Source organism: Erigeron canadensis, chromosome 7 (genome assembly GCF_010389155.1).
Source record: "Erigeron canadensis isolate Cc75 chromosome 7, C_canadensis_v1, whole genome shotgun sequence".
NCBI classification, from domain to species: Eukaryota; Viridiplantae; Streptophyta; class Magnoliopsida; order Asterales; family Asteraceae; genus Erigeron; species Erigeron canadensis.
This window is the reverse complement of record NC_057767.1, coordinates 25,929,615-25,994,462: the sequence shown is the minus strand read 5'-3', so window position 1 is coordinate 25,994,462 and position 64,848 is coordinate 25,929,615. Positions and strand designations below refer to the sequence as shown.

Genomic DNA, 64,848 nt, shown 5'->3' with positions numbered 1-64,848 from the left:
AACACAGAAGAAGAGATGGGGTTACATTTTCAAGATTTTAAAAGCAATTAATATTATACATATTTGGTCCTTCAGCTAAATGGTTCACAAAAATTACACAACTAACAAAAGTCATGAATTACAACTAGCACGGTACTCGCGTAATACGTCGGTGATCATGGCGGTGACTGTTGGTGGTAGAAGCGGAGTGGAGTGTGGTAGGGAATTGATGTAAAAGTAATTGACGTAAAGATTTAATGAAGATATTTTAAAAGATAAAAAACTCATAATGTAATTTGATCATTACGGACATTTTAAACAATTCTTAATGTAACTTTCAACTAGGAGGACTTTTTTTTATAATATATATTGTATAATTATATATATTACATATAAACAGAATCCGGTCTGACCACGGTCTGTCTGAACGGTTAGACCGTAAAATTATATGAGGCCGGTTCAATGTCCAGTCCGATTTTCAAAAACATTGCTCATTCTCCTAATCATGCTGAGGTAATTCAACATATGGCCCAAGATCTAACATGTATGGGTTTAACTCTATCATTTAAGTTTAATATATTAAGAAACATGATACACCTATCAATATCTCATTATCGTTACTTTTGATAAATAAGGATCTAATTTTCAAATATTTATCACTATGGGTTAAAACCTAGCTAATTTAACATTATATTAAAAATAAAAAATTGTATTATAAGCTATATGCATCGATATGTGCGTACAGCTTACGCTCTTAAAAAAAATATATCGGATATCAAAAAGTTCGAATACCATAATTCCAATATTGTTTTGTTATGGATCTCTTGTTTAGTCGAATTATAGTGTTGGTAACCCAAATTCTTGTATTTTAGATTGCTAGATAAGTCGTTATCATATCCAAAGAATGTAGTTTCTTCGGCATACAGTGGGTTGGCTCTAACGGTGTTACGGAGCAAAGCGTTCGGTACCCAGCTTCTATATATTATGATCATCAATTTCGAGGTTAATTCAATTAATTGTTCGATTTGTCTTCTCATATCTTCAAATTAGGTTTTAACTCATCTAACTCCTTAAAAATAATTATCTCATCTCTCATTTTTAGAAAGTATTATACAATTATTACATGCGAAAATACAAAATTACTCTTAATAAAGAACCTTTATAGAAAAAGTTGTTAAATATTACCACATTTGCCCTTAATGAATTTATTTACATTTGAAACCCTTATCTTACTAACTTACACTCTAAGTCCTTGTCTTTTAAATTATCTTCACGATACCTTTACTTTTACTTACACCACTCGACACCAATGATCACTACCATCACCACCAGTCACCGACACCACTAGATTGTCATCATCGCTACCAGCGTGGGTACCAAGCTGGTAATAGTAAATAATTTTTAAACTATACTGATTTGGTAATTAAATATACCCACTATACTAGTTTGGGAAAAGAATCTTTATACTAGTTTGTCTCGTAAATCGTAAAACTTATACATTATTAGTGAATCAAAAATAATAAAGTAAATTACACGGATGTTGCTTGAACTATACCTCAGATTACCCCTTTGGTACAATCTTTTGAATCTCTACTATGACCATATCTAAAGTTTTTAAATTATCCTCGGACGGTACCCAAAACTGACGATCGTCTATGTAATTGTTAAGTTCATCAACCTCAGGACTAATTTTGTAATTTTTTACCAAAAGGACCAAAGTGTAATTATTTATAATAATAAACTTTATTAGTAACAAGATATACATATACACATCTTATATTTATTTATTTTTATTTAATTTTTATTTTTTAATAAAAATCCTTTCTCAATATAATAATAGTAAATCAAAAAACAAATCAAAAGTTTTTCTAATTATTTTTAAAAAATTTTACAACCCATCACTACGACTAGCTACCCCATATTAATACTAAGGCAGCATTCTTGTGTTTTTTTTCCAAAGAAAAAGAAAGGGAAAGATAAGAAAAATCACCTTTTTGCATTCTTGAGTTTTTTTTCCAAAAGAAAAGAAAGTGAAGGGAAGGAAAAATCAAGGTTTTTTCCCCCAAAAGTTTTTGGCCATTTTGGCCTGATTTGGAAGGAAACTCGTGGAAGTGGTGGTTGCAGGTTTCCAGTGGTGGTTGCGTTGCAGGGGTGGTTGCAGGCGGTGGTTGCAGGTTTCCGGTGGTTGCAGGTTTCCGGTGGTTGTTGCAGGTTTCCGGTGGTGGTTGCGTGGAAGGGGTGGTTGCAGGTGGAAAGGGTGGTTTCCGGCGATGGTTGCAAGTTTCCGGGGTGGTTGCAGGTTTCCGGCGATTGTTCCGATTATTTTTCTTTCACTTTTCTTTCAAACTCAAGAATGGCTTTTATAAATCTAATCTTTTATCCTTTCTTCCCCTATCCAATCTTCCCCTTTATTTTCTTTTAAAAAAAACTCAAGAATACACTCTAATGGACAAAATTTCTAATAAATAAACTAAATTCATTTTGATCATGATCCAATGCACAAAATATTATTATTCAATTTGTTTTATAATAACTATATTGAAAAAAAAAATTGCAAAGAACCATGAGAATGTTTATGGACCATTAGATAACTTGGATCAAGGGCTTAGATTAAGTAGTTGCATATTTGTAATAATTGGATTGATCTTAAATAATAGAAAACGTATAAAAGGGCAAAATGGACAATCAAATATGGTGCTAAAATTGTGATGAACCGATCCAATGAATATCTCTTGGAAGTTACAACTTACAAACTACCAAAATCCAATTTAATGACACTCAGAGCATTCACATTATTCACATTGTTCATGACTCATTTTTGAAGTACTGCTCCATGTTATCGTCACAATAACTTTATATCAACCTAAGGTTTAATCAATGAGTAATCTCTTGAAACACCCACAATACTAAAAATAGTATAGAATCCACAATTTATTTAGTTTTACACTTCTATCTAACCAAAGAAAAAAAAACAAAAAGAAAAATCAAGGACGAGTTCCGTCTATGGGACGGACGAGTCAGGAACAAGTCAAGGACGAGTCACACCTAGTGGTGTGCACTAGTCCCTCAAAGAATGACGGGTCAAGAACGAGTGAAGGATGGACAAAGTGTGAGTGCTTTGAGAAGCTACCCAACATAGCTCGTCCCTCGTTCGTCTCCATTCTTCCGCCATTCATGGACGGGCAAATACCAATGGGTTTGACTCATCTCTGGATTCGTCCTTCATGCGTTCGTTCCTCCATGGACGAGATATTTGATGTGTTTATTTTAATAGTGTGTGTATATATATATATTATATGTGTGTGTATATATAGGTTTTAGATTAAAAAAAAAGTATTAAAGTAAAACAAATAAACAATAAGGCTTTTTTCACATAAAAATCATTATGCATCATTAAAATCATCGTAAATCAATATATATATATATATATACTTGTGATTAGTGAATTTTTGTGCATCAATTTTACCATTATTTAAGGGTCAAGATCTCTGCTTTATTTGTTTTAATTTAATACTTGTTTTACAATAACTAACTCATAATATGTATATATATATATATACATATGTGTGTGTGTGTGTGTGGTGGGCTAGCGGCATCAACAAGAAGAAAGTTACAGTTGGCGAGAAGAAAGATGATTGATGAAGAGGGTTAGTTATTGTAAAACAAGTATTAAAATAAATTAAAAAACAAGATCTTAACCCTTAAATCATGATTAAATTGATATACGAAGATTAACAAAGCATAAATATATATATTGATGCACGATGATTATCATAATGCACAATTATTTTTAATGAAAGGAAACCCATTTATTTATTTATTTTACTTTAATACTTATTTTATTTTATCTATAACCTTCGTGAAGAAGATAAAATGACAATGTCTAATCTTTACTTTAATATTATTTGTTATTATCTATTTTCATTTTACATACTTCATGTTTATTTAAAACCACCTTAAGTCTATATTATTATTATTATTATTATTATTATTTTAATGAAATATTTTCAATTTGGAAGGTGGGTCCAAAACTAATTTTTAAAGGGTGTTTGGGAGTACGCTTTGAAACGAATATTTGATTATTACATTTATAAAACGCAAATAATCTAAAAAATTGTTTGTATCAAATAGTGATTACTAGCTATGAAAACGTAGTTTTGGTTTTTTAAAAATGCAGTTTTAAAAACATATACTTTATTTTGAAAACGTAATTTTTGTTTTCTAAACGCAATACCAAACACCTCTTTAGCATTGGGTTGATTTAGGAAAATTAGTCTTTGTATAGTATTTTGCTAATGTAACACTAATTACATATAATCTTTGTGCGGATGTATTGGGCTGCCCCTCAGAAAACAAAAGCCTTTCGGGTGGAAAAAATGACTCTTTTCTAGAAACTATCGTTTTTATGGGAAGGTTTGTATTATTCGTGAATAACGAAATATGTAGATACGTTATCGGATCGTGTGAAATAAATTTATTTACTTAAAAATAAAAAAGAAAAGAAGCCGACAACTCAACATCCATCGTGTGGCAGATTAATGACCCCATACGCCCAACGGGTCCAAAAGAACGAAACATCCTGGAAAACCAAACGTAAAACAAAAGAAACGTAAGCAAAATTGCTTCACAATGATTATCTAGAAGCCCATAGGCACAACAACTATATTAACATAACATAAAGCCAGCAAACCCTTCTAGATACTCATCATTTCTATAACATTTAAATCCATTTCCCTTATATTATTTTATCGTTTTCTCTATGAAAAAGTCGACTTCTTGTAGGTCAGCCGACTGACAAACATACTTTTCAATCATCAGTTTTTGGTGTTTATATATACAATCCTAAAAAACCAATCATAAACACCAACATAAAACTAGTTCACGTATTTTTTATTTATTTTTGTTCTTTCAAGAGAGAACATGAGTTTGTTCATTAAGCCTGTTTCAATCTTCTTGATGTTTATTTTGATGATAAGTTGTGGGTTCGAGTCTCATCATCAGTCGATTATATTTGCACAAGCAAGACCACTTTCGCTCGACCCTCAACAAAGTAAGTATCAACTACTAACTTCTATTTTTGCGTTTGTGCTTTGTGACATGTATGATCTATTGACTTGATTAAAAATGAGGTAGTGGAAAAAAACATTAAATTATATGTGACATGTGTAATGCTAATTGAGTCATTTCTATATTTGATTTGTAGGATATGCAAGGATTTTCAATACACTTGGATTGACATGTAATTGTTGTGATAGTCTTGGTGAAAATTGCACAAGTAGTTGGAATGGAACATGCCCTAATCTCCAATGCAATCCTTGGAGATTAAATTAAAGGAAAATGATGGGTGTTGGTGAATAACCTATCATAGGTGCTGCTAAAGAGCTAATATAAGCATTTCTTGGTTGCTCTCTTCACAAAGTTTTCAAATTAAAGATTAACGTATACATTTGATAAACTTCAGGATAGTACTCTAGCAGCATATACGTTATCCCATGTCCAATTTTGTCATATTTGTAATACTTAGCCCTCATTTGGCTGTAAATAAAAGCATGTACAGTGACAATTAATCCGATTCTTTTTGTAGATTTTAGACATATCTACTTGATTTATTATACTTACCTGGAGGGGGTGCTACCTTAAGGTCGGCCCAAGTGGCCGAGCCTACATCATAATTTGTACTCTTGATTTATTATGATTGTTGATGTTGAAGTAAGGAGTGGCAAAATAAGCACTTAGAATAAGATTTTAAGTGATGTAGTCACTTTTTAAAAAACTAAATTTTCGATTTCTTTTGAGTGTTTAGTGTTTACAAACCATTTATATAATTATAAGTGTTCAAAATATTAAAAACTATAAATAACTTCTTAAATTTGAAATTAGATATTTTAAGTTTTTGATATATATACTCTTGGTCTTATTTTTTGGTTGGTGATGTACTATTTGACTTTCTTCATAAACTACTCATCTAACATGTATTTCCTAACACATCTTTCCCAAATGTCAAATATATGCAACATACCATGCATTTAAGCTAAGCAACAGTATATGTCTCTAACAGACATGCCAAAATTTATACCAAATAAACGAATATTTAACAATAGAATCGAAAAGCAAAACGTTTCACTATGCTTCTTTAAGGAGAAAACTTCATCGTTTCGAAATCTCCGGATAACCCCTCAAACACAAGATAGGATACCCTTGATAGCGAGCTTCTTCGCACAAAGCCGCAAATCGTACATCTTGCAAGCCAAGTCATGTGGTGGAAGAAAACTAAACGTACGAGCCTACATCTACCCGCTTCAACAACCTAAGACCAAACCTTAGGGGCAAGGATGCAGTGTCACAAATCGACACTTTGGCAAGAAATTAGGCCAATAAAATCATACCACCTAGCATTGAAAAAATTTGCAATTTTTTGCCAAAAGAAAGCCAAATTTAAGGGTGTAGTTGCCAAATGGTGCCCAAAAAAAGAGAGAAAACAATAAAAAAATAAAAAATAAAAAAAAAAAAAGGAAATTTTATGTGCTAACTTATGGTGTCAATTCTTGTCACAATCGGCCAAATATATGATAGACGAAGCCAAAAGAATGTGCCAATGTTTGCCAATTAATAGGGTATAGGTTGTCAAAGGCCAATATTTGCCAATGTCAGTTGTCGATCTATTTTGCTGACTGCATCATTGACCCTTATACACTATCAAGCAATAGGCAAACACATGAGACCAAGCCTCTACCGCCTATATCATACAATAGAATACAGACACAATCATTCATGAATTAGTGGACATAGGGTGGTATTGCTGTCCACAGAACCTGGTTGACTAAATAAGTCAATAACAAGCAGCCTGTTATACTCTTTTATATCTTTAGAATTTGTTTTTGCCTAACTTTGTATTTTTGTTATTCTTTTATCCTTTACATTTAACCCTATCTAACTTTTATATCCAACTACTACATTTTATTTATTGACACACTTCTATTTTATATCATTCCCACGTTTAAAGCTAATTTGTTATAACCAAGTATCCGACTTAAATAATGCAACCACAAAATTAATAAAAATATTTACCAGGGGATACCCATACCCTCACACAATGCAACGACTGCAATGTTGAGTGGTGTTGATAATCGATGAAAAGCAATTGATCTAAAAATAATGGTTTTTATTTTAAAAGATAAAAGACTGAGGTTTTAAATCAATTTATTAATGATACAATGGCTATTTCACCTAGATTGGTTTGATGTATGCATTGGTGGCTCACATTAGCCTTTTGTGCATCCTAGTAGCACCATTCAATCAAAAGACTAACAACTGCCTACTAGAAATTTACTAACAAACACATTTGACCAGAATTCCAGAACGAATGAGATATATACCAGAATAAAATCATTTCCATGTACAAAATTACGCTCCTGTGAACAAATGGCCTACAAGTAGATCCACAAGTGTGTTTACTATTTTGGAGCGCATGTCCATTTATGTTTTAACAAGATCAGATGGCACACATAGTTAAGATACACAATATGAGGCCATCTGAAAGAATCCGTAATTTCCAATTCCATCGCTTTTCAGTTAACCTTTTTCTCCTTCTCTTGTTTTGATGGGCGTACAAGATACCTAAACGTCCATGCTGCCAATAGAGTTGCCTCCATAGGTGCAAGCCAATAAACAAGTAGATGCTCCTTGGTTACGTGATCACCACGAGCATAAGCCCACCCCATTACCTGAACCATGTTTTCACTACTAGTCAATATATATAAAATATTCTTCTATCAAAGAAAAATAGTGAAAATTTTCAGGTTTAACATTCAGTTTCAGATTAAATGTTTGATTTAGGGTGCCTACATAATTAATTTAGATAAAAATGTTTGATTCATGAAGAAACATCCAAAATTTATAACAAATGCATAAAACAATCTAAATCATGTTATTTTTGTATTAATATTGTTGATGTACTTTGGAAAAGTATCATGTTGATGTACATCAAATTTGGCACATTATTTATCTACAAACTTCAAAAATTGGAATGAAAATGTGCTTGTAAGTCAAGTTAATGTGACCCAACCCATTTTGACCTGTTGCCCAACCCACCCAACATATCTGTTCTGAAACATACTCTATATATGTGTTTTTACGAAAAATCGAAGTCAACTCGAGTATCAATGATGGAAATACTTACAGAAGCAGGGTTCATACATCCACCAGTAAGATCTGATCCGAGGATATGAAGAGCAAGTTTTGAGACACTACTAATCCAAGTTTTCCTGAAAAAACTTCCAGGTATTTTTGTAGAAAGTCCATGTGAAATCAGGACAATTGTGAAGGTCAATAACCCTTCAGTCAATGCACCTTGATAGAGACTAACGGTCAGCTTTGGCCCACGTCCTATTTCCGGAAAGGTATGAAGGATAAGCCTGACCCCCATAATTGCTCCAAATACCTAAAATTAATAATAAAATTAGGACAAACTTGTGCTAAAAATGACTAGCCGATACATCCCTAGCGAAACAAAAAAAATTCATAATGCACTTGAATAGAATTAAAAGCATATATGTATAGTTGAACAAAAAGTTAAAGCCCATTGCCAAACACCTAATCTTAAAATCAAAAGTCAAAACATAAACGCATCCTAATTCCCGAATATCCACTTTTTGAATCCCATTTGCATGTACACACAAGGTTAATGCAGTTCCTAGAATTGACAATTTCATCTCCTTCAAGTAAAAATGGGAGAATTTTGGGTTGAATTTTCTCTTCAACGGGTCAAACAGGTAAAAATGGCTTTTGGATGGTAAGAACTGGTTTTGATGACCCAATTCTAATATTATATCCTATATTTTCTATTCTGTTCAATTAACTCCTATATCCAAACCTCATGCCTTAGCCACACTCTCCAGTCTCCCCACCACACCCGTGATACGAATCAAATCAGATTCGTATCGATAAAAGGGGTTCTTGCAATTCGAGAAGCAAGGATCTCCTAAAGTCTTAAGACCTTAATTTAATTCATCCATAATAATACTACAGCCCTAATGATCTATATAAATACTAATCCTATAGCTTGATTAGCAAGCTAACTAAATAATATTAAAGATAGGATATCTATAGCAATAATAATACTTTCCTAATAATAAATAATAATAATATAACTGATATTATCTATTAATAAGTTATTAATAATCCAGATCGTATCAACCCACTCAACTTCATCATCTCTCTCTACATTTCTATAATGGTTTTCCAAAATGTGAACATCTTTTATCAAGCTAATACATTTAGAAACTTGACCATATATTCATGTAAAGAAAAACTTTATAAAACATACACATATGAAAACGAAAAACTATTATAAAGTCAAAGTTTGTAAACGGTGATTACACCTATAATATCATTGTCAAAACACAGCTCAGACTGAATGGGAGTCGTGTGACAACGAGAGTAAGGCTGCACCAAAAAGAGAAGAAAACAATTCAAGAAATCAACTAATTTAAACGGAAATTCATCTCAATTCTTCAGCTCTATTAATTTCATGTCAATAGTTGAGTACATTTTGAACAATAACTCTTGCTTTTGAGTTATATTTAGACATGTTAAGAAGAAAAAAAATGTGGTTTCATCCTTCATTCAAAGGTTCAACATTTTCAATAATAAACTTACCTCAAAAAATTTCTATAACAAATAGGTAAAAGTATAAAATTGCAAGGAGAAGAAGATCTGGTGATTTCTCATTCTCGATATGAAAGAATTACAAAGACTAAATAGAGGGATCACACCAATACATCCCATACATAGCTCCTATTAATAAGGAGAAGATAACCACTAATTAAATAGAATATTGATCCAAGATAATAACTAAAAATAGATATCCTATATTCCCCCTCAAGATGAAGCATGTAAATTTGCAATGCCAATCTTGCCAAGAAGAAATTGAAGTTGGTTTGCTGCAAGACCCTTTGTGAGTAAGTCGGCCAGTTGCAGTTTGCTAGCGACTGCCATTGGAATGACCTCCTTGGATTCAACTCTTTCACGTACAAAGTAACAATCCATCTCGACATGCTTAGTTCTTTCGTGGAATACCGGGTTATTTGCTATATGACGGGCTGCCTGATTATCACAGAAGAGAGGTGTAGGTGACGAGATGTGAAGTTGAAGTTCACTAAGCAACCAACGAACCCAGATGACTTCACTAACCGTGGAAGCCATAGCTCTGTATTCTGCTTCGGCTGATGAACGTGAGACCAGTGATTGCTTCTTTGTCTTCCAAGAAATGGGACTACCACCTAGTAGTAGAACATAGCCGGTACGTGAGCGTCGAGTATATGGGCAACCCAACCAATCCGAATCACAGTAAGCTGTTAAAGTGGTATCGCCTGCACGAGAGAGTAAAATACCTTGTCCTGGTGTAGCTTTCAAGTATCTAAGAACTCGATTTGCCGCCTCCAAATGACTACTTCTTGGATCAGCCACAAACTGGCTCAAGATGTTGACTGAGTACGCAATATCCGGTCGTGTGGCTTGAAGATATAATAGTCGACCCACTAAGCGTCGATATTGATTTGCATCAACACTTGGTTCTTTCTCTCCCTTGTCTAATTTCAGGCCTTGTTCAATGGGAAATGCACTCGGCTTGCAACCCAATTTCCCACTATCCTTTAGAATATCCAAGGTATACTTTCGTTGGCTTAGAACCAAACCATCATTTGTTCTGGTCACTTCGATCCCGAGGAAGTATTTAAGTGTCCCAAGGTCTTTAATACTAAATTCCTTGTCGAGCTTTTCTTTGACTTCTTGTATCTTGTCGAGGCAATTGCCTGTAATAACGACATCGTCCACATAAATTAGAACCACCAAAGTGATACTATTAATCTCATAAAGGAATAAAGAGTGATCTGCTTTGGATTGTCGGAAATTCAAACTCTGGAGAAAAGTAGTGAACTTGTGGTACCAATTTCGTGAAGCTTGCTTCAACCCGTATAAAGATTTTCTTAAACGACAAACTCGATTTTTGTTGGTGTTAGAGAAGCCCTGAGGAATTTTCATATAGACTTCCTCGTCGAGATCTCCATGCAAGAAGGCGTTATTAACATCGAGTTGGTGAATGATCCAGTCTCGTTTGACGGCAACTGCTAGTAGAGTTCGCACGGTTACTAGCTTGGCTACGGGTGCAAATGTATCATGATAATCAACGCCTTCCATTTGAGTGAACCCTTTTGCAACTAGACGCGCCTTGTACCTTTCAACTTCACCATTCGGTTTGAACTTGACCTTATAAATCCATTTGGAGTCTATTGCTCTCTTTCCTTCAGGTAGATTTTCCAAAGTCCAAGTTCCATTTTTCTCTAGGGCTTTAATCTCCTTTTGCATCGCCTCACGCCAATGAACATCCTGTGAGGCTTGTTTGAACGATTTTGGCTCATCATTATTAGTGATAGCAGTTAAGAAAGCCTTATGATTAGTTGAAAATTTTTCATAAGAAACAAAGCTAGAGATTGGATAGCAAACCGTGGAGGCAACTTGACTTGATGTTGGTGCGGGGTGGTTGACCGAAGGTGGGACTTGTACCACAAAATCCTTGAATCTCGATGGTTGAGTCTTATTTCGAGCTGGTCTTTCTTCTATCTGGGGTTCTGTAGCTTCATGGAACTCATTTGTTTCAGCCCCATCATCTTTGAACTGAGTTTCATAATTTATCAAATCCAACTCAATGCAATCTGGGCTTTCATGTCCGCCGATTGAGTCACTACTGGGCTCAGCATCATTATAATCCATTTGTGGATTTCGCGATTCAGTATGAGTCAAAAATGGTTCACAGTGACAGTCGTGACATATTCCTGGTTCTTCTGTTATACTTTCATTATTTCCTTGAAGATTCTTAAAAGGAAAATTATCTTCATGAAAGTTGACGTCTCTACTAACAATCAATTTCCTGGTTTGTAAGTCAAAAATTTTATAACCTTTGGTTCTAGGTGGATAACCAAGAAAAACCCCCGGTTTCCCCCTTTCTTCGAACTTGTCTCCTTTTGTGTCGGTATTTTTAAAATAAACAAGACAACCAAAGACTCTTAGAGAATCATATTCAGGTTTTTTATTCCAAATTAACTCAAAAGGAGTTTTGTTTTTAATGATCTTGGATGGAAGACGGTTAATAACATAAGCCGCGGTCAAAATACATTCCCCCCAAATTTTTTAGGAAGATTCGCTTCGAACCTTAATGCACGAGCCGTCTCAAGAAGGTGTCTGTGTTTTCTTTCTACGACACCATTTTGTTGAGGGGTATGAGGACACGAGGTTTCAAGTAAAATTCCCTTTCGATTATAAAAATCTAACATATCGTTGGAGGTAAACTCTCCACCATTGTCACTTCTAACCCTTTTTATTTGTTTCTCAAATTGCACCTCAATCATTTTATGAAAATCCTTAAGACATTGGCTAGCCTGGCTTTTATATTTGAGAAGAAATACCCATACCGCCCTACTAAAATCATCTACTATTGTAAGGAAATAATTGGCACCCGTATATGATGGGATTCGATAACCTCCCCAAATATCACAATGAATTAAATCGAAAGTAGCACTAGTTTTAATAAAACTGGAAGGAAAAGGTAATCTAGTATGTTTTGCTCTAGCACAAGAATCACAGGAATTACCCAAATCAACAATACTACTTTTGAGAAAATCCATCTTATTCAGCTTTCCTTTTGAAGCATGCCCAAGTCTTTTGTGCCACGTTTCAACTGTAGTAGTCATCGCCTTTCTTTCTTGAATCATCTTCATTCGGTACAGTCCCCTTCGGCATTTACCCGCACCAATCAAGTTCCTCCTTTGTAAGCCCTGCATGATACAAAATCAGGAAAGAATGATATGGAACATTGAAGATCGCGAGTGAGGCGACTGACAGAAAGAAGATTGAATTTGAAATCTGGAACATAAAGAACCCCATTGACTTTTGCTCCTCTTGGAAGAACATAGTCTCCTTTTCCTTTAACCGGAATGGAGGCTCCATTTGGAATGACAACAGGAGGCTCAAATGGAGTGTCCCTTTTGTTCAAAAGAATGTTAGATAAGTAAGTAATGTATTCGGTGCAACCCGAATCAACAATCCACTCACCATTTTCGTCTTCTTTATGAGCCATATTTGCAACGGGTTTTGTATCTCCACTTTTACCTGTTTCAACAAAATGTTTCAGTAGGAGTTGGTAGTCTTCACTTGTTAAGCCAGGAATAGGGCTCGATTCACTGTCCACAAACGCAGCTTTGGGCTTCACCTTGTCCTTTTTCCTCCCAGGCCACCATTCAGGATACCCGATTATCTCGAAGCAACCTTCACGTTTATGACCTTCCTTTTTACATTGAGTGCATCGCTCAATTCCATCCTTTGTAGTCCTCGAGCCTTCCTTTTCTTTGTTTCGTCCAGCTAAGAAATCTCGTTTCTGTCCAACTTTGAATGCAGCGGGCTCTGGTTGTATCCTTCCTTCACTCGAAATACTTCTCTGCCTCTCGTCTTCCGCCACTAAGTGATACGCAGTGCCTAGTGAGGGAACTGGTTTGGTTGCCAGAATTTGAGTCTTAATAACAGTGAATTCTGAATCTAACCCCATTAAAAATTCATAAAGACGTTCCTTCTCTTGATGTTCATTGATCTTCTTGCCCACATCACATTCACACTTGTCACAAGAACAACGTGGAAAAGGATGTATGGATTGAGCTTCATCCCATATGGACCGTAGTTGGGTGAAATATGTTGACACGGAAGCGCCGTTTTGTCGAGTAGAAGCAATTTTCTGTTTCAATTCATACGCCCGAGGAGCGCTCTCTTTACCGAAACGTTCATTCAGGTCTGCCCAAATCTCTGATGCTGTTCCTGCATACTTGACACTGTTGCGTATATTTTTCTCCATGGCTGTTGTCAACCATCCCTTTATCATAGCATCAACACGCATCCACAGCATGTAGTTTTTCTCAGTTTTCTCAGGTTTCTTGATCGTCCCATCGACAAATTCCATTTTGTTTTTTGCAAATAAGAAGTTTGTCATCTCTTGGTTCCAATCGGCAAAGTTGTTGTCTGTGAGGACTTCATTTACGTGAAGTTGTTTGGGGTAGTCGGAAGGATGAAGGTAGTAGGGTGACTCATATGTGATTCCACTGCTAGAACCACCGCTAGGACCTTCACCGTTTTTGTTTTTGGTTTGATCGTCGTCTCCTGCCATTGGTTTAAACTATGGTTGTTTTTGGCTCTGATGCCATATAAAATTGCAAGGAGAAGAAGATCTGGTGATTTCTCATTCTCGATATGAAAGAATTACAAAGACTAAATAGAGGGATCACACCAATACATCCCATACATAGCTCCTATTAATAAGGAGAAGATAACCACTAATTAAATAGAATATTGATCCAAGATAATAACTAAAAATAGATATCCTATAAAAAGCATGTTGAATCTAGGCTTATATCACTAGCATACCAGGAAACGTTTAGTAAACTTTGGTTATCCAAATGTTTATTTCCACGATTCACTTGAACCCGTTTTCCTTTTTACCAAACTCAGCCATATTTAGATTTCCAGAATGTAACCAAAAGCATGGAGCATATCAGTTATGTAAAGCTAGTATGAAGACATATACCATTAATAGGAGGCCTTAATAGGATTATACATTAACTTGGTATCTAGTAGTGATAGTACCCATGACATGGTAAAACTGAAGTTTCTGGTATGCAAAAAACCAAGTGAGTTCATCCACATTTTAGTACGTTTATAATTCATGTCCATTGACTTAATATCTATATATATTATATGCAAGCAGTGTTGTGAAATAAGAGGGAAAGGAAGGATTACCAGCAGGTATCAAGTATCAACTCCGAAGAGCTTATGCACTTGTTGGTATGTATATGTATATCTAATTTTGATAAATTCTATTTACGTTTGCTCCTGCAACACAATCTATCAATGTAATTACGCTCCCTAAACTAATTTTTACAAATATTCACGCGTAATGCACTGCCGGTAGTGAAAAAAGGAAAATTATATAGGGGTCTTAAGTTTGTGGGTTTGTTCAACAGCTCCAACTTTAGATGACTTTAAAGCTTTTAGAGGCTTGGAGTTCCATCTAAAAGCTAAATCTAAACAGAGTCCATTTTTTCAATATGAGTTATTGTTTACAATAAAAAGCATTTAGCTCAAAAAAGCCTCTCATCAAAACACACCAACAGTATAGAGAGAAGATGGGTGGGTGGGGGGTTTGGGATTGGTTATTGGGCTGACAATACAAGAACTAGGTTCATATCTTAATGATCCAAGGGCTCCCTTACCTTTAACTTTAAGTGGACTTAAAATTGAAGGTGTCTCAATATATATGTTTAAAAATATAATGCCTGACATACAATAGTTACAACCATAGAAATAATCAAACTTACATTTACTCAGCCTCTTCTAGTAAACAACAACGATACCAATCCCACATATAACCTTTACCCAAAGCTAGAGAGGCTGCCTCTAGAAAGAGCTATGGATTAGAATGTAAAAGGGTAAGGTTTTGCCTATTCAAATTTACACGTGAAAGGAGAGACTCTTTGACTCAGATGTAAGCGTACACAGTTTAACCACAGTTTCCGAAGGCCGTATCCGAACTTTTACCTAGCCATACAAGATTTTACCTAGTAGTATTGGAACCTAAGACCTCTTATAAAAATGTCAAGAGTTGATGTCAGGATGTTAACCATTGGGCCACTTTGGAGGTGGTTCTTTGGATTAAAAATTGTTTTAAAAAACTATCAAATCTAATTAAAAAATGCCAAGTAGAGGTAAGTAACCATGGTATTCTTGAACATGTGTACACTACTTTACAAGCAGAAACAAGAGTAAAATAAAAACAATGCAATGAACCCTAAAACCCAACTAATAATAAATTGGCCTATTTGATGCAAACCAAGTATGCATACAACTCAATTAGACAATAAAAGTCAAACTTTATATATATATATATATATATAAAAAAAAAAAAGGCCAACTGACCAAAAAGGCTTTCTTGAACCATATATCCCACCTAACCAATTAATATAATTGATATAACCATAGTCCATATCTAAACCAACTACACAATAAAAATCAAAACTTTACCTAGAAGAAGAGAAAATTAACACAATTAATTCATACCCACTTCATATCTAAACCAATTACACAATAAAAATAAAAACTTTACTAAAAAATTTTTTTTAGAAATTACTAACCTGAAGAGGGATTCTTGAGCCAACAGTAAACAAAAACTTAGTAAAATTTCCAGAAATAGCAGAAGTCAAAACAGTGAGTGGATTATAAGCCCCACCATTAGTAACTTTAGCAAGAAAAGCAAACAAAAACATGTTAATTATAGAAAGTGAAGACCTAATGATTTCACCAGCTGATTCATGATGGGTATAACCTAAGTATTTATGTACAAAAATCTTGATTAAAACACTTGACCATACCCACATGAATGACAAGATTGTATCACTTATTAACAATTTCATCATTCCCGCCATTTTTTATATTCTTTTTTCAATTTTTTAATGGGATTTTTGGGATTGTGTTTGATACAATTTTTTGGGCAATTCGGTTTTTATAAAGTGGAGTTTGTGAGATTAATGATGATGAAATTGTAGGGAAAAAGGAAGGAAATTGAGTTGACAATTGTTTGTTTTACAGATTGATTTTATAGAATCGAATCTTTTGTTTTGTAACTCTCTTTCCTTTGTCTTTCTGTTTCCTTTCTATGTTTTTTGTACTTTTTGAAAGGTGTGTGTGTGTGTGTGTGTCCGTGTCACCGTGTTTGTAAAGGCTTTTGGATCATTGGGTGTCATGGTTGGGTTAGTGAAGGCTAAAAATTTGTGTGGGCTGACTTTACAACCGGAAGAAAAGGTTGGGAACAGGGCTTGAGTCTCTTGGTTGGGCTAAGTGGTTGTGTCGGCTAGCTCTACAATCAAAAGATCAAATATGAAAAGATATGACCATTCTTTGTAACAAGAGAAAAGAGGAGACATAAAGAAATAAGGAGGTGTTTGATTCGTGAAATTCTTCGGAATTTATAGAAAATGAAATTTGATTTCTATAATTTACCATGTTTAGTTGGGAGAACAGATAGAACTGGAATTATAAACTTTTTCTCATATACTTGAAATCATGAAATTTAAGATTCTATCATAATCTTCTTAGGTTATGGTGACGAGAATATAAATAGTTAGAAAGTATAAGTAAAAAGGGATAAGTGAAAATATCACCTAAGGTGAGAAGGGAGGAGTGACGTCTATATCTTTTTTTAATATTATTTGTTTGGTATTGATTGGATATACTCTTAGGTAACATGAGGTATTATATTTAAAGATGAAGTGTTAAGAGAAAAAAAAAAGGTGAAAAGCGTGCAAAGGTGAAATCAACGTAACAGGAAAAAAATGTAGGTAAAAATAGTGAACGGTTATGGTCCAAAAATGTTCTTAGTGGGACCCAAACCAGATACATGATGCGATATTTTTTTCAAATTTTCTCCTAGTCGAAAAAAGTATCATTTCTTACATTCCCTATATACATCAACATATATAACAAACATCGACATATATAACATCGGGGTAAGTATTTTAGGAAGATTAAAACTTCAAAGATCAATGAATTAAAAAAAGATAATTGAACAAATTCACTATCATATATGATGATCTTAATTATAAAATGGTAATGGGGGAACGGAGAGTTGTGGCAGCACGTTTATACAACATGGAACAAACAATATTTTTATTTGTGGTGACTCTGAATCAATAACTATTACAACAATTTGGCTTTAAATATAATTACAAACACACGGGTGTGTTATGTGCTTATCTGTCATTTATAAGTATAATTCTGTATTTAATCTATAAATTTATGCATGTGTGTGAATGCATTCACAATTTAAATGTAAATGTATAAATGAAGTAATACATTGATTCTTACGAGTCGTATCGACACAGTTATAAAAATACCAAAGTGTGATACCAATTCCAGTTTTTATGAACCGGCACTGATAGATGACTTTCCGGTACATTTTAATATCGAGGCGGGATTGGAATCTTAGAAAAATTGCCCGTCCCTAAATATGTTAGCCTCATACGACCACAAAAAGGCTACTCGTAGGTTACAATTATCTCAACACCCATTAAAATACGATATTCACCTTTTTGCCTTTTTCAACAATTATCTACCAATAGTCAGGTTACATACATTGAAACCAAATAAGATACACATAAATATATTGTCTAAAAAGCAGCATGGTTGGATCAGTGGTAAACATCCTTGCCTATGGAGACAGAGGTTATAGTAGGTAGAGGTAAGGTCTGCCTACATCTTAACCTCCCTCATACACCGTCGAGGTATTGGGCCTCAAACCTGCGGAAGGCGGCACTGGGCAGTTACTTACTTACTTTTATAAATATATTGTCTAAATTTCTTGTTAAATCACTTATCTATACTATATTATAAACCAAATAGGTCTGTTTAAAATTTTAAGTTTTAAATTTTATTTCCCCAAAATACTCTATCTATCTATTCCATATTTACTTAAAATGACTATAATACCATTTCTCCTTGCTCAAAATTCAATCACTCATTTTTTTTCTCTCTTCTTCATAAACCATTTTATTCCTTTAATTCATTCAAAAATCTTTTATCTCAAAAATCGTACATTGATAAATTATATGGGTGCTCTTAAAATTTCATGTCCTTTCATTATTAAGGTCATTCGATATCCCGTTAGGTAGATCACCCCATCACCGCCACCGCCGCCACCCCTATTACATCACCACCCCGCCATCACCTCAGTAGCGAAACTTGAAATTTTTTTTTTTGGAGGGGTCAAAATAAACTTTGATGTTAGTGGATAATTAATTTTTGAATGGGAGAAGATAATGTGTTATCCATAACATATATTTAGTTCTACATTTATAATTAAACATATAGTTAAGTATATGAGGAAAGGGAATATGTGGCTATCTTGTATCTAAGCTTGGGTATAGAACCCCTCACATGTCAATTTTTTAAACCATAAAAATCATGGGAGCCATGTGATTTATTTATTTTGCAACAAATATTAAAAAATTAATATGTGAGGAGATCTATACCCAAACTTAAATACATGATAGCCATATATTCACTTTTCCCTAAGTATATATACTTTTACATAGTTATAAGTGATGTTAAGTATGATCTATTATCATGTACGTATTTGGTGGTTTAACTATTAATGAAATATATAAAAGGGATAATAAAAAAAAGGCTGGAAGTTTCAAACCTTGGTCAAACAAACATAGTGCACCTTATGTAAGGCTATTTCCAATGTTAAGGATGTTTTTAGGCGTCTTTGAGCTGCCACATTATATCCTTATAAATCCATATACATCCTTACAAATCCTTCAAATCTTATAATTTTATCTCCAACCATACAAACATTCTTACATATCATTTTATCTCCACTAAAAACAAAAATATATTATGTAAGGACAAGTAAGGGCATGCCCTTAGGTAAGGGCATGCCCTTAGGTAAGGGCATCCTTCAAAAAATCATTAGTTTTGGACAAACTTCAACGACAAAGGATATCCAAGGGCACCCTATTGGAGATAGCCTAACTAAGGTTTACCACTTGGACTATCCGTACTTCTGTTTTATGTTTCGCGAAGTATTTATATATATATATATATATATATATATATATATATATTAAAATAATAAGAATCCTAGCTTTCTAAAGTCTTCTTTCAATCTAAAGCTAATTTTAAATATTGCCACATAGGATTTTATCCTACGTGGCATCTCCATACATTTTTTACAATATATTTATTTTATAACCTTTATTTATTCTCAAAATAATCTATTTTATTTTATTAAATATAATATAATATATTAATCATAATTATATACACAAGATAAAAAATAATATCAAAACTCATATTAAAAAATAAAATAACGTCCATGCATCTACTAAATTGGCACACATATTTGACAAAAATAATATTATTTATTAAAATATATACAACTTTAAAGACTATATCAAATTTTAGAAATTATTTGAATATATTATTAGATTATATATAACCAATCAATTTTTTTGTTTCTCTTTTTTTTTTCTTTTTGCCGAAACTTTAACTAAAGTTGGTTGTTATTCTAATCATAAAACAAAGTCTATTATATAATAAAAAGCAAAAACTATAATGATTTTCTCTTATTTATCTATTGGTTTTTTTTACTTATTCGTATTGTATTTATGTGTATTTCATATGACTAAATTTATGTGTATTTTATATGACTAAATTTTTGTTATGTTTGGTTTTTTACTTTGTACATATTATTACGTTTGATGAATATATAACATGCTACATTATTACGCGATTTACGTTTGATTTGTTGTAGTGTTAATCTATAAGGTGAATACATTTTTACGCGATTTATGGCTACACAAATGGTGTTGTTGATGATATCAAAATATCTTAGGTTAAATGTTCTTAGAAGGGATGTGTAATCACTATAGTAGGTTAAGTGACTGTGCTATCGACATGTCCGAAAAAACAAAGGGTGACCAGAGTGATACATGTATTAACCATGAACTATAACATAATCAATTTTTACATAATAAACCTATAGAATAGTTATTTACTAATGTATAAAATAATCTTTTTAGCTAGCCGTGCATCGCGCAGGGTAAAATACCTAGTATTATATATATCGTTATTAACTCGACATTTTGGGAGGGCCACGACCCCTCCCTGCCCCTTATAAGTTCCGCCTATGCATCACCTCCATTACCGCCGTAACGTACGTGTACCTTTCTCTCGTAATTTAAGTATACAAATTATTTTTTTTATCTCTTAACTTTTCCTATCAATTCTAACATTGTTTTAGGTAGGGGTGAGCAAAAACCGAACCGAAAACCAAAAAAACCATGAAAACCGAAAAAACCAAAAACCGAAAAAACAAAAAACCATTGGTTTTGTTTTTCTAAAATCCGAAAGTTGTGGTTCGGTTTTGGTTTTTAATGAAAAACCGAACCATAAAAACCGAACCGAACCAAAAAAATATATTTTTATTTATATTTATATCATTTTATTATTAATTTTTGATAAATATTTTATTATATTTTGCATTTTTAGGTGTATATAATAATATTATTTATATGTTTTAAGTGAAAATACACAACAATTTTAATTTTTTTTATAATAGTATAATTAAACAATGCGTAAAAGATATAAATAGTTATATATAAAATTTGTTTGAAGTTTGTACAACTTACTTTTATGGATTTGTTGTCATTTTTGTAGTATTATTGTTACTAATATTGTTTTAAAAACTTGTTGAAATTAATTAAGGTGTAATTATAGGGTATAAACTTATAAACTTTTGAAGCTTAATTTGACCCAAACCACAAGTGGTTAAAAACCGACTAAAACCAAAAAACCAAACCGAAATAGATCTAAACCAAAAGAACCAAAACTGAAAAAACCGAAACTCAATGATTTTTAGTTTTCAAAAACCGAATTATAACGGTTCGGTTTTAATTTTAGTTAAAAACCGAACCACACCGAACCGTACTCACCCCTAGTTTTAGGTAACTAATAAATGTATTCGACAGTCTTATGTAACTTAATATTTTGTGATCTTTTTAACAAAAGAGTATTCATTTGCAAGTTGGAATACTCATTGTTAGGACTTGGTAGGGACACTTTGTGCCCTCACGATTAGATGCTTCTTTTTTTCATCTGAATTTTGACAATAAAATAAGGGAAAAAGAATTTGCACTTTTCCAGGCATAGAAATATATAGCAAAGTCATCTTGCATCCTTCAATATTGTATTAACTTGCACAACTGGTTTATTAAAAACATTATATACATCTTTGATCCAAAAAAAACTTTATCTCAGATTTCGTCCTTGAGCCGTCAAGGGCCTAACTAGCATCATATCCTAAATTACGTGTGATAATAGTCGGTTATGCGTATTTAAAAGTTAAAGTTAAATAAAAACATTAAACGTTGAAAATGCAATTCACATTCACACTTTCGTAGCATGTGATATGGGTGATGACACTTTCCCCTTCGACGCTTATCAATTAATGGTGGTTGCTTGTAACAGTATAAGAAAATAAATACTCATATAAATGATGATATTATTGTAAAATACATAAAAATGTACTAGATAGTTTTGAATTATATTTTTGAATACATTAGCTTTCGAACAAACAATAACTAAGGTATTTTTTTTATTCAAATTGATATTATACTCTTACGTACTTGTTTCAAAGTTAAAAATTTTATAGAATATACCTAAAGTTCCTCAAAAGTTTGGCACAAAAGAAACTAATGCCAAAAAAAAGCTACGAAATATAATAACATCATTAACATTTCAATTTGATTGGTGGAATTTTACTATTTTAGCAAAGACGAATTTCATTTATGTACTTACAAAACTTATATACATATATTTGAATTCTCAATAATTAGTGCATAATGACCAATTTTTTTGCGAAACACACATCGAAAACATATGTAATTGTCGAGTTATGCAAAGACACGAATACGAACAATATTTTTGAAATTGAGTTTCTTTTTGTTCGCAAGAAGAAAAATAAAAGAGAAACAAACCGTATCACACTTTAACAAAAAGGTAAAACAACATTCTTAAAGGACCAAACCTAGAACTTAATGAAAATCCATGTACTAAAACAGTAAAATACTCAAAACAAAAATCAAACAAGAAAATGTCGCTACAAAGTTGGAACATCCGCCTAATCAAAACTTTTGTTTGGCAGAAGAGAGAGGAAACAGAATATTTGTGTTTGTGTCTGTGAGTGTGTATAATGAAGCTGTATCTATAGCTGTAAATATAGATATAGTAGTTTTTCTTTCTGGATATCTCCACATTCTACTTTCTTGGTTTTGTATGCAATTAATATATGTGTCAAAGGTGTAAAAAAAAATAATTTTTTGGATGTTTTTTCATATGGGAATTAATTTGATCACTAAAAGAAGCACAAAAGTTTTCAACTTTTTGTAAACTTTAGTTAAAATTTTCAGTTCTTGAAAAATATTAATGGCAGAAGAGAAACAAAAGGCTAAAAGACTATATCAAGTTTGGAAAGGAAGCAATGTAAGTTTTTGTTTTTCAAAATTTTTTTGCTTGTTACTATAGGTTAGCAATGTAAGTATTTATGTATCTTTAGAGGATAAAGTTGGTGTTTTTAATGTAGTACTTATTTTCAAAAGACTTATTAATATACCATGTTTATAGTTTGGTGATCAAATTGTAATGAAGTAGTTAGCATTAGTTATTCCTGTCAAATTGCTAGTTTGATTGCCTCTACTATTTTTTTTGCTTTGATCACATAGTTTTTTAGTTAATTTGATTGTAAAAGTGCTAACTGATATTGTTCTTTTGAGCATCTAGTTGAGTGGAGAAAGAAAGGTGAAATAAAGTAATGTAAATCATTTTTTATCTAAACAAGAAAAGTTTGCACCAATCGGTGAGATAACTTTCAACTTCAAATTCGATATAAAGATCTTAAGTTTCAACAAAATGTATACGATTGTAAGAAATGATGCCCAGATTATGTTTATGCAATTTTTGCAAAACATAAATATATATCAAGAGTTATCTGATTGAAACCAACAAGTTGTATCTTCAGGCTTCAAAGGTTATATCTATGTATAGTTATGTATATACAACATACAGTTACACAGATTTATCACAAAATGAGTTCTAGGATTCATTAATTGGATTGTTCAAAATGAAGGTGTCTGTTTTATGTGGTTTGAAACCTAATTGTGATGTTTTTGTGATTGTTACAGAGATTCTTTTGTGGGGGACGATTGATCTTTGGTCCTGATGTGGCATCTTTATTTTTGACCATAGTTCTAGTTGCAGGCCCTGCTATATCCTTCTGTATTAAAGTTTACTTTAACAATTTATATGGGAAAGATGGCAAAGATGGTCGTTTCTGGTACATTGTGCTGTTTGTTGCAGCCGCTCTCACTTGTCTGGTAAGCAAAATTATGCTTTTATATCAACTTGCTCTCAAGTTTTTCGGTGTTTTTGAAAATAACGGTGTCACTTTTGTATTGATGAATGGGTTGATGCTGAGAGAAAAATAGACATATAAGCTATAACAACTCTAAGCAGTATATCCTGAATTAGGACTAAAGAAATGCACCGAAATTTAAAAAGTTGCATCAAGTAATAAAATAAATTTGCAAGAAATGATCGACTCTTAAAATACAGAAAAAACTGACACTGTTATCGCCCACAGGATGTATTATTTCTTCTCTTGACGTCCAGTAGAGATCCTGGAATAATACCACGAAATACAGAACCGCCAGAATCTGATGAAGCATTTGATATGAACACTCCTTCTATGGAATGGGTCAACGAGAGAACTCCTCATTTGAGATTACCCAAAACTAAAGAAGTAAATGTGAATGGTCACACGGTTAAAATTAAATACTGCGACACATGTATGCTGTATCGTCCTCCCCGTGCCTCACATTGCTCCATCTGCAACAATTGTGTTCAAAAATTTGACCATCACTGTCCATGGGTTGGTCAGTGTATTGGACAAGTAAGTTGATTTCACTGTTACTATAATGATTCACAGGGTGGTTGGATGTGCGAGGTGGGAAGTTGGGCATAACGGGCGGGTTAGATAACAGGTCAAATGGGTTGAAATGGATCAGTTTTTAGTATGTGTCAGAAAGGTTCGAGTTGGCTGTATGCCTGTATTGACCCCCACAACACAACTCTTTTTTGTCCAATTCTTTTAGTTAATGTGTTACTCTAAGAATAAATAATTTAAATCTTTTAAAGATATAGGGAGTGGCACACTTGCACGCATTAAGGATATAGTTTGAGAGACTTTTGAATCTGATCAACCCATTTCCCCTTTAGATAAAATTTTAGATAAAGCACAACCAAATCGTCCTATTCATAAGTAAACAGGTCAAGACATCTAGATGAGCATCTGAACTCATTATTGCGATTTAAATTTCACAGTCAACAGTTATGAAAGTTTAGGGAAGTGTAAACGATTCTGGTTTGTAGTACAAGTGATGTGAGGGTTGCTTGACAATCATATGGTTATTTTTGTCTGAATTATTTTTCACGGATCTCTTCCATGGCTTCATCTATTGCAGCGTAACTACAGGTTCTTCTACATGTTTATATCAACATCGACCGTCTTGTGCATGTATGTATTCGCGTTTTCATGGGTGCATCTCACTCAATTCGAGGAGCACATTTTAAAGGCTATGTCAAAAGACATCTTGTCAGATGTCCTCATTGTTTACTGCTTCATCACTGTTTGGTTTGTGGGTGGGCTTACAGTTTTCCACTTTTATCTTATTTGCTCAAACCAGGTGATCATCTGTTTTATAGATACAACTTCTATTTCAAGACTTAAATCATTTTTAGATCTTCCAATTTATGTGAGGAGGGAGTGACTTGGATGGGTTGTGTAATGGGTCAGACAACTTTTTTCATACATACTTACAGAACTTTGCTCTTGATACAGACAACATATGAAAATTTCCGATATCGATATGATAAAAAGGAGAATCCATATCACAAGGGAATAAGAAGGAACCTTCAAGAAGTCTTCTTGTCAAAGATCCCTCCATCATTGAATGATTTTCGGTCATTTGTGTGTGAAGATGAAAACATAGTGATAGAAGCAACAAGTTCAGACCTTGTTCGTTCCTCAAAAGAAAAGATTGACATTGAAATGGGAAATAAATATTCCGAATCAAATGATATTTCACTCCCTGAAATTTTACAAAATTTGCATTATGAGGATTTGGAGGGTAACCCGAAAAGTAAGGATGGGAATGTAGAGATGTATGCTCAACCATCTCCTTTTCTTTTTGAGATAGAAGATGACAATTGTGAACGCAAGAAATGTGATGAAGAAATAATCACACATGAGACAGAAACGGTTCGTCGAGTATAGAGGTAACCAAATCTACTCTCCTTTCAGCCTGTTTGCAATTTCGATTCATTTAAGTACATAGATATATATGGGTCGATATTGACACCTTTTATGGGATTGGATCTGCAAGACTTATCCGTTTTCTTATTAGTGATGCATGCCGTATACATACATTCTGCAGGTATGGAGTTCAGATTATTCTTTGGAGCTACAGTATACTGCAGAGCACTTATGAACATTTTGGTGCGTCTTCAAAATGTAGAAGATGAACCAGAAACCTTCTATAGATCACACTCAACTTCGTTGTAAATTTCAGACCAATAGAAAATATTGCCATCCATTAGCAAAAATGTCCAGTACAATTTATCTCTTTGCATTTTCTTTATCATTTTGTTTTAATTTTTTATGTTCCTTTGGTGAAACTGACATGTGCCGTCACATCTGCTTGCGTTGGAATTTACCTTGATTGTTTATTTGTTATTAAGAACACATTGTTAGAACTTAAAAGTCCTTTATGTTTCCCACAAACTTGTAATTGCTTCAAATTGATCTTTTCACATGTAGGGGACTAAATGAGTTGAAAACGGAGTATGAGGAAAAAGGTCCTGATTAGATGTGGCATGAATAACATGTTGGGTAATGGGTCAAAGTGGTACTAACGGGTAAGTTAGAAAATAAGAACATAGACGTGGCACGTTAATGTTGCCGTGTTGGTTAGAGAAAGCTCGGAGTTAAGACATCCAACACTATACTATTAGAACACTATCAGATGTACATATGATCATAAACGAGACAATACAACATCTACTTATTACAAATCCATCTGTTATACCTTGGTATCAAGAACTTAAAAACAAAAGCAGGAAAACACAAAGCATCCATAGCAATGTCATTTAAACAAGATAAAAAACAAAACCCAAAAAGGCACACCAAGGCTGGCCTATTTGAAAAGGAAGGTCTGTACAACCCTTTCCCTTTCATTACTAGAATTACATGTTCTTCAAAGCTTTCCTTGACAAGGAAAAATGACTGCAAGAAACAACGGAAGGTAATTGTGCCCACCCCCATTCCACCATGCCATCAATCCCATATCCATAGTGATTCCTGACTGCAAAAGAAACGACACCTACACCTAAGGCAAGAAAGCTTCTACACAATCTTTAACATGATACTAACTTTCAGAAAGAAGCTGAGGTTGTTCTTCTGAGTTGAATCTTTGGTTTGGGGGGCGGTACACATGGTAAAACCTTCTCCACCTCCTGCAGATACATACAATCATGGTAAAGAATGCAGAAAAGAAATATCTTAAGTTCAAAAAAATATGCATGCATAGATGATGTCAATGCACATAACAATAAGGTTGACACAAGCACCAATTATACAAAAGAGCAGAAAACCAGAAAGTGCAGTTTGTCCAAATCAAAGAATTTCAATTGAGAATCTTTTCCAATGAATTTAAACGACGGTTAAAATAATCATATTATTAGATCACTCAACATACTATAGTGAAGTAAAGTCTCACTTGCACACTGAATCTACATGGAGTGAATCTAGAGATGTAGTATAAACACTATGACCTTCCTATCCTTACAACCCCACAATTCAAAGAAAACAATTGAAGTCGAAAAATATGGTTCATTAGGAAGGAATCAATTTTGGTTATTGGTAGGAAAATTTAGAAGTTCATATGGCGCGTTCTCTTCTGTGTCTTTCAACCTTAGTAAGCATATTTTAAAAGATTGATACTTAATAATGTAATTGCCCCACCTTTTATCTATTTAAACGAGTGCCAACAAAAGGTTGATACTTAATAATGTAATTGCCCCAGCCTTTATCTATTTACTATAGCTCTTAAATGAGTTAGTATTAGACATGCTATCATAACCCGCATTAAACAAGATCATGGTTCAACTCTTTCCCATGTTTAAATAACCATGGGATGCAACTGGCCTCCACAATGACCTAAAGGTAAGGTGCAAAAAGCTTGGCCAAAAAGTTTCAGCCTCGCTCACAAACAGAAAAAAAAAAAAAGAGGAAGGGCAGCTAGGTAACATTACATAGCAAGACCATTATGGTCCAAGAGGTATCAGATCAAGGAACCCGCTAGGGAATTACTGCTAATATGTTACTCCCTGATCTTCACTAAAATACACCTTAATCTGACCCGTTTCTTATAAATGGGTTGAATATACCATTGATGGATTCACAAGTGTGGCAACAGAATTTACTGTGTTAATGCAACTTATGTTCTTGTAAAACAAAACAACTTATCTCCAGTTAATCGCATCATAAGAAATACATCCAAGATATTCTCATAGTATTTCACAAAATAGACTCAGAACATACCCCGTGTTACTTTCATCTCAAGTAGATGCATATAAATCTATTATGCCTATTTCTCAAGTAACCCCGTGTTACTTTCACCCCCCCCCCCCCCCCCTCTTCTGACAACATACCCACCCACAAGAACATACCCAAAACCATTAGCATTAACTTCAGTAGTCATGGCTGACACCATAGGGGCAATTGGGTGTTAAAATGTTTTCTGTATTAATCTCTAAACTGTACCACTACTATAAAATAATTTAACAAATAAACAGAAATTGTATCTATTATACACAGCTTTAAAGGTTACTCACACTAAGATGATAGTATGATACATCATATTGACTCGTGTTTGCATTATTATACAAGACAGATATTCATCATTGCCCACTACAACTCCAGAAATCAAGTAAATTTTATTTATATATTTACATTTTGGGTTTTATTTTTGTTGCATGCCATTTAAGATGATTTATGTGCAATTGTGCAGCAGCCCTTTGCACTTATATTTAAGGAGCAGAAATCCTTACAGAGTAAAATTAACTCTTCGGATCTGGCTTTCTCGATTTAAAGTTGTTTTGATGCTCTGTAGTGCTGTGATTATGAAGATATGGTTTCGGTTTTTAACAAATATGTTAGAAACATAACTACATCCATCGAAGGCAAAAGTACACTAGGATCTAGACTGAACCATTTCTTTTTATCAACAGATTATAGAAAGGCGTGATCATTGCACTGATTCTTTTTATCAAACTAAGATCCTCGAAAGCCTCAAACCTAAATGTGCACTGGGATCTCAATTGAGTATCTTGTATAGAAGCTTCAAAGATAAATCCTATACGATCTCTTCTCACGAACTTGAATAATTAAGCTCACAATATTCTTTTGTACGTTAAACAAAAGTATATCGTTGCAACTAGGTTTCAGAAAGAACCGGGAGAACTAGACCAAGGAATTATATGTCTATGACAAATCACGTGACCAAAGTTCTGCCAAAATGATGGATATGAAAACAATAAGTCTACACCAACCCTGAATTAGTAATAAAACAAAAGTAAGGTTTAAGAAACAGAGATACCTTCTCCCTCCTGAGCTTTTCGTTTTCCTCTTCCAAACGTGAAATTTTATTCTCCAACTCTTGGGTGTAAGCCTATTCAACCATCCACCACTCTCTTATCACATAATAACAAAATATATACATAACCAAAAACAACATCCGAAATAAGTACCTGTTTTCTTGCTCGTGACCGTGCAGCAGACTCCCTATTCTTAATCATCCTCTTTTGCCTCCTTTCCACGCTCTTCTCAATCACACCTCCAGAAGCCGATCGTTTCCTTCCAGTCATATGTGCATCCGATAAACTTCCCATCAGAGGAGTCCGTGACATATATCCCACATCCATCACACCGCTACCAGCACCCAAACCCGCACTTTGCTGCTGAACTGGATAATGCCCTCCCATAACTAAACTTTGTTGCTGCTCAATCATCGGCATTTGAGGGTAATTCATGTTCATCCACTCTCCTCCTTGCATGTCAACAACACTCATTTCCTCACTTTCCTTCTTCTCGCCACTCGAATCCGCAACCACTCCCGCCTTCACCAAAAAGTCCTCGAGCGTCATCTCACCAAGAGTCCCTTGTCTGTTCCCATCACCACCATTCTTAAAACCACTCCCAGTCCCATCACTAACACTACCACCACCATCACCACCATTCTTAATATCTTTCTGACCCATTTGAATACTTCTCCACACCTCGTCAACCGTCTTTTTCGTGATCCCCGAATCAAGATCCGTATAGTCATTCGGATGATTAACAGTTTTAAGAAGCTCATCAAGATTCATACTACTAAAAGGCTTTCCTAAATCACCTAGCTGCTGTTGCACTTCATCTAATGTTAAATTATATAAAGTAGTAGACCCTTGTCTTGACAACATTAACCCATCATCCATCATATGTTTTTGTGTTTGAGTACCCATAATAATCCCAAAAAAAAACCTCAAAATTATCTTACTTTTCTAGAATAATTTCAAAAAAATAAAAAAAAAAAAAAAAAAAATAAACCTAAGCAAAAGATATAAATAAAAAAAAGGTTACCGGGGAATTTAATTAAATATATTTGGCAAAATATATATATATATATATATATATATATATATATATATATATTTAATAAAATATATGAAAATCACAATAAAGATACTAAATTCAGACAAACTATATAAAAAGATTACTGGGAAAATTATAAAAGATAAAAAAGACCCTAACTTTAAACAAATAATAAGAAAATATATTTACTGGGAATTTAATAAAAGATATTAAATCATGAAAAACATTACTAACTTTAGACAAATTATATAAAAAGATTACTGGGAATTTAGTAAAAGATATGAAATCACTATAAAAGATACTAAATTTAGACAAATTATAGAAAAAGATTACTGGGAATTTGATAGCTTACTTGAAATAAAAACTCCAAATTATTGTAAATAAATTTAGGGCTTTTTTTTCCCTTCTATTTCTTGCATGCAGTGTTGACAGAGGGAGGTATGGTGAATGTGATGGAGAACAATAGAAAAGAAATGATTTATATTTTTATTGTTAGTGACAGTGAATTATTAGAACATTTATATGCAACAGAAAGAATGATTAGATTGGGTTAATATGTTTTTGTTTTGCTTTCAGATTACTACATGTGTTAATTACATAAATAACTCTTGTCTTGGATGAGACATCATTTTTATTTATAGAATTATTATGTTTTTTTCAATTAAAAATATATTTTAATATATATGGTTTAAGATAATATTAAAGATTTGAATATCAATCGATATCTAAGATAACTAGTTAATATCATGTTTCTGAAGACAGAAATTAAAAGTTCTATTTTCATGTTTTACAAAACTGGAGGTCTTTTCTATCTTAGGTAGAACTTGAAATAGCTTCTTTATACCGTTATAGTAGTGGTAAGATTGTCTATATCTTAATCTCCTTATACCCTGTTAAAGTATTAGGATCCAAAATCTATAAAAGTTACTTACATTCTTATCTATTGGTACTATTTAACAAAAAAAAATTTAAGTACAAATATAAAAAATACCCATATTAGTACGCTTATTATATATTTACATCATGTATTTTAATTACTCTATATCAAGCCATTAAATACCGACTTTAAAACTACCACCGACAATTACCGCTATAACCATCATCACCAGTCATTGCCGTCATTACAACCACCACATTATGCGAATATCACTCTAATATTCATGTAATATGTATAATTTTTTTTTTATTTTCGTGATATATAACTTTATATTTATTTTGCGTTATTTGATTTTATTAATTTTGAAAACAAATTTTCTCTGAACGAGTTTAAAACAATTTAGGACTTGTTTCTTAATTTTTTACTTAAAAAACTTAATAGTTCAGAACTTAATCATTCAATCAAATTTCATGTTTCTTTTTTGACTTAATAAACAAAAGTAACTATCAATTATCTATATTTTACTTAATAAATACATACATTCTTAATCATTCAGCCATTTAATATACTTAACAATTAATAATTAAAAAAAAGAAACGGACCCTTACTTCCCTTTAAAAAACTGAAGTACATCATGATGATTATAGTTGTGCGGCTTGTGCCTTAATAAATAAGTCTATTAGTGATCCTTAAAAATAAGATTTATGGATCCAAAGATTTCCTCATTAGTAGACACATCATTTTTTTTTAGAACGGACACATCATTTTTTTTAAACACAATTTGTGGAAAATTCAAGCGCACAAATCTACAGCGAAGCACAAACGCAGCATACCCAGGTCTGAAAGCACACTCAACTACCAAAAACTTAAGTCGGCAAAAATACAGAAGCATAACACCTGACGCCAGGAGCAGCGGAATACAACATTATATAGTCAATAGTCGTAAGCTGAAATGGCACCCATCATCGTTGAAGGATTCGAATATGCTACTTCTTACACACCCGCCTTCCAAATATACTTTACAAAGCATTTAATCAACTAACTCAGACGAGTCAAGATAATCAAAGTAACTTCTATGCATTAAGAAATTCGACCCGCTTGCTTTTACCCTTTACAGCTTCCATTTGCCTATCAACTCGGCTACTGTGTCTACCTGAAATACATGCCACACAAGTATGAGCCAATAAGAACCCAAAACCATAACCCAATATACACAAAAAAGTTATATACAAAGTGTCCTAAATATGTGCTAACATTGTATAGTCATTGGGAATAAATGTTCTGCTTCAGGCAACTTTAAACCAGACTCGACGAGCAATCATATCTATTTCCAATCAAATCGTAAAAGATCACCAATTAGGATAGCTAAAATGGTGATTCATGACACTTACGGAAACAGCTTATTATGCTTACCCAAATTTACAGGAACGCATGTACTCACTTGGGCATAAGTTGCAATTTACAGCTCTTGCAGCGGATTGAAGTTTAAGCACATAAAACAGATGCGCCCTTTTATCAAAAGCATAAACAGCTAAGCCACATGCTTTTGCTTCTCAAATTATGTAAATTTGGTTTGATTCTTACAATACAGACCATAAACAAGGCTAATACAGAGTTCTGTAAGGAAAATGGCTTAACTGCACAGTATGAGTAAGATTCTTGCTAGTTATGACCATTTGGTATGCCACATATTAACAGAAATAACAATGAATGAGGTCATCTATATACTGAATTTTTTTCATTTGACATAGTGCACTATCTATGATTCAAAGATCACTTGTGTAACCACATCATTAAGCAATACCAATTTCAAGAAACACTGACACACTATGTTCAGCAAAACATAAACTCATACCCTGACCACCTCTCCTCCGCCACCAACACCCACCACCATCTCCAAATCCCCCACCGGCCCACCCCCAACCCAACCACATGCAGTACTCATTCAGGGCAGTAGAATTCATTATATATGAGCACATATTAGTAAATTTGGTCAAGAAACATCATATGTCCAGTGTGGCATTATTTGTATTTTTATGGCCATAATTTAGTGAACTTTTGGTCCTTCATATATCCTTTTCTAAAGTATATTGACCATACTAAAGCCTATCCTCTCAATCACTAAAAGAACAATTTAGAATATGCAATTAAATAATAAGTCAACAGTAAATATATAAATCAGGGCTCATTTCCACAATGATTTTGACAGCTACATTGAAAGGCTAGGAATTATAGAAAAGTGACTGCTACTGTAGATTATAGAGCCAAAGATTCAGTTTGGAAAGGTTATAAAGAAAGCTTAGAACAGATCATAAGCATTTCTTTTAGCCAATTACAGATCTTATTATAGATAAATTAAACGCAACTGAGTAATTAATTATAGTCAAACAAAATAAAACACCTACAAAATATACTTTAAATACAAGTACCTTTCTTTAATTTACATAATGTATATCATTCTTCTGGTTCTGGTGGACTCGGCTCATCAAACCATCTTGGAGGATCAAATCCCGACCCACCTAGAAACAAGAAGAGCATGCATTTCATTTTACACGCATAAACAAGTAAGACAATAAGTTACTCTTCCCTGATTCATTTCGAAACCTAGTATTGTGAATCATGAAAATAGGGCTTTCCAAAATGGTCGTTCAAGGAATCAAAAGATATGCAAACAGATGTGCCAAAAAAAGAAAAAGATATGCAAACAGATGTGCCAAAAAAAGAAAAAGATATGCAAACAGTTTCTCGTAAATATAATTACCTAGAGGATTGCAACGACAAATCCGCCAGACAGTCAAGATCGAGCCTTTAGCCACACCATACTTTTTGTAAGCAATCATGGAATACTCACTACACGTTGGAATGTAGCGGCAGCTTTTTGGCAGTAATGGCGAGATTTCACCTGTTTAGATAAACCAACACCAACAGAGAAGATCAGAAAACGTATATTACCAATATTTACATATAGGTATGTAATTTACCAGAACCAACTGATTATTAACTTCAACACAGCAGAAATGCGTTTTGACTGAACAGACAAAAAGTCCATTAACTCCAAATACTCACTTTTGTAGAACCTCAGCACAGACAACGCCACTTTGACTCCGAAATCTTCATTGTCATTCCCTACAAATAAGTCAAAAAGTAATTGCAATTTAAGTTCTCCTTGTTCAGACATTCTTTTATGAATTGATGCATACGCATAACATACAAACATAGTGGGCATGCATTTTTTTTTTTATGTATGTGATTGTGTCACTTATTTTTCAACGTAAAGATCATAAACACCAGCCTTCAATCTCATGAAATTTGAAACCATTTGCTACGAAAGTGCATTTTAAAAAAACTCAAATGTCCTTGTTACCGTTTTAACAAGGGCCAGTTGTGTAATATAACAAGTTACTTTTTGGACCCCTTTTTAACTATCGTGTTACCCGGAAACCATCATAGGTTGTAAACCTAGATAAGTTATGTCATGTTGTATCTAAACTAACAAGATTTTACCATATTCTATAATATTCAAGTTACACAACTGTTAAAAAAAAAACATTTTCAAAAGTTAACATAAAAACGTAAAACCATGTTAGACATAAGAAAGGGTCAAACATCTTAATTAATACATACAAATACATAGAAAGAACTAACCCGGCGACGTAGTAGGGTCAGATTGTTTACCCAACTCGTTAACAACCGAAAGATAAAAACGACCGCGACCATATCTCTTCAATAAAATAAAAAATTAACTATAGTTAAATTTTGGATGTGTTTAACTTTCAAATACTACTATTACATTTATTTATTCAATTAGAATAAACTAATAGTTAAATTTTGATGATGGTGACATTAAAATTAGCTATAATAAAAAACTATAAAAAAAAAACCCCAAATATGATAAGCAGCTACTATAAAATTATTAATTACAAAAAAAAAAAAAAAAAAAAAAAAAGGAATGAGTGGGTACCGAACGGAAAGAGCGAGGCAGAGAAAGTCGGGTGTTATTAGAAGTGGTGGTGGTTATGATGATGGGTTTGGGAGGAGCGTGAAAGGACCAAACTAGCGCCATTTTTAGCTCATCTTTTGCAGCCCCCACACTGCTTTTATTAATGAAATATTTTAGGGGTGTTAGAAATCGATTAAACTATCCAAATCGTAAAAGTCATTTTAGTGGTTTTGGTAATACTGTAGTATGCCTCTACGGAGTATAATTTAACCGTATACCCGAACTTATGACAGATACAGTACATTTTTAGTGATACTCGTACCATAAATTATACATATCATACAAGTATTTGATGCACAAAAATGTTAAGAGTAACAAATGTTGTAGTATGTATAAATATCATTGCCCTAAAACTTTGATCATTTGAAAACTAAAATTTTCGTGAAAACTAGAAAACTATCAAACACATTGTGATCTGAATTTAACACAATGTGTTTTTAATATGTTTTTCAAAAACACATTGTGTTAAGTTCATGTCACAGTGTATTTGAACAATTTTCTGATTTACAACGCTATCAAAAACACACTGTGATTTAAACTTAACACAACGTATTTTAGATTACACAATAAAAACACATTGTGTTTTATAAAAACACAATTAAAACACATTGTGTTAAATTCAGATCACAGTCTGTTTTGACCAGTTTTCTAGTTTTCATAAAAAATTTAGTTTTCAAATGAACATTTCACCTTCTATCAACACATATTTTTCTTTTAATATATTTTAACTACATATCAAAATCTTAGACGGTTTGTTTAGTCCGGTTTCTCCCAAACAAACAAGATGGTTCAAATTGAACATTTTCAAAATCGAGGTTATTGGCTTTGTCCAATTGTCTATCAAAACCGAACAAACTGAACCGTTTATGCCCTAGTTTTGTATGTTCTGAGTTATTCAAGTTCTAAACGTTTTCCATTGGCGATTGGCCATCCCTAATAGATACGGAAATGTTGATAATCATTTATGTTAGATTGTTATCCATGACAATACCTTAGTCCTTAGGTAAGGTTCTCGTATAGTTGTTGCTCATACATTAGAGAATTAGCTCTGGACATTCTAGGTGGATTAGTATTGTTCACCTTTTTAAAACATATGTTTAGACTTTCTATCTTTACAACGTTCTACCTTCTGTGTTGATATTCAAGTTACACCATGGTTAAAAAAAATAAGAGTTTTTAAAAGTTGATATAAAAAATTTTTAAATGGTTAAAATAAGGTACAAATGAAAAAGTATATTGTTATTGTAAAACATTACCCCTATGTAAGAAACTGGTCCAATTTGTATACAATGAAACTACCTAGACCATGCCAACTTACACTGGAATAACCAATCCCACAAACCGAACAGGCAACTCTAAAACCACTATTCCGAAATTGAAATAACCCCTGCGCATCCAGAGAATGGAAACGGTCTGAACACAAGAAAAGATGTATTGACTGGGAATTACTTGTGTTTGATCATTACTAGCATGGATCACAGACTCACAGTGACTCCATTTCCATATTTACCGTATTGCCGAGAATAAAACCCTTGATATCACCGTGGCACATTGTGCTTGGGCATGAGAATATTGAATTTGCCTGCAACAAAAATGTTGGAGCAAAGTTCCGAGGGAAGACTCCTACAACTATAAGAATCATGTGTCATCAGTCGTCACTAGTTTCATCATGTCATCAATTAATTCAAGCTATAAAATGTATCTCTTTTGCATAAATCATACGCGCTACAGGAGCCATACTGTCTGTCATCAGATATAAAAGGAAATACCCGCGTATCCAAGAAATCCAGTTTAACCAGAAACTTTCAAACTCTGCCTATAACGTACACAAAACTATTTCCCTGAGTACGAGTTTCACAGGGACATATATTACATATTCTGTGAAGTTTGGACATGAACAATCATATAGGCATCAATCATTGGACCTTAATCTTCTTTAGTGTGATCTTGTTCCACATTTTCTTCGACAGGCGTGTCCAGCTTTTCTTCAACAGGCACTGATGTTTTTTCTGACACCAACTGCCCAACCTTAACATACTTCTCCTCAAACTTGGCCTCCCAGTCTTCTAGAACTTCAAGCTCGGATGGCGCCAGACCGTCAATATTCCCGGTAAGGTCAGAAGGCTCAAATGACATTAGAGCTAAGGCTCTGCTAGCATCCCGACCAGCAAATAATGCGTATGGTCCACCAGGGCCATAGAACATCCTGAAACATCAGTTTATGATGATGTTAATAAGTATTTTGGACATTTAGAAGTTTAATGCAAATAGATAATCATGATTACAAAATATTCTATATTTAAAAGGAAAAAAAGAATATTTTTTGGAATGGACATCCATATACTACAACATTGTGCAACTATCAATAACAACCACCATAAAGTCATTGGGTAAAAGAGCACTATATAGTATAATAAATGGAAGTATTTCATCATTTCATCAACAAAGTAAATGAAAGACACACCAAACTAACACATTGAATAAAAGGGTAAACGGAGAGGGACCCCTGTAGTGGCTACCTGAAAAAGTCGAGCCTTTAGCTATTACGTACGCAGCCCAACCGGCCATTTAGAAATGAAAACACAACCCAAGTCTTACCAACCAATTCAAAACTAAATGGGTCATAATTGCCACCTCGAAAATACATCAATGAACATAATTTCCATTTTTTCAATGGATACATCTTTTTATTGAATCATTTAGGCTAAGAACATCAATCTGTGCTGTTCATTATATACATTTCAGCTACAAAGTATTACTTAAGATCCCCCTAACTGAGATATTAATTTCGAAAACTATCCAAATGACTTGGAAATAACAGTTGCCAATTTCTTGTTATTGAAACAATTGAAATTGTGAATGTTTAATCACTAGTATGCTCAATTTATATCAGCTTTGTCTGATGCTTGATTAACGTATATTCATATCATATCAATTACACCACCTTTGTCCGATGTCAATTAAACTAATTAAGACAAATGTTCCAATTATGAAAAAGAGGACAAGGGAAATGACAATTCGGTGTAAAGACCATCAATATCCGAAATGAGATTGATGGTTATTAAGAGGTATGCTAATTATCAATTTATATCAATTTATCATTGGTCAACGATGAGAAGGTAGAGTTTGATTATTACTAATAAAATTAGGTTGTATTTTGTTAACTTCGATTAAAATGCTTAGGTATTAAATTTGCCATCTACAGTTATGAGCCCAAGTTATCAAGTCTAGTCATGAATTCATGTATTTATGAGTTTATGAACAAATACACTTTTGAAAAGATGAACATAACATATAAAATAAATGTGAATGAAAAGTGGTCAAGGTAGATCATTTTAAATGACAACAATGTATAAAAACCCGGGGACAAAGCATGTAAACCATATAGCAGAGAGATCCTAATGGCGTTAAATTTGACTATAGATAATGTATATACGGGATATACTTTTCAAGATAGCCAGACAGGAATTGACTTTGCAATCAATTACTTTGACTTGCCATTAAAAAGTTACGCACACTAATGTAACATTCCAAAATATAAAATAAACCTCTGTGTAGCTTAACTTAGCCAGTTAATGATTAAGTTAACTACATCAAGAGACTAAAAAAAATCTGATCAATGTCAATGCTTTGCTTATTTTTCCTTCCCTTTATCAAAAAACTTTGATACACTGGGAACAAGCCATATATGAAACTCAAGGTTAGGACTTAAGATCTTCTATCACAGCGTGTTAGCATGCCCAACTAGTGCCCCAAAAAACGGTTAAGCAGCTATATAACCATTTACTGCATTTATTGATGAAATGTGTCATAAGCAGTTTTTTTCTATGAGATGCTCATAGATTCCTTATACCTCTAAAGATTCCGTACTGAATTATTTTGATAAAGCTACTTTTCTATATAGCTAGTTGCTCCATCATATGTTATTTCGAACCATGAGAAATGGCCTTATTTGGTAATCCGAGCATATTTGTTACCTACATGGTAATAATTATTATTATTTTGCCCCTCTTTGCTATATGTTGTGATTGGTTCACTTTGGAGATAAATAAAGTAGAACTATAACACGATAAATAAAGACACAAAGATTTGCATGGTTAAGTTTGAGGCCTAGTCAATAGGCAGAAGCGGAAGAGGATATCTCACGCAGATATGGCGTACCAAAGTTACACTGTATCACTCAGATTGTGGCTCTGAAAATACTCTCGAATATTTTGACAATCACTAGACTTACACTAACCTCAAAGCTCACTTATATATATACTTTCATATATCAATTTACTCACTTCTCTCTACAAGAGATTTCACTCAATCGTACCTTCCCCGAAAGCTCATCCTAGTCATTGACTAGCCAAACACTACTCTGGATTCTGAAATATAGGCTACACAAAAAGTATGCAGTTCAGATTGGATCACCGTCCAACAGACTATCTAATTTTGCAATTTAAAACACATTAGATGAATGCTAGCTATAATCTACATGAACCATTGATACCATGCATTGCTGACTAGTCCTCATGCCCCGTTCTAAGGAAAATACATGGAAGGCATTGTTTGTTTATGCACCACACTAACCAACAATCACTAAGGGAAGTGTCCACCAATATAGATTATGCACAATATTCAAAAAGTAGTCTCTTACCTTAACCAACTAACCTAAGTGCCAAGATTGTAGCCTACGCCCTTTGGAGATTGAACCTTGGGCTACCCTTTATGAAAATATGCCATTTGCTAAATATAAATGCTCTTGGTTAACTCGTAGGACTATTTTAATATTTACAGAACATGGAATCGAACTAGTCCACAAGGTTTCTGCAAATTACCCCCTGTCCCACATAAAACCAGTTACCAGACCTTGTACCTCAACCTTAATGTGAGAGTTATTTTCCTTCAACTTTTTCACTAAACCAACTTCTACAAGTTTGAAGTGACATAGGGTCGATGGTGAAGTTCCATCGACGAGTAAGAAAAGGAACAGGAGACCTACTACATGAGGATCAGGACACAGAAACTAAGAGTCTAACTTGGTAATGGGCGGTTCATGACTTCATGTAACCAGTTCATTTTAGTATCTTAACACTTCTACCCCTGCCCCAATACGAAGGTTTCAATGATGCTTTGCCAAAGAGTCATCTCAACCAAAGAGTCAACTGTCAATCTAGACTCAAAAGACAGTCAAGGGCACAACTCAGAATAAAGCAATACGAGGATCAACATACTCCTATCCTTTCTCAGTTCTCTAGGGAAATCGGGGTTTACTTGAGCTTACGCTTACCCATCACTTCACCATTCTATATCTAGGGGATTCCTAAAGATAGTAAGAAGTTAGAACTTACACCTAGAAATGGCAAAATGGGCGGGTCGGGTAACAAGTTACAGCATGTTCGGATCAAAAACGGGTCAAATTTACAATACCATTTTATACAAATATACAACATAATCACTTTTTTTCCTACAATCAATCAACCAAATAACATAAAAATAAATAAAACATATACAAACACAATAACATAAAATCAAGAATATGTATATACTGTATTTAATACTAATATTTATATATATAATATAATATATTACATGGGTGTTATTATAATTACCTAGAGCGAGAAACATCATAAATTTTTCCTTTAATAGCCATCAACAAAGGTTTAGTAGGATCAGAACCATTATATGGTCTGAGTTCATCTTCGGTCATCTCACCGATTTGAACCGGTTCACGAAGTATGAACTCCTGGTCACGTTTGACAGCCACGTAATCATCAGCTGCAACAAACATACTAGATACAACTTTATATACAACAAACATCATAGCAGATATTGTGAAAAAGGCTGCTGGTGATAGTCCTGTGTATTCTGTTATTGTGTTTGTTAACGTTGTATATATCGCCGCCATTTGTGTTTGATGTAATAAACAGTGAAGAAATGTTTTTTCTTTTTTCTTTTTTGGGATGATAAAATGTCTATATACCTACCACCGGCCGTGATGCCTCTCCTTCAACTTAACGATGATTATAAATTTATTAGGGGTAAGGGTGTAGTCCTAAAGTTTTTTGGCAGGTTTAACAAATTGGCAAGTCTATAGCATGTGATTTGGTATGCTTAATTGGCAAGTTTGGCAAGTGACATTGGTATGTTTTGGCTGATGGTAACTAAGGATTGACAAGTTTGGCTAGTACAAATATACTCTTTATTTTGTTTTTTTCTTCTTTGTTTTTTTTTTTTCAAGAATTGGCAAAGTTGGCTAATTTTTTGCACTACACCACCTACTTTGGCAAGGATTTGCAAGAATTTGACAAAACCACGTGGCGTCGTGTGATTGGTTGAAAACTTGCCAATTTGGCACTACACCCTTGCCTCTTATTATCTATAACTCCTTATAAAACATATTGAATTCTCTTATTTTTGGAAATTCAGTACTTTTTTTATTCTAAAATACCCCTATTTCTTAATCTTAATTCTCCTATACACCTAATCTATATTTTTATAATATCTATAAAAAAAAAATAACTCTCTCTTTAAATGCTACATGAGGAAATTATCTAAAATAACGATTAAATTACACTACTGGTCCTTTATCTTTTAAAATATGTTCATTAACCTTTTAAATCAATTACTTTTACATTAATTATCTACACCACTTGATGTCGCCTCCACCACCACACTGTTGCCGCCACGACCACCGTCGCATTGCACGGTTACCGTACCTATATATATATATATATTAAATTAATATCAAAACTTAATTTAATATTATTGATAATATATAATGCGGTTCGGTTTGGTTTTTTTGGTTTGGTTTTTTATATGCAACCAAAATCCGAACCATTAATTTGGATTTTCTAAATATAAGAACCATAAATTTGGTTTTTCATTGTGGGGCGCTTTTGCAGGTTTTTTTTTTTTTTTTTTTTGTTTTTTGTGGTTTATGGTTTGGTTTTGCTTACCCCTGCGGTCTTCTACCAAAAAAATAATAATAAATTTGTGATCTTTATCAATCAAAATAGAGAAAAATAATATATCCTAAATACTTTGAATTGCCGAGTTAGAATCCATCATAGACAACGCATTAGTATTGAGTTTAGATTTTATTCTATAAATCTTTGCAAAATTTATGAAATATAACTATGGATGGAGTCCCTACTCTAATTTTGGTACAATGTAAACTTTTTTAAGGGTATTTTTTTGTAATTTTGTTGCTACAAAATCTTAATAAATAAAGAATACATACAAACATTGACTTTGTTGTCATAGGTTTCTTCTTTGGAAATACAGCACTTGGTTGGAAACATTATTTTTGAGATATACCCCTCTATTGGTAGAGTAAAAATTTTAATAGAATAAAAAAAAGGTTGGAAAAAAGGTTTTTTCTTTATGTGGGTAAATGTACAGTACATTGATAATATAGTTGTATATAAAAACGTTATCTATACTCTTTTATAAAACAAACTTCCCCTCCCCCTCCTTAATTTTAAGAACCTGAAATGACACATTTACCCTCCATCTTAATACATCCTTATTTCTATTTTATAGACTATGACTACAATGTCCTTAAAAAAGTTCAACATCCATCTCCCCTCACGCAGAGCCAAAAACTTGATGTGTTAAATCGAGTAATAAAATTTATAAAACACGAACTACTAGAAAACTGACTACAACACACTTACAAGCAGTGAACCCGTTCGTATGCAGTATAGTAAACCGGTAAATCCGAGGTCGAACACAAGGACTTTGTAAGCAATTGTTCAAATAAAGTAATTCAGATTAAAAAGGGGTTTTTATGGCCGAGTTGCCACGTTGCAAAAGTTAGTGAAAATAGTTAGTAATCTCGTAGGATTAATCGAAAAGAGAATTTGGTTGTATTTTATGACAAAAGAGATTTAAAAGTCATCCGTCTTGACCTCGCTCAACAACATGTTCGGATTGCACATTAATGAAGCTCGAATTCAAATTAAGTTGATAAAGATAATCGTGACAAAACAAAGACACAAACTGGTACCACCAGCGTTTGTAAAATTATTTAAATCACCTAATTAATCAGTTCCTTTGTAAAAGCTGGTACCACCAACGCTTAAAAAAAATTTCCCTAACCAACTAGTTTGTTTGACTATCGAATTAATAATTGTACCTATGTGAAGATAACGTGGTACCACCAACCGTTACACAACACGTTGACAAAATAACTCCTTTTATTAAATGACATTCACTATCATACCGTGAACTAGTGATAACTGTTTATAGACAAACAATTAATAGAAAATCACATACGTATTCAACTAGTACCACTAATGAAGAACACATATGCCACCAATATCAAATAATAATTAATAAGGAATTAAATCATCAAGATCTCGATACAACGATAATTAAAATCAACTTTGAATTATTAAATTAGTGCAATCCTACATATTGTATCACTCCATCAAGACGGATGATATAAAATTTAGCTACTCATGACAAAACTAATAAACACAAATACAATTATTAATAGAAAAGAATCCATATTAATATTGTACGATGATAAAGTCTTAACAATTAATATTAAATAAAAATAGAGAAGTAAAAAGAGTTTAACTAGATTTGTAACAAGCTGCTTCGTAAACGAATTCGAAGGAAACAGTAAGGTTTCACACTTTTGTCGAACACCTGCGGCTGCTCAAAACCCTTCCTACGAATTTGTAATTGCCAAGCGCCTCCTCCACTCTCGTACAATTAATAACTATATATAGTTATTGATGTTGTTACTTGATCGACGTAATAAGACCACAAAGGGGCCGAAACTTCTTTTTTTTTCTTTTCTCGGCTGCACACATGGAAGGGATGGGCCAGGCCCAACTTGACCATCATTTTGGGCTACTGCTCACGTGAAGAAACACCACAAGTGGGCTGCCCCACATAACTTTCTTTTCAATAGTAAATGTCCAGCCCATGATTAATTCTTCATAGCAAAATATTGAAATTAGCTTTGGACTAAATTCACGTCTAACTTGCAAAACTATGATGCATCTTGAGTTTAAAGGACTTATTTTAACCTTTGTAATATAATCTGCCACATTTACCTACAATCCAATTAAATATCTATTAAGTATCAAAAGTTTACAAAAATAAACATAATTTAAATATAAAAGAAATGATATCGCATAAAATAAATATGTATAAAATAAGCGTTATCACACATAACAAAAACCCTAACTTAAAATTCATCCCCCTGCTCTCCCCCTTTCATATTCAATGCAACAATTCATCACATCTCCGACCGTAATGAAATTACTGTTATGTTAATAACCACACCATTACTGTCGTCACTGCATTGCGCGAGCACCAATCTAGTTATATATAAAGATTGTAAAATAATGGAATGACTATTTTCACCAGATTGATGTGTATCTAGTTAAAAACATGGAAAATGTGTTTTGATAAGTCTTCGAATACAAAAGTAATATGATGTATCTTTTCAAAAAAATTAACTCGATTATATACGTGTAATGTATTAATTTTCTCTATTAGTTTCAACTTTTTACTGACATGGTATCCACACAATACGGCAGTAGTTGTCGCGGCGACGGTGTGGTGGTGAGGCGATTGTTAGTGGCGGACGCAGTGTCAAGTGGTGTAAGTTATTAATGTAAAAGGTTAATATAGATAGTTTAAAAAAATAAATGATTGATAGTGTAATTTAATTATTAATGTTAAGTGGGTAATATAGATAAAAATATTTTTTAAGATGTGTTATGTGTAAATATTATATAGATTTCAACATTTTCATAAATAAGGAGTTATTTTTTTTTATAATTATACATTGTAACAAGTTTCCTTATCTAATGATTATGAGAATAATTAGAGTGTTTCATAAAAATTATGTATATAACATTTTTATACAAAAGTCAATGTAAATGCGTAATTAACGGAGAAAAGAAAAGATACTCGTATATATTATAGTTTGAAAAGCCCATGCTCGTGGTATACCACATGTTAGGTTAAATCCCATGTGATGGGTCAACAGCAGGGTAAGAAAAACCGAACTGAAAACCGAAAATCATGAGAATCGAAAAAAAATCGAACTGATAATCAGAAAACAAAAAACCATTGGTTTTCGTTTTCTAAAAATCGAAGTTATGGTTCGGTTTTGATTTCTAATGAAAAACTGAACCATAAACACCAAACCAAACCAAAATAATATATTGTTTACTTTATTTTATATCTATATCATTTTATTAAGAATTTTTGGTAAATATGTTAATCTATTTGCATTTTTAGGTTTATATAATAATATCATTTATATGTTTTAAGTGAAAATATATTAAATGATTGATTTGCTTTAATAATTGAATCATTAAACAACACGTATAAGATATAAATAGTTATATATAAAATTTGTTTGAAGTTTGTACGACTTATTTTTATGGATTTGTTGTCGTTGTTGTAGTGTTATTGTTACTAATATTGTTTTGAAAACTTGTGGAACTTAATTATGGTTTAATTATATGGTATAAACTTATAAAATTTTCAAGCTCAATTTGACTCAAACCACAAGTAGTTAAAACTCGACTAAAACCGAAAAACCGAAACCGAAATAGTCCCAAACCGAAAAAACCGAAACCCAATAGTTTTTGTTTTCAAAAACTGAGTTATAACAGTTCTGTTTTTGGTTTTAGTCAAAAACCGAACCGTACTCACCCCAACTAGTAGATAGAATAGAACCGTAGATGTGCATAGAGAATACGTATGAACCTTTGAGACCTCATTGTCAATTATGTGCACATCGTTTTTCTTTTTCATTTTTTTAAGTGAATTTCGCTGAAAATTTCATGTCGTATTTTGACAGCGAGAGGTCTAACATACGTTGTCTTAACCAGGTTCGATATAGAGCTCCCTCGAAGTAGAAATGTCTATGTTAAATACCCGATGGGAGAAAAACCCTTACTAACGCGTCCGAAGACACGACGATTAATAGGGTAAACTCTGCACTCTCAGACTTGAACTTGAGTATACCAAGCCAAACCCTCATAAAAGTTGTCCTCCCCTATACTTGAATACAAGACCTCTTGAATGATTGGATGATAATTCAACCATTGAGCTAATGCTCAATGACAAGTGCACATCGTATTTAGGAATTTGATGGCCTACGTTGTGATCGGCTAATAGAGGGTTAGATTCAGAACCAGATGTTCAAATTTATAGTATTCAAATTTCAGACATTAAAATGTGTGGATAGGGATTTTTGACATTCCAAATTCGTATTCGAAATGTTAGATTCAACTTGGATATCTGCAATTTATATACTGGTGATAAATTTCTGAAATATTTAAAGTCTTTTATATGTCAAAAATTTTGTTACAGTTGAGTAGTTTGTAACTTCAAAATACTTGTAAGTGTTTATAAGATAACAAAAATAAAACTTGAAGTTTAATTAACAAATAACTAACAAAATACCTTAGTCTACAAATTATACATAAGAATCAAAACTATAATAGTTTGACATTTGATAATATGTGTTTAGGTAAAATAAATAAATATTAAAGTAAAACAAATAAAACAATAGGTTTTTCTTGAAAATCTCAAATGATGGGTGTCAGAATATCTCACTTTTCAGGCAGTCTCATCTGTGTAAGAATTAGGAATTCCTCTTCCAACTCGTCCCAGAATCGGCGTTATGGCTATGTATCATGAAAATCATCGTGGATCAATTGTTTCGTGAATTTTCGTACATCAATTTAACCATTATCTAAAGGTCAAGATCATTTCTTATTTGTTTTACTTTAATACTTGTTTTATAATACCCGACCCTTTTCATAATATTGCAAATATAATTTGTTTTTCTAATATGTGTAGAATAAAAAGTTGGAAAAAAAAATCCAAATTTTTATCACAAATTCAGATATTTTAAACATCCTAATCTCCTTACATGTTATTTGAAACAATTGAAAGTACCCCTCAACTATATGCACAAATGCCATTTATTCAATTATTTGGGCCAAGCTGTCGCATCTATACAATGAATTTCAGAATCATGTTAACTTGAGTGATGCATGAATGTAGAATTCCATCTTTATTATGTGTTAGGTTACAATAGACTAGTATAACATACAACAACAACAACATGACCCAATCCCTACGCGGGGTATGAGGGAGGTAAGCCGTAGACAGTCTTACCTCTACACAAAGGTAGAGAGACTGCTTCTATAGGGACCTCCAGCCACAGAGGAGTGCAAGACGGAAAATGAGAAATGTTTAGAAAATTCTGCCTGTCTGCCGAGAATCTGAAATGAAGAAATACCTGTCTTCTAGGTCCGGCTACTATACGGGTCGAATGAGTATCAATCATGCTCCCTACCAATATCTTATAAACATGTTTGACAATACAAATACAAATACAAAAGCAACCATGTTGGGCATATCAATCATGCTCCCTACCAATAGACTAGTATAACATCACAAAGTCAATTTATGACCAAAAGATAGTTAAACCTCGGTTGAAAGGCAGAAGTGTCGCACTCATTCATATTGACGATGAATCGAGTTATATTGATTGATCGAACATAACATTAGCAATTAAGTGGCGGTTCGGACCCAAACAAGAGACCATGACCCTGCAAGGGGCTTGCCCTCTCGACCGGAGCTGTCTATGGACTTTATATTCATATATAAAGTCGAATATCGATCTTATATAAAGTGTGTCCTTCATGGCTACCCGCAACTCCAAATTCATTGTCGAAATTGATTGATTTGAAATTGATTTGATCTCAAATAAATCTTATCTAAAATCATTGAGGTCGCCAGAAGTAATAAAGCACTCTACTTTACATTGCTTGAAAATGGCTACCACAAGACTTTTTTTTAAAGCCTCCAAGATATCCTCGAGTCATTTTCATATGATCAAAGTTGTTCAATAAAACACTTGCGTTAGCTAGTTGGCACACATATTCAATTTTATGTAACATTTTCTCTCATTTTATACAATACAACTTCTCATTTTCTTCCCATTCTTTACAACTTTCTTACTCTAAAACCGACTAAAACAATCATAACTCATCCGATTCTTACAAATACGATTCAACTATACTACAGATCGTATCAAATTGGTCACAATCAAACACACCAATTCTTTCTGTTGTGATTTTATTATAGGATTTACAAAACATTGCGTATCATAATCATATTCCAAATAGGACATATGTCAAGATAAAAGTAGGAAAACAAACAAATGAGATAAGAAAAGAAAAGAACAAAACATAGGGAATAATATAATAAAGACATTATCATTTAGGCCTTGTGAAATGTTTCTGGGTCCTTCACAATTGTAACAGCACAAGGTGCAGCTGTCATCACATAACTTGTGACACTTCCCATTATTATCCTGCAAATAAAGTAGAACAAAAGTTAACAATATTATCGAGAAGCATCAAATTTGTAGGAATTTTTTAGATATGATACACTATGGATATTAAATTTATCAACTATCCTTGTTTGATTATTAAACCTTTTTAAAATCAAAATAGTAGGATTTTGTTAAATATCCCTTTTTAGTAGGAGACTTGTGAATAAAAAATTTATCAACTATCCTTTGTTTGATTCTCGATAATCAAAAGTGTTAGGTAGGAAAAAAGACTAGATTATTCAAAAATCAAAATAATATATGATATTAAACATCAAGTTATTTTGTTAGGCATAAATTTGAATAAAAACAATTGTCATCTCAAGCAATTAAAGAGTGAAAGATCAAAGGTTTTACCTCTTGAGAGTGCTAAGTCCTCTACTACCCATAACCAAAGAATCCAATTTCAGATCATCAATTGCTTCAACCAATTTCTCTCTTGCATCTCCCCAATACAACTTTGCAACCACATGGATCTATATATTAAATAAATTTCAAAATCAATTCATCCTGATCATCATCAACTATACAATTTAGTAAACAAAAACATAGATATATACTATACAATAAATAAAAATATACCTCTTTTTGTCTAGTAACCGTATCAAGCATGTCCAAAACTTCAATATCCATCTTGACATCATATTTTTTCATCACTTCTGGCTCACGAAACTCAACCAATGGAATCAACGCTAAACATACACATATTAAGAAAAAATTACAAGAGATCAATACTATGATAACAAAAATATATAATCTAAACACTTTTTTTTAATGTCCAAAAGGCAACAAAATCCACGAGACGACCAAAAAACAACAACAACACTCAATCCGACAGTCATATCTTCACCCGAGATATATATAATATGTAAATATATAAGTATATAGATATAGATCAAGTCGAATTAGTCAACTTACGAGAACCAGTGGATTCCCAGAGTTGATTCTTGGCTTCATTGCCAGGATGAGTCTTGACATGAATTAAATAAAAAGTATCACCGTGATCAGCCAAGTTATCAATAGCCCATTGTAAAGCTGCCTTACTACTATTTGAGAAATCCATAGCTATGCCAACTTTTCTATCTTTCACCATCTTTAATTAGTAATTACACAACTAGTAAGATGATATATATTTTTCTAACAAGAAAAAAAAAAGATCTATATGTGATTGATAATGGATTTTGTTACAAAAAAAATTGATATATAATAAAGTGAGATATGTTTGGTTTTAACTTTTTTATGGTCTTGTAAGATACATGGAAATAATTGTGTATGTGTTTATATATATACTAGGCGTGACTTTACTTATTGGGGTTGTTAAAAAGTGGAGGAAGGAACATCCGAACCCGGTTTGTTATTAGATGGTTTTGCTTTTGTTAAATGTTAATGAGATGATCCAATCGTGTTACACGCGTTTGTGATCTTATCCATTATTAATTTCTATATGTCGATGGCTCGTGTATTCGTTTTTAATTTTCATATTATTATTATTTTTATATTATCTCTAAATATATATAATAAAAAAAATCTTAATTCCAAAATGAAGAAGTTTAGACTTTTAGATTAACCTCAACTTTTAATTAAAACCATTAATATACCTTATATAACTTTTTTAATTTAATTTTAATATAATAGATATAAATATGATCATTAACTATAAAAAGTAATTTCTTACATTTTATTATTATAGAAAGTAAATAATTAAATGATATTATGGAAAATAATACCTAAACTTTATATTATTTTTAAAAATCACCTTTATAAATTTAATTTCTTTTTGTTATCAAATTATGATTTTTTATATATTTTATCATATAACGTAATAAATATTAATTATAGTAAAAAGTATTTAATTTTATATCGTTAATGTATTATGATATTTAAATAAAAGATATTTTTTATTTGTATATGGTGTATAGAATAATCAAAAAATAAAAGAATATAAAAATGACAATATCACTGTTTTTCAACAAAATTTTAATTAATTTTGTATCAAGGGATAATTAAGTGATTAAGATTTACCTGGACACTAGCCTGACTGGGGGATTAGTGGGTACCAAATGGTATTATAAGGTCAAGAGGTTTCCATCAAATTACCTTCTTTTTTTAAAAAAAATTAATAAAATGTTACAAATGTAATATGAATATTAGGTATGTGAATAATTATTCATTAGAATCTTTTATTTTTATTTTATCTACATCATGCAGTTTTTTCTTTTACATATATTTTAACTCATTTAGTTATATGTAAACAAATATACCATTATTGTCAATATTTTTTATTTACAATTTGTCAATATAACATATCCTGAAACATTAGTATTCTATTAATTATATATGTTTATCTGTGTATTATGCGGGATATAATCTAGTTATCTACATCGTAAAAAAAAACTAATATTATCATAGTTATAATTACGTGTCAGAAAAAGTTAAAAGATTGAAGGATTAAATATGTAAATGATAAATTTTTAGGTTAGAGATGACATATTTTTTTAAATCTAAATGTTAGAAATCATATTTTAACATTTTCTTTTGTAAATAGAAGTAGAGTAATTGATATTTTTAGATAATAGTAGATGAATACTACAAGTATTACTTATAACTTTAACTTAATGTGGAAAAGATTACCGTGTGTATTGATGTAGTACTTACTTTTTGAATATCTTTGTATACAAGGTATGTTTAAGCAAAGATAAAAATAAAATATACAAAAGGAGAAAAGGAGATTTTTTATATATTTAATAATTTAATGTTTAACCTTTTTTATATAAATAAAAAAAATGCCCATCTTATAATGATGAATCATAATAATGATAATGTAGAATAATTGACAAACCTAAAAATGAACATACTAAAATATTATGTGTAAATAAATGGAGAATATCAGAGAGTAAATATGTTTGTATTACATGTCAAATTGTGGCAAGAGAAATAAAGAAATGAATTATAACGCAATGACCATAAGATTCTAGGTTATGGTTATGGCCTTATGGGTTCGAATTTTATGAAGAAAAAAAAAAATCTTTTTAATCATTTGAGCTATGCCTGTATAATGATATGTGTATTTTAATGTTCGAATCAATTTGTTTAATATTTTTTTCAGACAAAAATGTTCGGTTGCAACGTTTGCAAATCTTATTTCATCTTAATCTATACTGATGAATCACGAATGTGTAAATATTTAGCGGTCAATGAAAACTATTTTAGCTACATTTATAATGTTGTTTTTGACATTTGTCAATTTTCAAAAATAGTTTTATTTAGCTGTAAAACGTGGTACACTACACATATGCATGATTGATTCGTTGAATTGTAAAAATTCAAAAGTAATTTTTCGCAAACTTTAAAAAGGTATTTAACAAACAAACAAAAACATAAAAAATAAAATCAACGATATTAGCTACGGGTTAACGGCGTGGTTTTGGGCTTTTCGTCTTGGTCAACTTATGGGGGATTTGTATGGACATGGGTCAAATTTATTGGGCCTTATCCTTGTAGAAAAGGAAAGCTACTTGGTACCAATCCAGCTAAAAACCGAACCTACGGAGGTGCACACAAAAGCTGGTTTTCAAAAAACGGGTTGAAAAAACCAAACCCGGTCAAACCTGGGTTTGACCAAAACTGGTTAGGGTTTAGGAAAACCCGGTGGTTTAAAACAGGTTTCGGTTTTGGGATTCAAGATCGGGTAGAGATCGAGTTTAAAAACGGGTCTGATTCGGTTTTGGGTAAAAAAAAAACGAAAAAAAACCAGTCCACCTTTGACAAAAACCGGGTTCGACACCGTTCGGGTTAAGTCAAACCCGGTCACTAGCCTTGTTGACCAAATCCGGTTCCGGTCTGTCGGGCGAAACTCGACTTTTGTGCACGCCTACCTTAGATTAACTCATTAAAGCTTCAAAATTTTCCCTTTTCCAATAATGTAATGATAATGTCAAATTATACAAAGTAGCAAATTATAGGTACAAACGTGAACTTCTTAACTTAAGTTTTCGCATTTAAAGTATAATCTAGAGTTTTTGCTCTTAAAATCATAATGTATATTCATTTTGGAACAATGTTACAATGGTGTGTAGCCTATAATGGTTGGACAACAATTTGTTTTTACATATTAAAATCTGTATAATCACATTAGTAAAATTATAATTAAAAAAAGATGACCAAAATTTTGATTGAATTACAAAAGAGTGATTTGCATTTTTGAATATATCTGATTATAACCCAAATTCTGCTAAATTTAAGACTTATATGATTATTTTCATACTCCAAATTCAATATCTTTTCAGCATTTAAGTGAAAGAGATATTGTGGAATGTGGATGTAGGAGGCATTCATGTTTGGGTACAAAACTACAAACACTCTCGGGTGGGTGTTTATGTATTATTCATAAAGGTCCAAAGTTAAAGGTGTATCTGTTTTTTTTATTATTATTATATATTTTGTCTTGACTATCGACTATTGCGTTGTTTGACGGGTATGTTTTGAGTTTTTGACCTCATTGTGTCATGTGGTCATCATTTGATTTGATCGTTACTTCAACAATCGTTGATGTCGTTCTCTGTTAATTGTTTGTCGGTGACATAGTTTTTATTTTTTTAAGGCAAGACTCCGAGGTATTTCCTCGATCTAGTGGTGGTCCTCGATTGTTCTCTTCTATGGGTTCCTTCAAATGGACCTTTTGTTTATATTAGTGAGGTTATATTTAACATCAGAACATATTTTTAACAACTTAGGGCGCGTTTGGTTCACAAAATGTTTTTAGAAGGAATGAAATCTTTTAAAGGAATTAGAATATGAAGGAATAGAATTTGACGGAATGTTTTTGATTTTTTAAATATTCAAGTGAGGGACGGAATGAAATTCCTTCCCTCATCCCTAAGGAATGGAGATTCCATCAAATGATGGAATGTTAACATTCCAACGGAATGTGATTCCTCCATCTTTAACCAACCAAATACACTAAGGAATATAATTCAATTCCAATTCCATCAAATTCCATCACATTCTGTGAACCAAACATGACCTTAATGTTAAAAGTCGTTAACAATTTAGTCTTGTACATGTCAAATAATTGCAATCTTTTTGGAGGTTCTAAAATTCCACTAACAAAAACTAGATATCACAATGCATCTAGCTCGACGTCTCGACCAAAAAATAATAGCAACTCTCGCAAAGAATAACCACACCTAGTATAGACCAAAATCCAAACTCAAGCACTAGATTCGAACTAACTTTCATCATATAGCTCGACGCCTGTTGTTCTTTATTTTTTTGGCAAAACAGTTATCCGTAAGTGAACTAATCTTCGAAGTAAGGTCAACTCGTTAAAGAAAGTTCAGGTTATGAAAAAATTTAATTGACAAAGTTAGAGAATTAATACAGGAAACATAACCCAAAGGTTAAACTTAAAATGCCACTAATGAAAGTGATTAGACATTTTAAAATATTGGTATAAACTTTAATCATATAGATAGAATGCTTGATTGACGGAGCTAAATGTAGAAAATCATTGGTTTGAACATATAAACCATAACTCTTCATTTCTTGTTGATATCATTATACGTTGCAGTTTGCACAATGATTTGGATGTAATGATACGTTAACAAAAATTTCTAATAACTTTACCTAATTAATATTATATGTTATCTCTAGCTTCTCGCTAGGTTTCAAATTAATAATAATTATCTTACAATGTTCAAAAAATATATAATATATATATATACTAGATTATAACCCGCGTGAAACACAAAAAAAAATTATGAAAAAACCTAACATAATGGTAATAGTAGTGGTTTTGTAGAAGCTGATTTTATGTCTATGATCCACAAGCATGTAATCTCCTTCATTGAAGCTATAACGAAGTTATTGATTTCCTTAACGCCTCCTTCATTAAAGAGGGGCTCGAATGGGACAATTTTTTGGTTGTACGTATACATCTGCTTCCAAAGTAAGACAATTTTAACCCAGATGTTTCAAGATTCCTTGAATGCATCGATGTCAACCATCCTATCGCACAAAACTTGATTAGCTATGATATTGTATATAGTGATATGGAAGCAACTATGTAATATTTATTATGCTAATGTGTAGTTGATGTATAATATTCATACATTTTTCATATCACGGTAATGATTATTTTTCACAATATTTCAATTCCTACCAGCTCATTCAAATGATTCACTATAAACAATAACAACCTTATATTTCAACCTTAATCATATATTATCAAGTGTTTAGTTATACTTCATAACATAAGGTTAATTTAAACCATACAATACAAAATTATTTGCTATTAATTATTTGTAATTAATCAAATACGAAAAATAAACTATAATTGAAAGATGAATCATAATATTACTTGACACAAGTTAAGCAACTGCAAATATAAATGTTAATACTGATAAAAAAAATCAATTATCAAAAAAGTTATAACATGGATCGATATAGTTTTTTGAAACAATCATTATTTGTTAACAAATCAAAAAAAACGTATATTTTTATAAATAATATTAATTTATAAGAAGATTTATAAGAAAATCAATAATAAAATCAAAATAAAATTAAAAGAAAGATAGATGATGATGTGAATCAAAAAGGGTATCTAAAATGTTAGACATATTAAAATTGATATGATTAGTAAAATATTAATTATTAATATGTATTGTTAGAACATTTTATTCATAGTTGAAAGATTAAAAGAATATATTTGATTATATGTTGAATCCATGATGATCTTATTATCTTGATCTAAGGGTAGAGAAATAAGAAATAAATTTAATAAAATGTCTAGATTACTCCATTTTTGATTTAAGGGGTTCTTATTTAGTATATATTAAAGATTAAAGATTATCGCCATATTTATAACCTACAAATCCTTCATCAAACGAATTATCAAGAGAATTGTAATCCCATACGAGACTTTTTTTTGTTTGTCTAACTTTTTTTCATTTTAGAGAAAGATTTTTCTAATTAAATATCTGTTAACAGAATTAAATTTTGTTACAGAGTTACATTACATATTGATAAAAAACATGAGACACACGCAAGTGACGCAACCTATGTTGCCTTTATTCGCACCCAGCCAGCCAGTCCACCCAAAACCACTTTGCGATAATTAAGGACCAAATCTCTCACTTTAGCTTCCTACTCTACAGGACAATTCTTATATGACATATATACTAGCTAAGCAATTCGGGTTCAACTCGGATATTGTAATCAAAATTATAAAACCAAAAAAATGTAAAAAATGTATGTAACTTTTCTTATCAATATATTATAACTTGATATGAAGATAGTGAATCGACTAACAAAATGATACGTAAAATAAGAGTACCTGTTGCGTTAACAAAGTATAAAAAGACAAAAATTAAGATTTATTTGTTTCAAATAAAAGATTATCAAAGAATTAAGATGAATATTATTTGCCACAGAAATAATGTTTTTCCAAAGGCATTTCGATTTGGCGGTCATGTTGTGGAAACAGTCACTACCATGAATATCAGAATATCCAAAATTAAAAAGAAATACATACAAAAATAAAAAGAAAGACTTTCATTTTTACAAATTTTATTAGTAAAAATGATATTTTGGAAAATTAAAATTTCTATGCCAACCATTAAAATTTTATGTACATCACTACCATGAAAAATTTTATTAGTAAAATTTGATATTAAAAAGACTTTCATTTTTACAAATTTTATTAGTAAAAGTGAAAGACTTTTTTTAATGGCTGGCATAGAAAGTTTAAGATGAAAAATACATTTTAATTATCATTTATAAATCATATATGTACGAATTAGCTATATCAAATTTTATGTACATTGATTCTAATACAAATGATATTTTGTCAATGAGAAAATTAAAAATTAAAATTTCATTAAAGGTGATGTCATATATCAATTCACATAAAAATATAATTACTAAGAAATTATCTAATAATTACAAATAGCTATTTTTGTATAAAAATGATGTAATCAAAATCTTCTTTTATTTATATAATAGATAGATATCTTACACCTTTCCTCTTTAATTTGATGATTATATTAGAAATATGCTCGTACGATCAACGCTGTGACGATAACAATAGTGGTAATGGTGACGGTGCGGTGGTTGCATTTGTACTTACAGATAATTTTATTAATAGTATTAAAAGTATATTATATTGTGATATCAATTAAGATTATAAGGCATGTATTGAAAAATATTACCAATCTACCCCCCCCCCCCTTCTTTCTCTCTCTTGCTTGCCCCACCAACATCCTCCCCCCTCTTTTGTCATCTGACCACCTATACACGATGGAGGAGATTCATAGATTTTCAATCTTTTGTGTACGCATTACAGCAACAACCCGTTAATGATATCCGTCGTTACGTGCTGGTACTATGCTAGTTCAAGTTGAATAAAGGGGATGAGTATTTCGGGTTTATCAAGTTTTTATTTTAAAAAATTTTAAAGGAAGCAAATATTTTATAATGTACTATAAATGTAAATATGAATAGTATATATATATATATAATATATGAATGAGTTTGTTGATAGATTCTATAAATTTTCAATACTAAAGTGTTTCTTGTTTTTTTTATTTATTTGATTTGTCCACTACAACAAATTTATCATTTGCAGGCATTTCATTATATGCACTTTTAAAAAATACATAAAATTATATGAAATTTTTCTTGTAAATATATAAAAACAGTCTAAATTAAAAATTATGAAAAAAGTTACAAATTTCAAATTAAAAGTGTGAAAAGAAAAGATTACACACTAATAAGTGTATAGTGTTATATTTATACATGCTTTTAGAGATAAACATCATGTATATGTCCTGAACCCATAATTTTTTTAATTATTTAAGTGAGGAAGTATGTAGTTGAGCATTAGTTCAATGGTTGAAAAACTATTTTTTTATTCATGAGGTCTTGTGTTCAAGTCTTGAGAAGGACATAGAAAGTTTTTTTTAAGGGTTTGGCTTGGGTATAGCCAGATTTAAGTCTGAAGGGACAAAGTTTACCCTGATTACTCGTCGTGCCTTTTGGTGTATTAGTATGGAGTTTTCCCCCATCGGGTATTTGGAAATATGCATTTCTACTTCGATAGGGCTTTCTAGCGTGGACCCAGGTAAAAAAACGTATGCTAGATCTCCCACTGTTGAATCGCGACACGAAGTTTTCAGCGAAATTCACATTTAAAAAAAAAATAAATTTAAGTGAGCAAGTATCTCTTCTCAACCCCTTTCAAAACATTTATTGAAACTACATTGCCTTTTAGCATGCTAGTAATTTTGGTTTTGCAATGTTGAGAAAAAGTAGAAAGGACAGAGCAAGAATACTGGATGATGGAGATTGGGAAGGCATTTTACATTCCATTTCAATGTCTTTGTTTAAAGAAAGAAAAAAAGACATAATGTTTAGTTTTATATAGATATACAGAAGAGTGGGATCTGGTGAAAGCCTTTGGCTCTCGTATCAGTGCTTCCATACTCAGTTTGTCAGTTTAAGCTAAGCTAGTGATTCTTTTGTCCTTTTTAAAGGTATCCAAAGGGTATGATATAATTCTTTCTGTTTCTTCACTTCTAAATTTTATTTAAATATATTGCATTATATAGTAATAGTAACCAATAATATGTGATGACATATCATTTTGGTCACACAAAGATTAGCATACATGTAACCTCAACTACGCAAATGTAACTACTTGAATGCAGCTTTGACAAAGTCAAATATATTTAATCCAGTGTGCATATAGAGTTACCATATTTGATAAAATGTCTCATGTTCAAAATTTTTTTTTTTTTTTTTACGACTAACAAAATCAATTACCATTATAGCGTAAACCAACAAAACATTGGTCACCATATGTCACCAATTACATGCACCAATACTATCACGACACCATAATACTACAGTACATTATCTAAAATGAATGGAAATTAAAATCACACCAACAATCCCATGATAAAGCTTTGTATCTTGACCTGCTCTTGATCCATATGAATGATAGTGACAGGATTTCATCTATGATTGATTCAGCGGACCCTCTTTTTGAGCTAAACACCACATTGTTTCTATTCCTCCATAAGCACCACATCGAAGTGACTATAACCAAATGCACCGCTTGCTTCCAAGATGACTCGCCTCTTAGTTGTTGAGCTAAGATGGGAAGATCTCTAACTGAGAAGAAAAAGAAGCGAGCTATCCGACCAATGTGACACATAATCCCAAGTCCGAACAACAACTTCACAAGAGCCAAACATATGTTCCAAATTTTCGTCCTCCAAACTGCAAACTTGACACTCGAATGACGGGATATGAACATTCCTTCTAGCCAAATTATCTTTAGTGGGCAACCTCCCCAGCCAAACCCGCCATGCCAGAAAGTTGACTTTGATAGGCACCCATTTATTCCAAACAAAGGTATTATTTACTCACACTTCACCCTGCTATCGAAATCTGGCTCTAATAGACCTTACCGAGTATGAGAGTTGTTTAGATTATTTGACGTATAAATTAAGAGTGATTTTTTTTTAAAAAGAAGGTTATCCTTAATCTAGCCTCGAATTTGGCTTAAGTAAAGTTTGAAATTATTATTATAGGTTCAGTATCATAACTACATAAGCGTTTTGTTTTGTTAGTATTTGTGTTTCGTACTAATTAAATCAGATCTTTTTAATTATTTCTTTTATCTGGCGCAAATGTGCAGGTTATTAGAAGGTTTGTTGATTGTACTATGAATTACTCATAGTTATTATTCCATATTATTTAAGAGCACTTCTAACCCACTCATCATCAATCTATTCGAGTATCATCAATACCATATCAGTAAAATTTCTCTTATATATACTGAACACCACGGGAGGCTGGAGGGGGCCAAGCAAGACATCCGGCTGGGACACAATCTTGAGGGGACACAAAAATTTTAAAAAATTTCTATGTATATTAATTGTATATGTAAAAGTATAAAATTATATATAGATATATACTTGATTTTAGTAACAAGTTAAGGCTTGAACTTTGTTCTATATTAATAGAACTTGTTGTGAACCGTGATTGATGATGTGTCGAGATCATGTCACATCCTGTTTCATAACTTGGATTTTGACACACTCAATTTTTTTTTCTTATTTGTTATAAATATACAATATTTTAACTATTAAATAGGGATTATGGCACCTGAATGTAACCACCTATGCCCGAATGGTTATGTAATGTAACCACCTAATAAAGTGGCTATGTAATGGAAGAACCTTCAATATTCGGGTTATGCCATGTAACACGTTACCTGTTGTAAAGGTCACCGGTTACCCCCATCGTTGACCCTCGTTGACTTGGACACGTGGCGGCTGACTGATGAGCTTCAATATAAAAACCTAAAAAGCATATATATCGACATTTCCTTATAAAACACCCAAAAAATCCTAACCACCACCTAACTACCCTTCTTCTTCCTTCTTCATCTTCCCGCCATAACCACCACCAAAAACCCAAATTATTCCGATCGTCATTAGATTCAAACATTATCACAGGTGTATGAAGGTATTTCGTTTTTCTAATCGTTACATCTCAATTTCCCCCCAAAAATCTAGGGTTTTTTTTTCTCTATTTTTTGTTTATTTATTTCAACCTAATCTTTATGTACCTTTTTGACCTAAAGTGTTATTTTTTTGTTTTTGATCTAAAGTATTGATTTCTTTTTTCTTTTTTTTTTTTTTTTGCAGAAATGACGGATTTAAAGTTATTTAACATCCAAGTCAATTATGATGGGTCTTTCATGGAGGATCCCTTACGTTATGTCGATGAGAAAGTGATGACCCTCATGACCCCGACCATAAATTTGGAAGAGTTGGTACATCACATACACCAAGAAACAGGTACTGAATCTTCTGATATGTATTATAGTGCTGGGGCTATTGATGAACATTTGGATTATTTGAAATGTGAAAAGTATTGTCATGTGTTTGTTGACCTTCTGCATTCTGAGTATGAGTTATCAGTGTTTTTTTGACTACTATTCGTTAGATTTAAGTAAATATGTTGTAAAGGTAAAGCATAGTGATGATGAGATTGAAGGTGAGAGGGAGGGTGATGACCAGATTGAGGGTGAAATTAAGTCTAAAACAGAGCATGGTGAGAGTAGTAAAGGTCCAGTTAATGATGATAGTGATGATGATGATTATGTTGAATCTAGTGAGTTTGATGCTGAATCTGTTGCATCTTTAGACCATTTAACTGAGGGTGAAGATGAAATTAGGAAAGTTAGGAAAGGGAACCCCATTGCCAAGATACCAAACCCAAGGCAACTTCCACAACTTGGTGGCAATAAGACTATTAAAACATATGAGGCAGATGTGAAGAAAGGAGTTCATGATGAACATGAAAGTTTTTTGAAAGAATTAGTTGAAGCATTGAAAGCCAAGGATGATTCTGATGACATATTGAAACCACCAGAACCAGAACCTCCTAAATTCCCAATTTATGATCCTTCTACACATTGGAAAATGAGGAGACCAAAGGTGGGGGAATTGTATGCAAACCATAACCAACTGAGGGAATGCCTCTTATACTATGCTCTGGCTAATGGGTATTCCATTTGGTTTAAGAGATCTTGTAAGACCAGAATAATTGCTAGGTATGGAACTAGGCCACCTAATATCTCAGACCCAGAGAAAGGTAAACAGAAAAAGAACAAGAGATTCCCTGCAATTCCAAGAAAGTGTACCTTTAAATGCTATGCTAGGTGGATGGATAATGAAAACTCTTTTCAAATACTGACTTTGGTTGATGAGCACACATGTGCTAGAAACTTTAAGTATGGATCATTGGTAGACTACAAATGGATTGGAAAACACTTTGCAGACAGGATTAGAGCTCAACCAGAAATCAAGTTATGTGCCATTCAAGACTTAGTTATGAAAAAGTATAAATCTACCATTTCACATCATCAAGCCAGGAGAGCTAGAACATATGCTTTGACAGAGTATGAAAAAACTTTGGAGGAGCATTATGGAATGTTAAGGTCTTATGGTGAAGCAATATTGAGAACAAATCCAGGCTCTACAGTGTAGTTGGGTACTACAACCAATCCAGATGATAAGTGTTATTTTGACAGATTCTACATTTGTTTATTTGGTGTGAAAGAAGGATGGAGGTTTGGGTGTAGAAAGATTGTAGCTTTGGATGGGTGTTTTTTGAAGAAGCCATGTAGTGGTGAGCTCTTAAGTGTAGTTGGAAGGGATGGAAACAACCAAGTATACCCAATTGCTTGGGCAATTGTGAATGTAGAAAATAAAGAGAATTGGACATTGTTTCTGGAGTTGTTAAGTAATGATCTTCACTGCCCAGAAGGTCAAGAACTCACCTTGATGTCTGATCAACACAAGGTAAATCCTGTTTATATATTTTGATATGCTAAATCTGTTTATATATTTTGATATACTAAATATACTAAATATGTCATCAATTGTAGGGCTTAATTGAGGCTGTTAGGGATGTCATGCCAAAAGCAGAACATAGACAATGTGCTAGGCACATCTATGAAAACTTCAGAAAGGTGTATAGTGGTGTTGAGTTCAGAAACCTATTTTGGAAAGCTGCCAAGTCATCATACCAAGCACAATATGAGTCTGTCATGAGAGAAATCCAGATAGTTAATCCTAATGCATATAGATATTTGTTAGACAGAAATCCTAGGTCTTGGTGTAGGGCTTTTTTTGAAATTCATAGAGGATGTGAGACTTTTGAAAATGGTTTTAGTGAGTGTTGGAACTCTGTCTTGTTGAAAGTTAGGAACAAACCAATAATCACTCTGCTAGAAGCATTGAGAGTAATTGTTATGCTTAGGTTAGAGTCTTTGAGGGAGTTAAGTCAGGGTTGGGAGCATGATGTGTGTCCATCTATTAGGAAAAAACTAGAAGCCATAAAGAATGAGAGGACTTGTTGGTTAACTATACATGCTGGTGGTAGTTTATTTGAGGTTAGAAATTACAATAATGCATACACTGTGGACATGGATGAACAATCTTGTACTTGTAGGATGTGGAAATTAAGTGACATTCCATGTGTGCATGCTATTAAAGCAATCTATAAGTGTAACAGAGAACCAAAGGAATACATCTCTTGTTAGTTTAGGAAATCTGATTATCATGAAGCTTATAACAAGGTTGTGGTTCCAGTTGGTGGTATGGATACCTAGCCAGTAATTGACTCACCCAAACCATTGCCCCCAAAACCTAGAACTATGCCTGGCAGGCCTAGAAAAGGGTAAGAGCAGCCCATGAACCAAGGGTTGGGTCTACTAGAGTCACAAAACATGGTATGAAGATGACATGTAGGAACTGCTGGGTAGTGGGTCACAATACAAGAACATGTACTTCATAACCCAAGGAAAGACCCTCTCACATACCAAAGCCAAGACAAAAAAAACTACCCAAGAATAAAACCTGCCAATCATGAACCACACTCTGCAACTCAAGAATCACAGCCTGCAAGTCAATCAAATCATGAACCACACTCTGCAACTCAAGAACCACACTCTGCAACTCATGAACCGTTTGCAACTTAACAAATATACCCTGCAACTCAACCAAATCCATCTACCCACCATGCCACCCAACCAAATGTTGAAATTCAGTCTGCAAGTCAACCAGTAGAGAGGCCACTCAGTCCAGGAAGGAAATTCAGGTTTACCAAAGGAGGCCATAAGTTTGTGACTTCAGGAACACAAGTTGTTACAAGTACAGGTATGGATTCTCATATATAGGTTTCAATTGCATATGTGTTTATAGTTTTAGCTATCTTAATTCATGTATTTTTGTAGGAACTTCAACTGTTGGGACATCAGATACTGTCAAGGGCAAGTCCAAGGTTGTTACAAGGATTGGTCAAGGTACATTCAGCCTTCAACCAAGGGTTGGCAACAAGGTGAAACAAGTAAAAAAACACCTAGGTTTGAAGAAAAGGCACCAAGCTACAGGGCTTTAAGAGCCAGACTTGCTAAAACAAAACCTGGTCCTGGTCTAACAGAGGATGATGCATTGCTAGTTGAATAGGATAATGGGAAATTATGATACTTTGTATTAGCTTTTGAAACAAACTTGTTAGCTATGTACTGCTATATGCAGACATGATCATGTTTATGCATTACTTATCGCTATATGCACATGATCATCTATTGGTATGTAATATGTAATATGTGAAAAAACTACTCACAATTGTCTTTTGGTATGTAAAATATGTACTGCTATAAGCAGACTTTGGCATTTCACTTTGCATATCCTGCTCTTATTTATTTTCTTTTATGATTATGTATACAAAACAACACCATATATAATGAAAACCACATTACTTCATTTCATTACTTAATAAAGATTACAAACACATTATATGACCAACACAACTATTACAAATGATAATAATGCAACAATTAAAATCAAAACAAAAAACAGAAGGTCTAACATGGGCAATTTTGACTTTGTAAAAGTCAATTCAGCCATGTTTTTCTTCATTTGCTTATCATCTGCTTCATTTTCCTTGTCATCTGCTTCTTTAGGTTCTTGAATCTTTCTTTGTGAATGAAGATCATAAAGCAAATCTTTGTAATAATCACTTGGCAATGTTTCATCAAGAAATCTGAAAGTGGTACAATGTGAACTAATAACCTGTTTTGAAGCAAAATTTTGTTACTTTCCAGTCAATTAAACAAAAACCCTAACCCAATTTCACATTATATCTGAGAAATTTTGAAAATCACAAATTAGGGTAAACTTACTTTAGGGCACTTGATGAATCGACGACCTGGATTCTTGTTTGTCCAAGAAGTGAGAATACGCATCTTGGCTCCGCAACCACAAATTATATATCAACATCCCTGATTTGTTGATGTTGTTGATGATGATGATGATGATGATGAAGCCATCTGGGGAAAAAAACGAGGGAAAAAAAAGAGGAAAAAAAAAGAGGGAAGAAAAAGAGAGAACGAAGAGTGTGAGTTACTGCTTCTTTTTTTATACATTTTTAATACACACGTGACATGCACGTGGTCTAACCGGTCACAAAAACTGGTGTTATCCGGTGCGTTACATGACATAACCCGAATATTGGAGGTTCTTCCATTACATAGCCACTTTATTAGGTGGTTACATTACATAACCATTCGGGCATAGGTGGTTACATTCAGGTGTCATAATCCCTATTAAATATGTATATACATATAAAGTTATGTTCTTAAT

The 64,848-nt window shown here is 32.6% G+C and overlaps 6 protein-coding genes and 1 long non-coding RNA gene across 7 annotated transcripts; 2 read left to right on the top strand and 5 right to left on the bottom strand.

Moving 5' to 3' along the window:
* The first annotated feature begins 4,688 nt into the window (after nt 1–4,688).
* Nucleotides 4,689–5,546, top strand: LOC122608363. Its single transcript, XR_006325215.1, has 2 exons — nt 4,689–5,029; nt 5,183–5,546. It is a non-coding gene; the product is annotated as an uncharacterized LOC122608363 (long non-coding RNA).
* A 1,774-nt stretch (nt 5,547–7,320) lies between these two features.
* On the bottom strand, nt 7,321–16,742 carry LOC122608500 (probable aquaporin SIP2-1). The gene is made up of 3 exons (XM_043781603.1): nt 16,206–16,742; nt 8,159–8,419; nt 7,321–7,703 (listed from the first exon to the last, which is right to left on the bottom strand). Exons 1-3 carry the CDS (start codon nt 16,494–16,496, stop codon nt 7,548–7,550), a joined length of 708 nt encoding a protein of 235 aa, XP_043637538.1. The 5' UTR covers nt 16,497–16,742; the 3' UTR covers nt 7,321–7,547.
* A 6,002-nt stretch (nt 16,743–22,744) lies between these two features.
* LOC122607523 (probable protein S-acyltransferase 4) lies at nt 22,745–26,439 on the top strand. Its single transcript, XM_043780512.1, has 6 exons — nt 22,745–23,112; nt 23,811–24,002; nt 24,269–24,577; nt 25,149–25,370; nt 25,526–25,962; nt 26,121–26,439. The coding sequence occupies exons 1-5, from the start codon at nt 23,056–23,058 to the stop codon at nt 25,958–25,960; spliced, it is 1,215 nt and encodes a 404-aa protein (XP_043636447.1). The 5' UTR covers nt 22,745–23,055; the 3' UTR covers nt 25,961–25,962; nt 26,121–26,439.
* Nucleotides 26,440–26,670: 231 nt separating this feature from the next.
* Nucleotides 26,671–30,309, bottom strand: LOC122608398 (ABSCISIC ACID-INSENSITIVE 5-like protein 3). The gene is made up of 3 exons (XM_043781499.1): nt 29,494–30,309; nt 29,343–29,414; nt 26,671–27,198 (listed from the first exon to the last, which is right to left on the bottom strand). The coding sequence occupies exons 1-3, from the start codon at nt 30,244–30,246 to the stop codon at nt 27,118–27,120; spliced, it is 906 nt and encodes a 301-aa protein (XP_043637434.1). The 5' UTR covers nt 30,247–30,309; the 3' UTR covers nt 26,671–27,117.
* A 1,780-nt stretch (nt 30,310–32,089) lies between these two features.
* LOC122607957 (UPF0161 protein At3g09310) lies at nt 32,090–35,363 on the bottom strand. The gene is made up of 6 exons (XM_043781040.1): nt 35,215–35,363; nt 34,899–34,974; nt 34,320–34,379; nt 34,015–34,155; nt 33,683–33,772; nt 32,090–32,406 (listed from the first exon to the last, which is right to left on the bottom strand). Exons 1-5 carry the CDS (start codon nt 35,314–35,316, stop codon nt 33,708–33,710), a joined length of 444 nt encoding a protein of 147 aa, XP_043636975.1. The 5' UTR covers nt 35,317–35,363; the 3' UTR covers nt 32,090–32,406; nt 33,683–33,707.
* A 1,569-nt stretch (nt 35,364–36,932) lies between these two features.
* On the bottom strand, nt 36,933–41,308 carry LOC122607235 (membrane steroid-binding protein 2-like). Its single transcript, XM_043780171.1, has 2 exons — nt 40,851–41,308; nt 36,933–37,459 (listed from the first exon to the last, which is right to left on the bottom strand). Exons 1-2 carry the CDS (start codon nt 41,144–41,146, stop codon nt 37,180–37,182), a joined length of 576 nt encoding a protein of 191 aa, XP_043636106.1. The 5' UTR covers nt 41,147–41,308; the 3' UTR covers nt 36,933–37,179.
* A 7,034-nt stretch (nt 41,309–48,342) lies between these two features.
* On the bottom strand, nt 48,343–49,858 carry LOC122607008 (universal stress protein PHOS32). The gene is made up of 4 exons (XM_043779925.1): nt 49,544–49,858; nt 49,208–49,317; nt 48,983–49,101; nt 48,343–48,607 (listed from the first exon to the last, which is right to left on the bottom strand). Exons 1-4 carry the CDS (start codon nt 49,716–49,718, stop codon nt 48,514–48,516), a joined length of 498 nt encoding a protein of 165 aa, XP_043635860.1. The 5' UTR covers nt 49,719–49,858; the 3' UTR covers nt 48,343–48,513.
* Between the last annotated feature and the right edge of the window lie 14,990 nt (nt 49,859–64,848).

Bases quoted from the DNA above. Each gene is read 5' to 3' on its own strand.
- LOC122607957 (XM_043781040.1), bottom strand. From the start codon at position 35,316: ATGGCGCTAGTTTGGTCCTTTCACGCTCCTCCCAAACCCATCATCATA. The intron at 34,380-34,898 runs GTTAGTTCTTTC...ACTTATTTGTAG, and splicing joins TGACCCTACTACGTCGCCGG to GGAATGACAATGAAGATTTC. The intron at 33,773-34,014 runs GTAATTATATTT...TCTTGTTTCTAG, and splicing joins TTGTCGTTGCAATCCTCTAG to GTGGGTCGGGATTTGATCCT.
- LOC122607008 (XM_043779925.1), bottom strand. From the start codon at position 49,718: ATGGTGAAAGATAGAAAAGTTGGCATAGCTATGGATTTCTCAAATAGT. The intron at 49,102-49,207 runs GTATATTTTTAT...TTTAATATATAG, and splicing joins CGGTTACTAGACAAAAAGAG to ATCCATGTGGTTGCAAAGTT. The intron at 48,608-48,982 runs GTAAAACCTTTG...CTTTATTTGCAG, and splicing joins GGACTTAGCACTCTCAAGAG to GATAATAATGGGAAGTGTCA.
- LOC122607235 (XM_043780171.1), bottom strand. From the start codon at position 41,146: ATGGCGGCGATATATACAACGTTAACAAACACAATAACAGAATACACA. The intron at 37,460-40,850 runs GTAATTATAATA...CTGATGTTTCAG, and splicing joins TATGATGTTTCTCGCTCTAG to GATGTTCTATGGCCCTGGTG.
- LOC122607523 (XM_043780512.1), top strand. From the start codon at position 23,056: ATGGCAGAAGAGAAACAAAAGGCTAAAAGACTATATCAAGTTTGGAAA. The intron at 24,003-24,268 runs GTAAGCAAAATT...TATCGCCCACAG, and splicing joins CAGCCGCTCTCACTTGTCTG to GATGTATTATTTCTTCTCTT. The intron at 25,371-25,525 runs GTGATCATCTGT...CTCTTGATACAG, and splicing joins ATCTTATTTGCTCAAACCAG to ACAACATATGAAAATTTCCG.
- LOC122608398 (XM_043781499.1), bottom strand. From the start codon at position 30,246: ATGGGTACTCAAACACAAAAACATATGATGGATGATGGGTTAATGTTG. The intron at 29,415-29,493 runs GTACTTATTTCG...ATGGTTGAATAG, and splicing joins GGTCACGAGCAAGAAAACAG to GCTTACACCCAAGAGTTGGA. The intron at 27,199-29,342 runs GTATCTCTGTTT...ATGTATCTGCAG, and splicing joins AAAAGCTCAGGAGGGAGAAG to GAGGTGGAGAAGGTTTTACC.
- LOC122608500 (XM_043781603.1), bottom strand. From the start codon at position 16,496: ATGGCGGGAATGATGAAATTGTTAATAAGTGATACAATCTTGTCATTC. The intron at 8,420-16,205 runs GTTAGTAATTTC...TATTAATTTTAG, and splicing joins GCTCAAGAATCCCTCTTCAG to GTATTTGGAGCAATTATGGG. The intron at 7,704-8,158 runs GTAAGTATTTCC...AACATGGTTCAG, and splicing joins GATGTATGAACCCTGCTTCT to GTAATGGGGTGGGCTTATGC.